At 33.0% G+C, this 72,089-nt stretch overlaps 4 protein-coding genes and 1 long non-coding RNA gene across 22 annotated transcripts in view; 4 read left to right on the forward strand and 1 right to left on the reverse strand.

The window, feature by feature from the left end:
• The window catches only part of LOC107963896 (BEL1-like homeodomain protein 8), a 4,585-nt gene extending 648 nt beyond the window's left edge, over window positions 1-3,937 (forward strand). For 5 of the 6 annotated variants that reach the window (XM_016900421.2, XM_041106840.1, XM_016900420.2 and 2 more), the window contains exons 2-5: window positions 55-1,189; window positions 2,484-2,875; window positions 2,952-3,012; window positions 3,116-3,937. In XM_016900421.2, coding sequence (XP_016755910.1) covers window positions 86-1,189; window positions 2,484-2,875; window positions 2,952-3,012; window positions 3,116-3,643 — 2,085 coding nt within the window. In that variant the 5' untranslated portion in view covers window positions 55-85 and the 3' untranslated portion in view covers window positions 3,644-3,937. Of the gene's footprint in view, window positions 1-54; window positions 1,190-2,483; window positions 2,876-2,951; window positions 3,013-3,079 lie in introns of all 6 variants that reach the window. The other variant, XM_016900423.2, reaches the window with a different exon arrangement.
• Window positions 3,938-13,394: 9,457 nt separating this feature from the next.
• LOC107889056 (protein argonaute 5-like) lies at window positions 13,395-14,428 on the reverse strand. Its single transcript, XM_041093979.1, has 5 exons — window positions 14,418-14,428; window positions 14,213-14,270; window positions 13,806-13,906; window positions 13,670-13,701; window positions 13,395-13,586 (listed from the first exon to the last, which is right to left on the reverse strand). Exons 1-5 carry the CDS (start codon window positions 14,426-14,428, stop codon window positions 13,411-13,413), a joined length of 378 nt encoding a protein of 125 aa, XP_040949913.1. The 3' UTR covers window positions 13,395-13,410.
• Window positions 14,429-20,269: 5,841 nt separating this feature from the next.
• Window positions 20,270-20,730, forward strand: LOC107887981 (uncharacterized). Its single transcript, XR_001681229.2, has 3 exons — window positions 20,270-20,345; window positions 20,426-20,626; window positions 20,695-20,730. It is a non-coding gene; the product is annotated as an uncharacterized lncRNA (long non-coding RNA).
• Window positions 20,731-41,540: 20,810 nt separating this feature from the next.
• On the forward strand, window positions 41,541-46,977 carry LOC107887522 (receptor-like serine/threonine-protein kinase NCRK). Of its 13 annotated transcripts, none has more exons than XM_041106880.1 (12): window positions 41,710-42,210; window positions 42,480-42,534; window positions 42,953-43,014; window positions 43,253-43,344; window positions 43,624-43,743; window positions 44,161-44,271; window positions 44,445-44,720; window positions 44,877-45,118; window positions 45,243-45,539; window positions 45,704-45,937; window positions 46,039-46,266; window positions 46,432-46,977. In XM_041106880.1, exons 4-12 carry the CDS (start codon window positions 43,275-43,277, stop codon window positions 46,738-46,740), a joined length of 1,887 nt encoding a protein of 628 aa, XP_040962814.1. In that variant the 5' UTR covers window positions 41,710-42,210; window positions 42,480-42,534; window positions 42,953-43,014; window positions 43,253-43,274; the 3' UTR covers window positions 46,741-46,977. The 13 variants fall into 13 exon arrangements, with proteins under 13 accessions (XP_040962791.1, XP_040962814.1, XP_040962782.1 ...); XM_041106848.1 differs by having other exon boundaries at window positions 41,822-42,376; XM_041106869.1 differs by having other exon boundaries at window positions 41,822-42,210; window positions 43,258-43,344.
• A 5,106-nt stretch (window positions 46,978-52,083) lies between these two features.
• On the forward strand, window positions 52,084-55,753 carry LOC107963895 (protein CNGC15b). The gene is made up of 7 exons (XM_016900417.2): window positions 52,084-52,864; window positions 52,983-53,544; window positions 53,628-53,840; window positions 53,951-54,243; window positions 54,395-54,506; window positions 54,585-54,821; window positions 54,910-55,753. Exons 1-7 carry the CDS (start codon window positions 52,836-52,838, stop codon window positions 55,588-55,590), a joined length of 2,127 nt encoding a protein of 708 aa, XP_016755906.1. The 5' UTR covers window positions 52,084-52,835; the 3' UTR covers window positions 55,591-55,753.
• Window positions 55,754-72,089: the final 16,336 nt, after the last annotated feature.

Raw genomic sequence — 72,089 nt, forward strand, 5'->3', positions numbered from 1 at the left:
TTCTGCTTAGATAAATTATTTAATATGTTTATATTTTTGTTATTTTATCCCCAGATCGTTGAATCCTCTTGAAAGCTAGCTTTGCATGAGTTTTTTGGGTATGGATATGAGCAAGTTTAAACTTGAATCGCATGTAGCACAGCAAAGCCGGCGAGATAAGTTGAGGGTTCATCATTTGGGACTAAACCCAGATCTTGTTCAAGTTCGTAGTGTTAGAAATGCCAATTTGCTTTACGACCCAACATTTGTTTCACCCCATCAAGAGTTAACAGAAGATGAAGAAAGCTGCAGCAGGGAAATGCCTGCAAATGGTTCGTGTAAAGTACCAGGTGACCCACAAAGTTGTGGTGATTGGGTGATGGGTTATGGGATCAACCAAAACCCTATGTTTGATGCTGCTATGGGGTATCCGAAGCCTAATTACAGTGAAATTTGTAGCCAGGATAGCAAAAGGCATTGTGGGGAATTGCATTTTGTTTCATCTTCTCTTTATGATGTTGTTACTACAGCTTCTCTGGGTACTCAGGGACTAGAAATGGCTTCTATGACACATCAAGCAAGTGCTTTGCAGTGTGGCAACGGTGGTGGTGCTTGGACGAACATTAGGCCTGTATTAGAGGATGGCCAACAGTGGGCTGATGCTGCTACTAATACGACCCAAGGGCTATCTCTAACTCTTTCGTCGAATACCACATGCGGTGCAGCCCAGTTCACAGACGACCAGTTTTGTTCCCATCGCTTTAAGGAATCTCAAGATTCAAAAGCTTTAAACACTGCCCATTTATATTCGATGCAGAAGCCATCTATAATCAGTAAAGGTAGTGGGAATTCAACATGTGTTCCCCTTGGTCCATTTACAGGATATGCAACTATTCTTAAGAATTCAAAGTTTCTGAAACCAGCAGAACAATTATTGGATCAATACTGCCATATAGCCAACTCGAAGCTTGCTAAAGTTTGCGAGACATCCGATGCGGTCATAGGCGACATCGGTGACTTAGCCTCGGCTGATGATGCCAATGCAGTTGATATGGAGGATAGAGCTATTAAGGGAAACAACTCAGGGGCTTCCATCTCGAGTTTTTGCAGTTCTAATGAAATTAGTGTTGCTGTTGGCATTGGGAGCAGCAGCTCTTGTAGGCCTGAATACCAGCAAAAGAAGGCAAAGCTTTTATATCTGCAAGAAGAGGTTGGTTGCCATTTTTTTTCTCCTTTTTTATTGTCTTCCATTGAGTCTTTATCTTCATTAATTCAATGAAAATTAATGAAGATTAACTATCAGATATGTTTATTTTAAAATCATATAGCATTAATTGAAGCCTTGCATCTTTGTATTTATACATATTGATTGTAATGCCTGTACATTATGCCATTGAAAAATTTCATCCTGTGTGCTTGGATGACTAACAGAATCGAATTTTAAACTAAATGGTCACTGATTGTAATGATAAGGATTGGTATAGTTAAGGCTTAAGAACAGAGAATTTCAATGGATGGAATTTTTATAACCGTAATTTGGGTGAAGTGTTAATTTGATTTCCATTGATGGATCTTGAAAATTATTAATACTGCATATACCATCTTTCACTATGTCATAATAATTTCTTTGATGGGTGATCAAGATCTGCCCTACTAGCATTAAGGTTCCTTTACTTATGATATATACAACCAGACCGAAAAAGAAACCGAACCATCAAATATTATTCCGTTTGTATTATATAAGCATCTGCATACGATATATAGTTAATTTTTGTTAATTCAAACTTGAACAAATACAGTTGTTTCCTCTTAATTGTATTGCATTCACATTTTGCTTAGATTTGATCATGGAAATTTTGTTTTTTTCCTTCTTTCTTACCAGTTCGAGCAAGTTCCATGTTTGGACCGGGTATAAACCTTGTTTAGCTCGGCATGGTCTATTTTGCTGTCATGGTGTAGCCTATCCATCTAATGCTATTTTCTTTTTCTACTTTTTTTACATTGATAGAGGATGTTTTCTTACAATTAAGTGCTGATAATGGATGAAATTTATCTACTTCCCAACAGTTTAATGAACTTTATTTCATCATAAGACAGTAATTAGTTTCTGGTATCAATCGCTTTTCGTCTCTGTATACCTTCAAATCAAATTACATTTCAATTAACAGTGCGGACAACACTTTCAAAATTACTTTATTTGTAAGTTTCGACCTTGATAAGTTATCGTCGTGTCTTGGCTCAAGGCCCCATTGTGGGTTGAAATCATGGGTTATTCATATCTGTATACTATTGATTTTTCCTAATATGGACAAGAAGTTTGATCTCCTACAGTGAAATTGCTGTTCTTCCATCATGTTTTCCCTGTTGTGAACCATAAGTGTTTTTAGGCCATCGATTTTTTCAAGATAGATTGATTGGTATTCTTTGTTTTATCGTTTTACCGTTAAGAAATGCTAGCTCAAGTTTGCTCTAATAAAAAGCTGTCTTTGCCGTGCCATTGAAAGGTTTGCAGACGATACAAGCTATATTATCAGCAGATGCAAATGGTGGTTTCGTCTTTTGAATCCGTAGCTGGTCTTAGTTCTGCCACTCCCTACGTTTCCTTGGCTCTCAAGACGGTAGAAAAGAACTTTCGGTGCATAAAGAACGCAATCTCGGACCGCGTCAGGCATATATGTAGAGCCCTGGGGGAGGATTTATTGTCCTCAACTACCGGTGCTAGCAGTAGCAAAGGTGATATAAATATGTCTAGGCTAAAATATGAGGTCCAGAAATCCGGGGGAGTTAACGTGGGCTTCCTTGAACCCCAACAACAAGGCTGGAGGCCCCAGAGAGGCCTACCAGAACGTGCTGTGGCAATTCTTAGAGCTTGGCTCTTTGAGCATTTTCTTCATCCGTAAGTCTTTTCATTTTCGTATGTCAACTCGAGCATATAATCTGATGTGAATTGTTTTGTCTGTTTTTTCTTATAGGTACCCTACAGACACGGATAAGCATATGTTGGCCACTCAAACCGGACTTTCTCGGAACCAGGTGGGCTCATGGCTTCTTGTTTGTGGTATTAAGTGTTTAATCTAACAGTTCTGTGTGATTGAATTAGAATGTAGCGAGTTAAGCGTTTGATTTCCGAAGGCAGGTGTCTAACTGGTTCATAAACGCACGAGTTCGAGTTTGGAAACCGATGGTTGAAGAAATACACATGCTCGAAAGCAAAGGCTTGGCAGAAAACAATCCAAACTCGAGCAAAACAACTGAAGCAAAATCTCCTAGTACCAATCGGCCTAATGAAGACCAACGTATCGACAGGCCATGTATAAACGCAACTTCCATGGAGCAATTGACTTGCTCAGGAACGGCTGTTGCGGGGACTACGGGAGATGCCCATGATACCGAACGCTGGTTTCATGATAAACCTTTGAGGATGGATTTTCGTATCCCAACAAGCATGGAAGGTTCGTTGTTGAGTTTCGCACCGTATGAGCAAAGCAGGCTTGAGATGGGAGGGCTCGGAGCTGTGTCACTTACCTTGGGACTCAGGCATGGTGTAGAAACCGCACAAGCACACCAGCACCAGCACCGGCACCGGCAGCAACAATATCAGTCACAGGAGGACCAACTGCAGCGGCCATTCGGAGGTCAAATGGTCCACGACTTTGTTGGCTGAAATTGTATGATCAATCAACTAGCCTAGCCATTCCTTATGATAGTTTTTCCAAAATGTGGCAAAGACTGCTAATACAAATGTTGCAGGCCAACTTGACCGTATTTGTTTGTCACACTAATACAGGGTTGAATGAAAGAGATGGCACCATGCAGTGCAATCATGTTGATGTGGTAATGGTGCTTTAATAAATTTGTTTAGATTTGTCAGTTGTGTTGGTAGGGATTTTGGTTCTGTCGGTAATTGGTGTATACAAACATGTAATGTCTTTTACGGTAAGAATGATTGACACCCTTATATCCACTGTAAAAATTTCTGAGTATGAATTTGGATCAATTTAGGTTAGGTTTGTTTCAGGTTATTTTGAGTTTATCTGGGTTTTTAAGTTGGGTGTTCCGAGTTTCGGATATTTTGCGTTTTACGAAGTTATTTTGAGTTTGGATTATTATAGGTTTGCATTAAAATTTTTAATTTGAAAAATAATTATTAAAAATATCAAAATAGAAAATGTAAAATATAATTATTAAAATTTGAAAAATAATTATTAAAAATATCAAAATAGAAAATGTAAAATATAATTATTAAAATGAATTTAGTTACTGTTTAGTGGGGAATGAAGATTTAAAACTCGAAAATTATAAAAAATTTAAAATTAATCATAATGACCTTGCTTTTTATGATAAGATGTACCTTGACTGTCGGATATGATTAAACGTGTTGTCATCCCAAAGCATTCAAGTGGCTGTGAAGCCAGCCATAATTTCTTGGGTAGATGACTAAACTTTCTTAAATTTTCATTTTGGATATTGAAAATAAAATTTTTTATTTTAGGTACAAACTATTGGAAGTCATTCCATTATATACACAATTGTTAAAAGTTATTTTTATTTGTCACTCGTCGATTAATTTAATATTATTGTATATTCGTTTTAGTTACTTAACTTTAATTAAATTTTATTTTGGTCACTCAATTTTTTCATAAAAATAAAAAAAATTTGAATTTATACAGGAAATGGAATTATTTGAATGCGTAGATAAAACTATGTTTTTTTCCAATAACTCAATTCTTTATAAAAAGTCATGTTTTAGCTTATGAAAACTTCATTTTACTCGTTTGTGAAAAAAAAAACTAAAATTAATTTTAAAAGATGGGGAAAGGAAATTAAAAATGATAAAATAGTTTTTCTATAAAAGCCCAGATAATTTTTTTTATAAAACTCTAAGATTATCTCTTTTACAGGAAATAATTAAAATTAATTTTAGAGAAAAGAAAAAAATAAAGGAAATTAAAGAGATAAAATGATTTTTCCCTGTAAAGATACAAATATTTCCTTTAAAAACTCAGTTAATTCCTATAGAATTCAAAAATTTTCCTTTTACTGAAAAAACTAAAATTAATTCTAAAAAAGAAAAAAAATTAAAAAGTTAAAACAATTTTTTATGGAAAAACCAGGTAAACCCTTTTATTGAAAAAATTAGTAAAAAATAAAATAAATTAAAAGATAAAATAAGTGACCAAAATAAAAATTTATTAAAGTTGAGTGACTAAAATGAGTATAAACTGACATTGAATTAACGACAGATGACTAAAATGAAAATGGTTTTTAGTGACAGTGCCTAAAATAATAACTTGTAAAAGTTGTGTGACCAACCACGTAATTTACCCTAATTTCATTGATGGTTTTTATTTCCTGTAAACTTGTCAATTTGTCAAGTCAACTTAATTTTGATTTTGGTTGATTTAAATTAGATTAATTCTGGTTTTTAAAGTTTGAAATAATTTTGAATATATTCGTATTATTCGATTTTGGTTCAATTTCTGATTCAGGAAATTTTAAAGCTCAATTTTTTAAGTTAAATTCATTTCAAAAGTCAATCATGAACTATTTATTTATATCATTTCTCATTTAAATCATTCAAATTTTGAAACTCAATTTTTCCCAACCCTAATCATTCAAATTTGAGTTGGATAAATTTGGGTTATTCACTGATAAATTTGGATTGGATGATGTTGGAATTAGGGTCGAAAGGTGTAATCCCGTGCAAAGCATCCAGCCATGCATGCATGCAGTTACGTTAAATCCTATACATAATTATAACAACAGGTATACGATACAACTAAAACCAGAATACAAGTTATATACGTACTGCCGTACAGAAACTAATTAGATCATAATCACATATATATATATATATATGTCTTAAAAACTCATTAAACACGCAGCAACATCATGCAATTATTATCTAGTTGCCGGTTTAGTCCCCATATTATTGCTAATCTCATTAATTTACCAACTTCCATCTTCATTGCCACCAGGGTAGTTGTTAAAGTCGTTCCTAGGAATGTAATGGTGGTTGTTCACACTGCTCTCTTTTGCGTATCCACTTTTGGCTTTGCTGTCGTCATCGAGCAGCAGCCGGCCGCCGTTGACCGCGGTGTTTTCGTGCTTCAGCATATCCACTTTTATAACCTTTGCAGCCAAGCAGTAACTCGCCATCATCAATATCGCTAAAGCTCAAGAGCCACAAACCTTATTCTTGCACCCATTAATTGGTTTTTTAGGTTAAAAGAGAAAGAAGAAAACAACACAACAAAACAATTAAGTATTGAGACCCTTTTATAGGGAGAAAGGGTAGGGTTCATGACATCAATATAACATATAAAATTTTGTGATATGGATAATGTCTGTTGGATTAAGTTACAAGAAGTTTGATTTTCTTAAATTAATATCTCGAGTTTGAGCTTCGTAGACAAAAAAAAAAAAAAAACATTACAAAAACTTTTCCCTCTACTTAGGGGTCTGATTAGCTTAATTTTAGATTTAAATCGATGTTTAATATCAACGCTGGATATCGACAAATTTCGAAAAGAAAAAGGTGATGGGATTTCCACCAAATGAGGCAAAATCAAGTGGGATGACCGTATTGTTCCATACAAGTTGGGATTAAAATTATCAAATTGAAAGAAACTTTTTTGTCCATATTGGAACTAGCCATAAATAGGAAAATTCCACATTATGAGTGGATTTTGTTGATGCAAAAGTCAATGAAGCACAACTGTAGGTGTTGAACGGCGTATCTGGTCCAGTTTGTATTTATTTTATGTATAAGTTTTAAATTTTGTTAAAATTAATTCATATTTTTAAAGAGTTAAAAATTAATTAAGCTCATTTTATTATTTTTAATTTTTTATAAAACATATGATATTTTATTTATTATTTGGTAATTTTATTTTATTTAAATAAAGTTTAAAACTACTTATAATTTTTCTCAACTCTTAAATAAAAGGATAAAAGCGCTTCAGCACGTTCAAACTCACGTTCTTTTGTGCTGACAATAATATAAATGCCAATCGAGTTAAGACTCCATCGACATATTATTATTTTTATTAAATTTGTAAACATAAACAATTTACCATATTTTTAATATTGTAGATTTAATTTTTCATATTATATATATTATGAATTTGAAAAGCAAATCATCTTGGGTGGAGTTCAGACCTAATATATTGAAACATAAATCATGGTAATATTTTACACATATTTATTTATTTCTAATATTTTTCTTCAACCTCTTTCAATGAATAATTTTGAGACTTGGACACTTCTTAAGTGGTTTTCAATTGGCTAGTTTTGTCAAAACATTGTGACCCAAAAAGAAACAATATTCCTCTGAAGTTTCTTTTTGGAAAATTGTAACATGATTCCCACTAGCAAAAACTTGGAGCTCAAAAATGTTTGAGTTGATTGGATTAAATGCAGGTGGCTTGATCAGTTGTTTTCAAATTGTAGATACTTAATTCAAGTTGGATTTAATTATTCTTAAAACAATAATGGTTTAAGAATAACTATGCATAGAGTAATTGTAATTCAATAATTTTTGTTTAGAATAACTTTAATTTTAGTACAATTCTTCAAGAATAGTGGTTGTAAAGAACAAGCTTTTTTTAAAAATAAAAATCATCATACAACTACTCTGGTAAAAAACAACATTTATCAATAACAACTTTCCGAAGGCACGCATTTGAATGCTAGGTGCAGGAGTTTATGCAGTTTTCGAGCATTGTTGATGCTTTACCAAAAGGGTATTGACAACTGTTTCTTTTTGTTGTATGATGGTTTGCCATATTTGCTTTTATGCTTCTTGTGTTGAAAAATTAGTTAAGAAAGCAATTATTTTAGGTACAATGAAACTTTTAAAAATAAATTGAAATATACATGTGCTTTGTACTAAATAAACAAAAGTCGATTTTAACTTTCAACTGAACGACCATCTCTACTATCATCAAACCATGAATTGTTTCAAGTGTGGGCTCAAGTAAATTCTCTCTATAACTGGTAATTGTTCGTTTTTCCCAAAAAATAGAATTTATTTTTAGAAATAAGTTTTCATTGCTTTCTGACAAAATAACGACGTATGAAAGATATTTAAATTGCTTAACCAACCGTTCCTATTTATAGAGTAAAGTACAAGAGTTCTGTTTGAATAAGGTCTGATTAAATAATAATATTTTAATAAAAATACAACTCCTACTTGAATTGTAGAAGTAAGGGGCATCGACACACCCTTAAATACATTAGGGTTTGCTGCCCCTTTTATTACACAAGGCCATATTAAGGATTTTTTGTATTGAGTCCAATTATATGTGCTTCCTAGACTTTTATCCAATACTTATAGTTTATCCAATCCAATATTTATTTTCTATTATCAAAATTATTATTTATTTAATCAATTAATTAAATTAAATTCTCAATTAAATAATTTTATCAACCCAATTGTAATTCCGTTAAGGACATAGCAACTTTACCATAATAAAATAAAATCTATGAAGAAATATATTTAATTTTCTTATTCAACAAATTCAAAATGACTAATTAATTTAATTTCATTTTTGAACTTCAATTATATAATTATAATTAATTAAATAATAATTCGAAAAACCTTAAATTAATTTTAAAGTTATTTCTTGTACTTAGCGAGAAAATGCATTTATTGCTGATAGTGATACATGCTATTTATTTTTCTTAATTCGTCGTTTTCATTCATTCCATATTTTTTGGTTCTATATGCAACTCATTTCTGGTTATCTCAAGCTAGCAAAGGAACCAATTGGACATATATAATTAGGGCTTAAATAATTTGTTATTAAGGTCTACTTTTACACCTATTAATTACAATATTATTTACTTACAAAGTCATTCCACTAAAGTATCGTGACTGAACTCTCCCTTATTATAGATCATTACAAAAACTACTTAATAAATGTTCATTCAATGACCTTGTCATAAGTGTGTTACTCTTATAGCATATCCTTAATTTCTTTGAGATAAATCTATTCACCCAATATAATCCTATTTTATCTTATGGTAACCATTATATCTTTTTTTATGAAAAGATAATTGCTATCAAATAATAATTAAATCATTTATCACGATGACAAATGACTCATGACCATGTTTTAGTTTTCATCTATCATGTAATGCCAATGAGAGGATATCATTTACCTTTTATTGGGCTATGAATTCTAATATTGTGGAATGATGCTACATATTGCAGAAGTATACCCAACGTACCAACTTTTGATTCCTTATCTATTTGAACTTAGGTTTTCATTTACATCAAAGTATATTAGTCATGCATATATAGTCCATCATCCACTTAAGATTAAGGTATGTCACACTATGAACATCATAAGTGAATAAATTTATAAACGGATCTAGGATCTATTTTACTTGGGTCATTTTCGATGTACTGTCAATCTAGTCAGTCACATCTGTATCTATATCTTCTGGGAATCATCTACTCCAATACTCAAGACAAGGCATCTCTCTGATTGGACTTGATACGACATGTTAGCCTTTCAATCGGTTTGCTTGTTTCTGATTATGCTAATGACATGTGTAGATTATCTACCAATATAAGCTATCTTTCCGTATTACGATTCGACCACGTAATACTGCTTAGTATTAGTTAAACATTAGATAATCAATGACTCAATATTTTTTTGCATTTTGTTTAATGCCCTCACTACAGGAAAACAAACTTTTGGCAGCGTTTTTAGCGGCGTTTTATTAAAAAAGGCCGCAAAAATTTTAAAATTCAGAGCAATAGTGGCGTTCTAGAAAAAACGCCGCTAAAACCAGAGCATTAGCGGCGCTTTTCCTAAAACGCCGCAAAAAAACTAGAGCATTAGCGGCACTTTTCGTAAAACGCAGCTAAAAACCAGAGCATTAGCGGCACTTTTCGTAAAACGCCGCTAAAAACCAGAGCATTAGCGGCGCTTCTCGTAAAACGTCGCAAAAAACCAGAGCATTAGCGGCGCTTCTCGTAAAACGCCGCTAAAAACCAGAACATTAGCGGCGCTTTCCTAAAACGTCGCTAAAAACCAGAGAAAAAAACCAGAGCATTAGCGGCGCTTTTCGTAAAACGCCGCTAAACACCAGAGCATCAGCGGCGCTTTTCGTAAAACGCCGCTAAAAATCTCATAACCCCTAAACCTCAAAAAAATCATAAACACTAATCTACAACCCCTAAAACAATAATTATTAAAATTTATGATTATACAATATATTAAATATTTTCTTATATAATCATAAAAGAGATAGTATTGAATTTAAAATATTAAATTAATTATCATTATAGTTTATGGTTTATGGTTTAAGATATATGGTTTAAGCATGTTTAATTAATTATGAGTTAACTATGGTTTAAGGTTTAGGAGTTAACTAATATTTGAAGGTTTATGATTAATTCAGGGTTTAGGGATTATGATTTAGGGTTTAAAGGTTAGGGTTTAATTAAGTTTACAATTAATGGGACAATTATTAACTTCTTAAGAGATAATTTCCTTTCCAGATTCTTACCTAGCCTGGGATGCTATTAAGAAAGGGTGATTTTGAATGTGGCATGGATTTAGCATTTGTTGAACCATGTATAATTTCCAAGCTTATATAACATGGAAATATCTTACAGACCGGACATTATAACTAGAGTGTTCCAATAGAGAATTAATTGTTTTATTAAAGTTATGTAACTTTGTATAAATAATAATGCTATTGTGTATTTTTAATTATCTATTTTTTGTTTAAATATATTTAGAATATTAATAGAATGTCTGAAATAAAATATGTTATAAAAATTAAGTTTAGGTTAAGGGTTTAAGGAAATGATACTATTAGGTAGAAATTAACTGAAGAACGTCGACATTTGGTTTTTACTAAGATTCATGTATTTTATATATATACGTACTCATTTTATTTAATATAATTAAGAATATAAACATATATATATGTGTTTTAATTTGTACTACACTAACATTGGCCACACGAATTAATTCCCAAAAATATATATGTTTATTATGGTTTAGGGTTAACAGTTTTTAAAGTACTTTATAGTTTGGGCTTTATGGTCTAGGAGTTATATGGTTGGTTTAGGGGTTACCGAATGGTTTTGGGGTTTAAAGTTTGGGGTTAGGGATTTTGTGTTTGTGGTCTAAGTTGGTTTAGGGTTTAGAGTATCAGGTCTAGGGTTATAAATTTAGAGTATAATTTTGGATTTTAATTTAAAAGATAAATGTATATGAGATAAATATATATAAAATATTATTTTAAAATATATATAAATATACATATGAAAAGTGGTTAGTGTGCAATTTGATATAATAAATGTAATTTGATCTAGATCTTGTAAAATATTTACACGTTATTGATATAATAAATAGCATCATGTTTTAATTTAATTAATTTATATGCATACATAATATGTATTTTAAAATGTGTATTAAATCAAAATTAAAGTTTCAACTATAGTTAGGGTTTTCGGGTTTATATATAATTTAAAATAAATTCTAAATATATATATATAGTTTTAAATTTTGATTAATTTCTATAAAATATTCAGGTGTTAGCGGCGTTTATACATAAAACACCGCAAAAGATAGAAAATAGCGGCGTTTTTTTAGAAAACGCCACAAAATTTCATTTTACATTAGAGTAAAACGGCGTCGTTTCTTCTGAATAGTAGTGGCTTTAGCGGCGTTTCTATAATAAATGCCACAACGCGTATTAGAACGGCGTCGTTTTATAGTGTAGATAAAATAGGTGTTAGTGGCGTTTTGCTATAAACGCCGCAAAAGATCTTATTAGCGGCGCGTTACTGAAAACGCCACAAAATTTCCTTATTTGAAACGGCGTCGTTTTTTCTCTCCTGATGTTTATGCCCTCTACCCGAAATCGGTTTCATTTTTTTGCTAAGTCATTTCCCCCATTTCGTCTTCCTACCCCAAATCCCTAAAACAAACACCTCCTTTTTTTCCCCAAATCATCCCCTAATTCCCCAAACCCGAAATCCCTAAATTTTCCCCAAGTCCCATTTTTTTCCCTTAATCTGTTCCCCATACCCGAAATCCTAATTATTCTCCCTTTCCTCTCGTCGATGGTCAGATGCTTCATGGGTTTGAAATGGTTAGTTTTTGAGTCCCCTTCAGATTAATGTGTAGTTACTGTATTACTTGACTTTAGATCCCAACAAAAATCGATCCTTGCTGATGATGGGAACCGGGTAAATCATCCCAAGGTTATTGATGATTTTGATGATCTTAATGATGATGATGTTGATACTGATGTTGATGTTGATCTCGATGATTATACCCTTGTTTTAAGTAATATAAAAATATTGAATATGGAAATTGTCGGTTTTTTTCTATTTATTGTTCTGAGTTTGGAAAACTAGTTAGTGTCTTTTATAGGTTTCGGCTCAAAAATTTCTTTTGATCTGAGTTCTTTACTAGTGAGTACTACTGAATTACTAATCGATGATGGTATCTTGATTTGATTTTGCATACTGTTTTCCTTTTAATTACTTGAGCAAAATTTCGTTTCTTTTTTCTTTTTGTCAGTTTTATATCTGTTGTTTGAATATTTTTGTTTGGAATTGGGAAAACTGGTTAGTTCTTTTTTACTGTTTTCAGTTTAAAGATTTCTTCTGGTCTGAGTTCTGTACCAGTCAGTGCTATTGAATCACTGATTACTCTGATTTTGTATAGTTTCCCTTTTAACGCAGGTTTCTTTAATTACTTGATCCAAAATTTGATTTCTTTTTTGTCAGTTTTATGTCTGTTGTTTGGATATTTTTGTTCTGAAATGGAAAATTCATTTCTTTTTTGTCAGTTTTATGTTTGTTGTTTGGATTTTTGTTCTGAAATGGAAAATTCATTTCTTTTTTGTCAGTTTTATGTCTGTTGTTTGGATTTTTTGTTTTGAAATGGAAAAACTAGTTTGTGCTTTTTTACTGTTTTTGGTTCAATGATTTCTTCTGATCTGAATTCTCTACCAGTGAGTGCTACTGAATCACTAATTTCTTTGATTTTGTATAATCTCCTTTTAATGCAGGTTTATATGTTGACAGTTTTTACTAACATTTTTAAAGATTTTCCTCAATCGCTCCTTTTTATTTAATTATTTATAAATCGCTCATTTCATCAATTTTTAACATCAATGAATTATTGTTATATCATCAAAGGTGGCATTGGAGTAAGAAGCATATAACAGCGTTGGCACCCATTAAGGTACGAAACTCCTCAAGTTTCAATTAGCAAAAGGTAAATTTATTTTATATATGATTGGGATAATTGTTTTTCAGTATCTGGTAAAAACATCTGCTGTACCCTCCAACAAAAAGCTATTTGCTAACAAAACAACTGTACCAACCAATATCCACAAACTGCAACTATACCTGAGCAACTTTCCACCATCAACCAAACATATAATTTATCAGATGTAGAACATCACTTCCTTCACATTATCCTTTATGCTGGGGAGCTGCCTAACCTCTACAACCTTGTCTTTCGGCTTTCGGCCTCCCCCAGTAGACCCACTATCCGACATCTCATCCTCAATATAATAGCGTGCCCTAAAAGCAGCGAGGTGAGCATAGTATGCCGGAGGCACTGCAAACATATAATCCAAATTTTCACTGTCAAAACCAACCTTAGTCAACAATTTTAACAAGACAAAAAACATCATCACAAACCTATGGAAACAGACTTGGTACACCTCGCATACCTGTCCAAAAAGTAAAATTATTATTATATAATTACTAGGTGCTAATCTAAAGCATTATTTATTCACCCCATTTCAAGATTATAGAGAAAGAAGTAGACACATACGTGTAACATAAACTGTTTGTGAGCACTTGCAAGATGTCAGCAGTGAAGCCATTTTCATCAAACAAAACGTGGTATTGTGTGGGCTTGCCATTTTCAATGGTCTATCACCGCAAAAGGAGTTTAGGACTCGGGTGTACCAGGTTTAACCTCTCAGCTAGAGTTTAATTTGAATTTAGTTGGACGATAATTATGTTAGTTTTCATCAAGGCCTCTGTACACATAAAGTTGGTATTCTGGTTAGGAGAAGTTAATGTTTATGAGTTTTGTGGAGTATGATTCTGCACATGCAAAGTTGGTTTGTTTAAAGCTGTGCATTTTCATGTTTACATAATAATGGTGATTCCATTTTGGTTTTTTAGATGTTCTTTTGGTCTGTTTTCATGTTTCTATCCAACTTATGTATTTACTGTGCAGTTTTGCCAGATTTTGCTGAGGTGTACAGCTTCATTGGCAGTGTCTTTGATCCTGGTACAAGTGGGCACTTGCAAAACTGATATAGATAAAGTTTTTATATTTGCTTAAACTGAAATATATTTGGTGCTACTCTTATAATCTTACATCTGTTCTAGGTACTATCGAGCACTTGAATTAATATTTGGTGCAACTAAATACACCACAGCCATTGGCATTTGTTCTAGGTACGTACAGGTTTCGTTGCTAAATTTTGATCCTTATTTCTATGCATTTTCACTTTAAATTACTTAACAAATATTACTTTTTTGACTCCATCCTCTGCTTGCTGGTGAGAGTGGAGTAGACCAGGTACGTTTTATTAAGGTAGGCTTTATTTCAAAATTCTAATCAATAATAGTTTTATCATGATGATTTTGGAAAAATTAATATTTTGGGGTTGCGATATTGTAAAGATTTAATTGCTGGTTCTGTTTGGAGTAGAACTATTTTGTTTCCAAATTAATTTTAAATATTTGGTTCAACTTAATTATTATTTGATTCAACTTAAGTATGAATAGGTATGAATTAATTTTATTACCGTGTAGCTTGCTTGTCCATTAGAATTACAACAATAGCTGACCTTCTCTCCAACCTTATTTTAAATATTTTAAAGATTCAAAGTATATAGGCTGGAAACCTGACGGGTTGCCTTATATCGAGCTGCAAGATATAATGGATCCTCCCTAGGTGTAACAACGCCACGTATGATGAATCTTAAAAAATTCAAAAAGACTTGAAAAAAGTTCTATCGAGCTCATTTACTATTGTATATTTATATAACATTAATTTATTTCTGATTTACTTATAAAATTAAACTACGATTCTTTTTTGATATTATTATATTCAAATTACTATTTTTTATATTAATAATGTTTGATTTTAATATTTAAATATTTTAAAGATTCAAAGTATATAGGCTGGAAACCTGACGGGTTGCCTTATATCGAGCTGCAAGATATAATGGATCCTCCCTAGGTGTAACAACGCCACGTATGATGAATCTTAAAAAATTCAAAAAGACTTGAAAAAAGTTCTATCGAGCTCATTTACTATTGAATATTTATATAACATTAATTTATTTCCAATTTACTTATAAAAATTAAACTACAATTCTTTTTTGATATTATTATATTCAAATTACTATTTTTTATATTAATAATGTTTGATTTTAATATTTAAATATTTTAAAGATTCAAATTATATAGGCTGGAAACCTGACGGGTTGCCTTATATCGAGCTGCAAGATATAATGGATCCTCCCTAGGTGTAACAACGCCACGTATGATGAATCTTAAAAATTCAAAAAGACTTTTTATCACAAATATTATCGTTCGTTTTACCATTTAAGTTAAACTTTTTATTCCAACTAAATCATAGCTTTTAAGCTAAATACGGATGTCCACACAGTGCTTTAATATGTAGTTAAGAAAAGATGACTTGTAAAACATAAATTAAATTAAGTGTGGACTATTTTAACTGCACATGTGATTTGTCAAATAAAAACGAACGACATGTATATTACTTAATTAAAATAATTTTTATAAATATTATTTAATTAAATATTATTTAATCCCGCTACTTACCTGTAGATACTTGATACTTGATATGTATTATCCATGTGATTTTCCACATCGTGAAATAAAAAACTTACATAATACATAAATATATTTGATATCATAATTTATATAACTTACAAAACGTACATAACTTATATAAATAAATATATAACTTACATAACTTACATAACTTACATAACTTACATAACTTATATGTTGTCAACTTTAGATTTCAAGAACTACAAAATGGATAGGAGTTGGATGAAATTGTCAAGGGTAAGCAATGCCCATTAAAATGGAGTACAAACTTTTCTAAATTTTGCATTTCAAAATGCAAGCCAAGAGAATATGATTCTTTGCCCGTGTAAGAAGTGTGGCAACATCTACTGGCATTTTCGTGAAGTTGTCTACGAACATCTAATTGTTGATGGCTTTATTCGGGGGTATAAAAATGGATTTTCCATGGAGAGTGTACATCTAGTGGAACTTCTTCAACGATTAATCCGACTTATCCTGATACTGATTACCATCAGTATGTTAGACAAGATGACATGGAAGATATGTTGCGGGATGCATTTAATATGCGTAGTCATGGTGAGCAATCGTTTCCACCTGACTTTATTATATCTGAGGATTGTAATATTACTGGAAATGTTTTTTGCGAAACGGGAACAAGTGCACCTAATGAGGAGCCAAATGAAGAAGCGGCTAAGTTCTACAATTTACTTAATGAAATGAATGAAGAACTTTACGAGGGATCAAAATATTCGAAATTGTCCTTCTGCATTCGTCTATTTCACTTAAAATGTTTGGGAGGGTGGACCGAAAACTCTTTTACAATGCTGCTAGAGTTTCTAAGAGAGATGTTTCCGTTTGCAAAAATTCCCCAGTCTTGTCAAGACATGAAGAGACTAATAAAAGATTTGGGCCTTGGGTACGATAAAATTCATAGTTGCCCAAATGACTGCATGTTGTACTGGGGTGATCAGAAAAACCAACAATCTTGTCATGTTTGCGGTAAGTCTCATTGGATGAATAGTAATACAGAAGATGTGAATACGGATGAAGGTGGGGCACAGTTAAGAAAGAAGCCAGTCAAGGTCTTGCGATATTTTCCCCTGATACCAAGACTTCAAAGGCTTTTCATGTCCTCAAAGACAGCCGAATCTATGAGGTGGCATAATGATCAACGGACCGATGATGGATTATTAAGACATCCTGCGGATTCTTTAGCTTGGAAATCATTTGACAGTAAATTTCCAAGCTTTGCAAGCGATCCTTGGAATGTGAGGCTTGGGCTAGCAGCTGATGGCTTTAATCCATTTAAAATCATGATACTTCGTACAGTACTTGGCCTGTAATGCTTGTTCCTTACAATTTGCCTCCATGGATTTGCATGAAGCAATCTTCATTTATTTTATCAATGATTATCCCTGGAGAGAAAGGTTCCGGAAATGATATTGACATCTATTTGCAGCCACTTATTGAAGAGTTAAAACAATTATGGGCGGGTGTTGAGACATATGATGTATTGAGAAAAGAGAACTTTAATTTACGTGCCGCTTGATTGTGGACAATTAATGATTTCCCGGCTTATGCTAATTTATCGGGTTGGAGTACTAAAGGACGTTATGCTTGTCCTTGTTGTGCTGCGCAAACTTGTTCGAAGTGGTTGTACAATGGGAAGAAGTTCTCTTACATGGGCCATCGTCGGTGGTTAGATGGAAATCATAAATTAAGATTTCAGAGAACTCTATTTGACGGTACTGAAGAGTACAGAGGAGCTCCTCAGCAGACCGTTGGATCTGAAATCTTGTTTATGTTAAAAGATATCAACTTTAGTTATGGGAAGATGAATCAACCACCTAACACGAGATCAAAGAGAATATCGAGGGATGAATCTGACGAAGAGGATGATCCTAATGAGGCACACTTGTGGAAAAAAAGAAGTATTTTTTTGAGTTACCTTATTGGGAGCATAATATTTTATGTCACAATCTTGATGTCATGCATATTGAGAAGAATGTCTGTGAGAACATAATTGGGACAATTTTGAATGTCGATGGAAAATCAAAAGACAATCTTCAGAGTCGACTTGATTTAGTTGACATGAGAATTCGGCGTGATCTTCATCCTCAAGTACTTCCGAATGGGAAATATCGGTTGCCGCCTTCTATTTTTTCAATGTCAAAGGAAGAGAAAGAGGTGTTTTGTATGGTGTTGAAGGATATAAAGGTCCCAGATGCGTATGCGTTAAATATATCTCGATGTGTGAGTCTTAAAGATCGAAGGTTATATTCATTAAAATCACATGATTACCACATCTTGATGCAAGATTTACTTCCAGTTGCTTTACGGTGTTGCATGTCAAAAAATGTGACGTCCTGTATAATTGAACTATCCAATATAATGAAAGCTATTTGTGGCAAAGTTTTGGATGTTGAAGAACTTAAGAAAGTACAGGATCGAGTTGCTTTGACTTTATGCAATTTGGAGAAGATCTTTCCACCTTCCTTTTTCACTATTATGGTGCACTTGGTAATCCATCTCCCTCACGAAACAATACTTGGTGGACCGGTTTTTTATCGATGGATGTATCCAATAGAAAGGTGCTAATTTATTTGTCAAGTATTTATTTATTCGCGTCTATACATTTAGTTACAACTTTTGATAAATATTGTATATCGTGTTTAGGTTCCTAAGCAAATTGAAATCTTATTGTCGCAATAAGCGTTATCCAGAAGGATCAATTGCTGAAGGCTACTTGGCAGAGGAGTGCATGACATTCTGTTCTAGATATTTAGAAGATGTTGAAACACGATTGAATAGACCAAATAGAAATACTGGGCTCAATGATCATAACTTGGCCGAAACTTATTTATTCCAAAGTTGTGGAGAACCAATTGGCAAAGTTGAAATTGCAGAATTAGATGATATATCGTGGATACAAGCACATCGATATGTACTTTTTCACCACGATTTAGTTGAACCGTTACGCAAGTAAGTTCTAAAATTTCCTCACATATTTGTCGTTTTGATTTGTTTATCTTCTAACCAAATACACTTGTTTTTAACATAGTGAGTACAAACAAATTTTGAGATCTCGTGCACGCTCTCGAAGATTGCAACATCGAGAGATTAATAAGTTATTCACAGAATCTTTTCATGAATGGTTAAGTCAAACGGTATGTAACTAAAGTTAATAAGTTACATATAATCCCGATATTTAGTTAATTATTCAATTTACTTTCGATTCAATAGGTTTGGAGTGGAAAGGACGTCAATGACGAAGTTAAATGGCTTTCCCAAGGTCCGAACAGAATAATAAAAAGATATAGTGCCTTCCTCATCAATGGATACAGATTTCATACAAAGTATCGTGAGAGAATGAGGAGAACTCAAAATTGTGGAGTTGTTGTTAATTCTTCAATTACAAGTTATGCTAATGCTAGGGACAGTAATCCGGTTGAGGGTAATGTGGAGTATTACGGACTTATTACCGACATTATTGAGTTGGATTACTATGGCAGATGGAAAGTTGTCTTATTTCGGTATGATTGGGCTGATGTTAATACTGCTCGAGGAATTAAAGAAGATCAATTTGGTTTTACAATGTTGAATTTCTCTCGCTTGATTCACACTGGACAACAATTGATGGATGAGCCATATGTATTTTCCTCTCAAGTGAAACAAGTTTTTTATTCGAAAGATCCAACTGATGAGGGTTGGTATGTTGTACTCTGTAACACCCCTAGAGACTTGTTTGAAATGGGTAATGGAAGTAGAGATGACATCATCGAAAGATCAGAAACATTACCTTTTCCAGAACAAAACTTAGATGAAAATATCCCTAGTACTAATACACAACAGCAATGGGTTCAACATGATGTGGATGAAGATATTTACGAATAATGATGTAGTAAAATTTTACAATTTTTTAATTATATGTAATATTATAATTTTAATCTTTGTCATGTTATATAATTTAACTATTTTATATGTACTACTATTGTGCTAAATTTGTTACTAAAACTTTAATTATTTTATGTGTATTGCAGGAAAAATGCGTAGAAGAAGAGTACGAGATTTAAGTATTGTCCAGAATACTCCAAAATCGGAAGAAAGAAATAGTGAACAGCAGACAGTTGTTGGATCTTCGAATGTGCCGGAGACACTTAATGAGCCTGAAGAATTTCAAAGTAATATTTTGTTCATTTTACATGTGTTGACTTTTATTATTGAATTATTTGTCAATTTTAATATAATAATAGTATATCATTTTTCAGCTGAAAGTGGTGGGACGTGCAGAGTTCGAGGACGTACGCTACTTAGAGATTTATACGATTTAGATCCTGTCAAGCGTGTTAAAGTAAGTAGAAATACTCATGGTCAGCCTGTTGGATCTGAAGCTCGACTTTTAGCAGGCTATTTGGGCATTTTAGCACGAAATGCAAATATGTTGCCCATCAACTACGAATCATGGCATCACATGCCTGATAGCAACAAAAATCAGGCTCTCGCTAATATTAAGGTAACAAAATGTGAATGCAATTTATAATACTTTGGTTTAAGTTTCATTTATATTTACATTCTAAACTTATGTTTTTTTAGGAGAGATTTGCTTTAGAAGTCTCCGATGATTATATCAAGAAGGCATTAGGTAAAAGATGGAGAGACAATAAAAGCACTTTAAAGAAACAATATTTTAAGAAAGACATAAGCCTCGAGGAAAAACTGAGAAATGTTCCGCCAGGAATGCTGAGGTATCAATGGGAAGATGCGGTTAGATTTTGGAATTCAAAGAAATGAGAGGTATTGCGTATTTCCAAACTCTTATATATAGTGTTTACTATATACGTAATAATAATTTTATTATGTAGGACCGTGAGCGAGTTGGAACAAGCAGCAGGCAAAAACAAAAATTCACGCACACGGCAGGGTCGAGAAGTTTTGCTTCTGTAGCTGAGGCCGAGGTATTATGAATTTATTAATTCTTTCAAATATTAATAACTTTCTATTATTAAATAATATTCTTACTACTATATTGTAGGAAGTCAAATCCGGACAAAAAGTTGGACGCCTTCAGCTTTTTGAGATTACGCATGGAAGAAAGATGGATCTCCTATGACATCCGAAGCTGGAGAAATTATGGTATATTCACTTAATAATATTTGATTTATTCTAAATATTTATAATCTTTAATTATAATTGTTTAATTCAATTCATCATTAGTAGTTTTAAAAAATGTTAAGTTATGTTGCATTTCTTTTTATTATATATTTCGTTTCTAACTCTTTAATTGATTTTTTAGGAGAAACTAAAGGAGAAGAAGGCGGAATATGAAGCGATTGCTTCGAGTGATAGTTCTGTTAATCTTGAGAACATTGATAACAGAATTATCACTGAAGTTTTGGGTCCTGAAAGGTACGGTCGGGTTCGATTTCAAGGATCTGATGTTACCCCGACCCAATATTTTGGATCCAGCTCCCAGCAATACATGCCTTCCGGAAGTCAAGCTCAAGCTGAAGTTCAGAGGTTAAGAGACCAGATAGCTCAGATGCAAGCGAACACGGTTGAGCAAATTGCCGAGGTTCAACGAAAATATGAAGAACTCCAGCAACAACTTAGAGCGGAGGCAGCAGATAGGGAGGCAGCGGCTGCAGCGAGAGAGACAGAGGCACGAGCGATGGTAGCAGAACAGAGCAAAAAGTACGATGACCTCCAGCTACAGCTTCAGCAGATGATGCATATGTTTCAACAATCGCAAAAGCCGCCGTCTTAGACATTAATTTTCTTATTGTAAGAATGTTTTTAAGTTTTTTCACGTTTAACATTATTGTAAAAATATTTTAAATTATACTTTATTTATTAATTATATCATATATCTTTAGTTAAATTTGAAGTATCATTTAGAATTAATGTTTTTGGTTGTATTTTTTATGTTAAATTTGCTGTTTTTGGCTGCATTTTATATTATATTTGTTGTATTTGGTTGGATTTTAATGCAGGAAGGGCTGGATATTGGTGAAAAAAAATATTACAAATCTGCCAAATTTAGCGGCGCTTTTTTTGCAAGCGCTGCTAAAAGCCTTGACCTTTAGCGGCGCTTTTCCCACAAACGCCGCTAAAAGCCTTGACCTTTAGCAGTGCTTTTCCCACAAACGCCGCTAAAAGCCTTGACATTTACCGGCGCTTTTCCCACAAACGCCGCTAAAAGCCTTGACCTTTAGCGGCATTTTTTTCCAATAAACGCCACAAATTTTTGTGGCGTTACCTATAGCAGCGTATTTTGCGGCATTTTAGAAAGCGCCGCAAAAAGTCTGTTTTCCTGTAGTGCCTCAATGGTTTTTGCATGCAAAGTAAAATGCAAACAAATATTGAGTCATTGATTATCTAATGTTTAACTAATACTAAGCGGTAGTACATGGTCGAACCATAATACGGAGAGATAACTTATATTGGTAGATAATCTAATGTATATATATAGATAAAAATATTATACTAAGAGTACTAGATCCCAACATGTTGCTGTTGTTGTAGTGTTGTTCTGTAATCCTTCTTTTTTCAATAAATTTTCATTTAATGAGAAAAAAAAACAACAACTCATGTTCAAAATAGATCAAAACAACCCTTCTTTAGGAATACTCTTGTTCAAAGAGATGTTTCGCAAATGATGAGAAATATAATATTAGTTCACCAAAGTAGAAAAAAGTGGGAGAAAAAACCCCAAAATGTGATAGAATTTTTGAGTTATTTTAGCTATTACTAGAGAGCTTTGCTTGATAGATGAAATATTGATATAGTTAAGATATTTCCTTTCACCCTTTGTTGTACTATTGAGTACTCCTTCTTTCACAAACATAGTGAATAAAACATTCACTATTCACTTTATCAATAACTTAAACCCTTTGTAATAAATCATTAATGTCTTTACAACAAAAAGTATTCTCTTGTAATTTATATTTACTAAGTTATGTAATCTTTATTTTCTATACTTATAAATAGTTTCTCATAAGACTCTTGAAATTATCTATAATCTTTCTTCTTATTTCTCTTTTTAGCCTTATTCTTCTTGCACTGCTACTTTAATCATCACCAACCACTGCACTTAATAGTATTTAATTTACTCGAATATTTTTCTACTGTTTCTCAATAAATTAGGTTTCATATGTTTGCAACACTTTCTCTTTTACCAAAAAAATCCTCTACACAAATCAATATATATAAAAGTACGTAACCATTTCCATTCCTCCATGATTCATCCGGGACTTACTGTTCACATAATTTAGATAGTGCAAAGTACTTTATATCATCAACAACTAAAATATCTAAAATATATTTAAAAAATTATCACTTTCAAGAGCATTAAAAGATCCTTTTTGCATATTATAAAGTGTAATGGGCTGAATGATTGCATCCAATTGCAATGATACAGCTTCTTCATCCTTGGTGTAGTAGAACTTTTGTTGGATTTGATTCACACCAATATTGCACCTTATTAGATACAACATATTGTTTTCATTATTAATTTAAAGAAAACAGCAAAAAGCAACAAAAAAAATCTGCCTAGTTTTATCCGAGATCTTAACTGGAATGAAAATAAAACTTGTAATTGAAATTTAAGTTTTAAAGTCATTTAATTGAAACCATTATTTTCTTTTAATTGAAAATAAAACTAGTTTTAAACCTGAAGCTGTTAGTAGTGAAGTCCTTGAGACTGGTACTATTCATAGACCGAGTGATGGAACGAGTGCTATTGAATTTGACTGGTGGGATCGCATACTATCCACCATGAACATGGAATCTGAATTGCAAGAAATCAGATATTTCTTCAGTGTAGCCTGCGTCTACCTTGCACCGAGGTGGTCCACAACCTCCAGATTTTATTAATATTTTTTTAGTTTAAATGCTCTGAGACAAAATATTTTAAAGTTGTTCACGTAAAGTTTAAACCTTTCAAAATAGTTAAATAAAAATTAAGACTTTTCGAAAGTGCTCAAATAATTGCTATTAATGCATTCACTCAATTGTTAGTATAAATTTAAGTGAACAATAACATATTTAGAATATAACACATGTCAACTGAATTAGATATTAATTGTAATTTGATTTATGACATTTGGGGTTCTGCCGGAAATTTTTTATTATTAAAAGAAGCTTATCGACTTACCATTTCACAACCAAAAGATAAAGCAAAATAATAACATTATAGAAGGTAATATATTGCTACACAGTAATAGCGGATTGACTGTGTGTTTATTTATTTGTCCTCATAGTGAGGAGATTGTTTCAATATTCGAATACCCCAATAAGGCTAGCTCCTAATTAGTTAGGAATATCTTATTTGGCATGCATCCCCAGATGTGGGTTCTCTTCCCTGTACTTCTTCTGGAATACAATTTAGAGACGTTGCAAATACTGAAATGTGAAATGCTTCTTAGGTTATTGAAACTTCACCATCTAATGGCACCATTAATGTAAATTGCAATGTGTCCCATTCGGATGCACAGCAGTTGAGATCCACAGGATCAACTTCTAACCTCTCTCCTCCTAGTCTGCCTTCAGTTACTGCGATTGAACATCAACCAAGCAATGCAAACCAAATTGCTAGCCAGTTTTCTCAAGACCCGAGGCAACCGGTGGCAGACCGGATTGAGCTGTCCAATTGAGATATTTTGTAGCCTGTGCATTCACATATCATTGGTGGGCTTGTGAGACAGGCTTCGGTCCCTTCTGTTTCTAGTGGCCTTCCCATACAGACTGCACCTATTGCATCATATCAGATACAGGTTCCTATGTATTATGACCCATTTCAATACGAAATGTAAAGAATAATTAAAGAAGATCAAACCATTAAGGTTTATAAAGACAAGATTAGTGCCCTTTTTACTTGTTTGCTTATTTACTAATAGTGGTATATGGTTTACTTTCAATCAAGAATTTCCTCTCTTTGAACAGAAGCTGAAGCTGAAATCAGAGTGTGAGAAGGAGATTAAGGAGGTTGTAGCTCAAATTAATAGGAAGTATAAAGTTAAACTCCAGGAGAAAAAGACAATTTATGTGCTAGAAATAGAACTTGTTATAAATTTCAACAAAGTTCTCTTAATCAAAGGTCTTGATCGTGGCTTTTAGGTCTAAATGTATGGATAATGGACCATCTGGTTCAAAGGGTACACAGCAAGGTGAATTTAATATATTACTTAGTAGTGCTACTGTAGTAAATGGAAGAATAGAGAATCAAATGGATGCTTATAATAATCTACTTGACGAAAATTCCAGCACTAGTGCCTGGTAGGTTTAGGGTAGCCACTCAATCCTAGATTTGTTGAGTGATCATATTTGGGATATTCTATGCTTAGTTTACCGGTACTTACATTGCAATCACATAGACCGATATTCTTGTTTAAGAAAACATGACGATTGCTAAAAAAACTGTTAACAAAATATGCAACCTTCGACGAGGATTTGCTTCCAAGTTCAGCCAAGTCAACCGAAACATGGCCCTGTGGTACATGCACATAGCTTAATTGTAATTTTGGTAGAGGCAAGCTCTATTTTCATGTAGCAGTTGGTTCAACTTTCATCACAACAGATGGTATAGCCACCTTCTACTGCTTCTGCTCCCCTCTCAACTGGCCCAGCTGCTAGAATGCAAACTTTTTCACTGGCTGTAGTTAATATACAAACTGTGACTCCATCCCTACAGCCTTTCATTGTTTCTTGTCTCCCTTCAACTAGCCCAACCACTCATGCAAACAGGGGCGAAGCCAGAAAAAAATTTTTGGGGGGCCGAAGGAAATTTTAATTTTTTATAGTCTACGTATTTATAATTTTTAAAGGATTAAATTGAATTTTTATAATTTTAGGGGGGGCCAAAGTGCAATTTTACCTTTACTAATTTAAAATTTTAAAAAAATCTAAAGGGCCTAAATGAAAATTTCCCATTTTAGGGGGGGCCGGGGCCCATGCCTGCCCCCCCCCCCTGGTTTCGCCCCTGCATGCAAACCGTGCCGCCTTCTACTACTTCTGCTCTCCTCTCAACTGGCCAAACTGCTAAATGCAAACTTTTTCACCGGATGTAGTTAATACACAAACCGTGACTCCACCTCTTCAACCTTCCGTTGCTTTTGGTCTCCCTTCAACTGGCTTAGCTACTAGCATGCAAACTGTGCCACCTACTGTAGTCACTTTACAAACCATGGGCTCGCATTTGTAGGTTATTAACCCCTCGACATTTTCATCAGGTGCTCCAACTAGACCTCCCCATATCAATTTCATCTCCCCTTCCCCAAAAAACTTCCAAATGGGCAGTGAAATTCGAGCGCCTTCCTTGCATCTATAACCATTTAGACCTTCAACATCCAGTCTCCCTGGCGGTCTCCCGTCTCCCGTGGCAGTCTAGTGGAATGTCAAACCATCAGGCACATAATAGGCACCCTGCTTACAGGCAGGGATCAACTACAACCCAATCTAGCAGGTCGGACATAATAATAAACGACAGGCTACCTAACTCTTTACCATCATTGGATGTCCTAATGGGGATGAACAATCTATCTATCACCAGTGCAAATCCCCAAGCACCTTGCAGCCAGATATTAGTTTAAGCTTGGCTGCAATAATACCAAGTGTTCGGGCCAACCAAGCACAACAAAGCGGAGCAAGCGACATTGTTTGTTTATCAGATGATGACGAACCATAATAGCTAGACGTAATGTTGTTCAACTTAGGCGATCTATATGCAGTGGCAGATTGTATCGGTTCGATTTTTGCAGGGCTTCTTAGATTAGCAGTGTAAAGCTAGGTCAGAAATTGAGGCTACAAACGAATTTGCTGTTATCTTGGTTGTATATGGAAGAATGTATGTAGCCAATTGTTCATGTAATTTGCAATTTATGTATATTTGCACTGTCTCTTATGCAAATTATTTAACTTTAAACCCGCTTCATATTGAATGCCTGGCCGATCACCGTATATTCCATGCATAACTTATGAATATCTTATCTTTGAAGCTATTTTTTTGTATGGTTTTCGAGATGCAGCATCTCTACTTAAAATGCCATTAATAAATGTAAATAATTAACATTCATAACTATTCTAATATTGACATGAATTTAAAAAAATAACTTGTAATTTATCATGTTGATATGGATTAACAACTATTTCGATTGACTTATCAGTATTTTTTTTTAATTAGAATAATTTAAGAGTTAACTATTTGGATTGATTAATGAAATAAAATGAGAAAAAATCAAATTTAACTAAATTAAAAGATAAGGATTAGAATTTAATTTGAGTATAGGATATAGACTAAAATCATAATTTGACATTTCACTTGTGTGTTCTCCTTTTTCTTTTTTTAGTTTTTCAGTTAAACCCACTTTGGTGGTACATAAATTGAGAGAATACTGGATGTAGAAAGTAAAAAAAATAAAAATAAATGGTAACTCAATTATGGTTAAAAGTTTTTTTTTCTTAATTCAACTATAAAAAAAAGTTTTAAATTGGTGATTTAAATTATTAATTTTGTTTTTTTTAATTTTCCGGTTAAGCTTTTCAAATTGGTATAATAATATATTTAGCTCTCAACAATTACGCATTTTATCAATTTTATCATGATTATAAAAAAATTAACCCTCAACATTTATAAATTATCTCAATTTGGTCCTCAACATCTAATATGATGAAGGAGAAAATATATACCACGAAGATTGGGAATGGCATTTGAAATAGCCAAAGGTGTGTAAATCCCTTTTCTAGAACCTAACATATCTTCACCAAGCAACAATTTTGCAAATCTCTCCTTCATCTTATCAATCTCTAAACAATTCACAGAAAAGAACAAAGAATTAAACAAAAAAGTTCAAACTTTGGTCTAAATCTCCTCTCTTCCTTCCTTAACATACCTCAAAGCTCTCTTTTATATCATCTCTTTCTATTGTCCCCACTGCGGATGAGAGCTTCAATGGTTATGTCCTCATCGTTATCCCATCTTTGCAATACCTTCCTTTTTTACCATTTTTTTAAAACTATTCTATCTCTGTTCTTCAACCTTCAACTCTCGAAAAATCTTCTGTTCTTTGCTACTGCTGTTGGGTAACTATTGAAATCTTGACTAATTCCAAAGTTCATATGAGTTGGGAAAATTTTCCTGCATAAAAAGCTAGTTTCTATTGGTTTCTGCCATTTATGTGTTATCTTGGAATTGAAATAAGAATTGGGTTCTACTCAAAAACATGCCTTTTACAAATGTATGTTTTATCGTTTGATTATGGTAAGGGTTATTTTAGTAAGGTGAGAAGACATTATATGTTGAGCATTGGCCTGCAATGCAACATGTGACTAGCAGCTCGACAAGCAGACCAGCAATGGAGCAGAACGGAGTGCAGCAGCTTGATTGGTCCATTTTGTTTCATTTTGTTCAAATGTAACTTGCGTAGTTAGCTTGTAACCTGTAATTAAAGTTAGTAGGATTAGTTTTTGATTTGTCCTTGATGTAATGGCTGATGAATCAGCTAGCTTTAGTTTGAAATTTAACTTGTATTAATTGTGTATTGGTGGGAGCAGTTACATTGTTAGGTAACTGTCTAATTTCATGTGACCTTCACATATATTTTGATTTCATTCAATGAAAATGGTTATCCGGTTACACTTTTTCAAGTTTTAAACTTTTTCTTTTGTTTTTGGTTCCTTCTTGGCTTTTGTTTTATTTTGATTTTTTTTGCTTAAGTTGCTGCCATTGTTCCAACAAATGGTAATCAGAGTCTAAGCTTTCGAGGGCCTCTGTTATTGGTAGTTTTATTTTCAGAAAAAAAAGCACGAGAAGTAAGAGTTTGTAGCTGTTGAAGTTGTTTCAGCAGGATGAGTTTCACTCCACCTCCACCTCCAGTGTTTGCTGGTGAGAACTACCACATTTGGGTAGTCAAGATGAAGACATACCTTCAAGCACAAGATTTGTGGAGTGTAGTTGAAAATGACATTGAACCACCTCTATTGAGGGTTAATCCCACGATTGCTCAAATAAAGCAGCATGCTGAGGAGAGTACAAAGAAGCACAAAGCCTTAGCTTGCTTGAAAATGGAGTGACAAATATAATCTTCACTCGAATCATGGCTTGTAGCATACCTAAAGAAGCATAGGAAAGGCTAAATGATGAGTTCATGAGGTCGGATAAGACAATGCAGCAACAGTTGATCAACTTGAGGAGAGATTTTGAGAACCTGAAAATGAAAGAATCAGAGAGTATCAAGCAATACTCAGATAGGATCATGGCCACTGTCAACAGCATAAGGTTGCTTGGTGAAGATTTTAGTGATAGCAGGGTTGTTGAAAAAGTAATCACCACTATCCCTGAGAGATTTGAGTCCAAAATCTCATCATTCGAGGACTCAAGGGACTTGACAACCATTTCTTTGTCTGAATTGGTGAACTCCCTTTATGCATTGGAGCAGAGAATGGCCAATAGGCAGGAAGAACATCTTGAAGGAGCTTTCCAAGCAAAGGCCAAAGAGAGCTCCAGTTCAAGCCAGAAAGGAAAGAAGTATTGGCTTGATAAGAGGGATAAATCAAGGAGAGATTCAGGTAAGAGGAAGTTTCCACCATGTTTCCACTACAAGAAGACCACACACTTGGAAAAATATTACTGGTATAGGTCAGACATCTAATGCAGGAGCTGCAAACAGCTTGGCCATGTTGAGAAGGTGTACAAGAACAAAGGGAAGGCACCAGCTCAGCAGCAAATTCAAGCTTAGGCTGCTGAGGACCTTCAAGATCAGGGCGAGCATGTCTTCACAGCCTCCTATTTTGTATCCTCAAGCAAAGTCAAATCCAATTGGCTAGTGGATAGTGGCTGTACACATCATATGGCTGCTGATGAAGGTTTGTTCAAAGATCTGGACAAAAGCTATGCTTCAAAAATCAGAATTGGCAATGGAGATTTGATTGAAGCCAAAGGCAAGGGTAATGTGGTGATCAACATTGGTTCAGGTAACGAGGTTATTTCAGATGTGCTTTATGTGCCTAATATAGATCAGAATCTACTTAGTGTTGGACAACTAGTAGAGAAAGGGTATTCACTGATCTTTGAGAATAGTGCCTGTATTGTTAAGGACACACAAGGCCAGGAATTGGTCCCAATAGCTATGGCTGATAAGTGTTTCATGCTTAACATGAATCAGCTTGAAAAGAAGGCTTACACTAGCCTTGTTGATAGTACTGGCCTTTTGCATAAGAGACTAGGCCATGTCAACTACAGATCACTTGATCTGCTACATAAAATGAATATGGTGGATGATATGTCAAGAGTTGAAGTAAAAGACACTGTGTGTGAAATTTGTCAACTTGGCAAGCAGGCCAGATTGCCTTTTCCAACTAACATGGCATTGAGAGCTCGAGGCAAGCTTGAGTTGGTATATTCTGATGTTTGTAGACCAATGAAGAATTCTTTTCTGAATAATAGCAGATATTTTGTGCTGTTTATAGATGACTTGACCAGATTTTGCTGGGTCTACTTCTTGAAGCAAAAGTCTGAAGTGTTTGAGGCCTTCAGCAAATTTAAGGCACTAGTAGAAAACCAGTCAGGTTGCAAAATCAAAGCCTTGAGAACTGATAATGGCAGTGAGTATTTGTCTAAAAGATTTCAGAAACTATGTGAGGGATCTGGTATTCATCATCAGTTCACAAATGTTTATACTCCTCAACAAAACGGAGTATGTGAAAGGAAGAATAGAATAGTACTGAACATGGCCAGATGTTTGTTGTTCCAGAGCAAGCTACCAAGCAATTTTTGGGCTGAAGTAGTCAATACTTCAGTTTATCTCCTCAATAAGCTACCAACTCATACTGTTAAGGATAAGACCCCCTTTGAAGCCTGGCATGGACTCAAGCCAACAGTTTCTCACCTCAAGGTGTTTGGATGTATCTGTTATGCACACATTCCTATTGAAAAGAGGAGGAAACTTGAAGAAATGGCTGTCCCTAGAATATTTGTTGGCTATAGCAGTACAAAAAAGGAGTACAGGGTGTATGACCATTCAACAAAAGGAATTTTGGTAAGCAGAGATGTAAAGTTTAATGAAGATAAAATTTGGAGCTGAAATGGTGCTGATGCTAAGCTAATTGAGGAAGATCAGTCCAACAACAACTTAGAACCAGCTGAAAATGAGCTAAGCAATGAAGACTTTGATAATACTCCTGTGAGAGGCACTAGGACCATTGCAGATATTTATCACAGATGCAATACTGTATTAGTTGAACCATTAGACTATGAAGAAGCTGCCAAGGACAAACATTGGAAGAAGGCTATGGAAGCTGAGCTAGAGATAATTCATAAGAATAAGACTTGGGAACTAGTGAACAGACAAGATCACCAGAAGGTAATTGGTATCAAATGGGTTTTTAGAACCAAATATAATGCTGATGGCTCTCTGAACAAACACAAAGCAAGGCTCATGGTGAAGGGCTACAGTCAGCAATATGGTATCGATTTTATGGAAACTTTTGCACCAGTAGCAAGACTTGATACAATCAAGCTGCTGTTTACTTTAACTGCACAGAAACATTGGAAAGTTCACTAGTTGGATGTTAAGTCAGCATTTCTTAATGGCTTTCTGAGGGAGGAGATTTTCATTGAGCAACTAGAAGGCTTTAAAGTCCAAGGACAAGAGGACAAGGTTTATAGGCTGAAGAAGGCCTTATATGGCCTGAAGCAGTCGTTAAGAGCCTGATATGACAGAATAGACACTTATCTGTCTAAGCTCGAATTTAAAAAGAGTGTTAGTAAAGCTACACTCTATGTGAAGAGATCAGAAGGTGAAACTTTATTAATTGTGTCACTCTATATAGATGATCTACTTGTGACTAGAAGCAAAGGAGAACAGATCAGTGAATTCAATGAGCAAATGCTGAAAGTATTTGAGATGATAGACTTGGGAGTCATGACATACTTCCTTGGCATGGAAATAAACCAATTTGATCAAGGCATTTTTATCAGTCAACATGCTTTTGCATTAAAATTCTCAATAGTGGGAATCAGGACAAGGTCGATGAGAAGGAATATCGAAGCCTAGTAGGCTGCTTGCTTTATTTAACAGTAACTAGGCCTGATATTATGTTTGGTGTTAGTCTCTTGTCAAGATTTATGCACTGCTGTAATGTGACTCACTTTAAAGTAGCTAAAAGAATCCTCAGATATGTCAAAGGAACATTGAACCATGGAGTTATGTTTAAGGAAGAGAATGAGCTTAAACTAACTGGATACTCAGATAGTGACTGGGCAGGCTCTGTTGATGACATGAAGAGCACATCTGGCTACTTCTTCACCCTTGGCTCAGGAGTATTTTGCTAGAGTTCAAAGAAGCAACAAACAGTTGCTCAATCCACAGCTGAAGCAGAGTACATTGCAGCTGCTGTAGTAATGAACCAAGCTATTTGGCTTAGGAAGTTGTTATTTGATTTGAATAAAGAACAGATGGAAGCAAATGAAATCAAAATTGATAACCAATAAAAAATTACTATAGCTAAAAATCCAGTCTTTCATGGCAAGACCAAACATTTTAAGATTAAGTTTCATTTTATTTGAGAGGCTGAGCAATCAGGAGAAGTCAGCCTTATTCATTGCAGCTCACAAGTCCACTTGGCTGATATTTTGACTAAGCCACTTGGTACAACAAGGTTCAAGGACTTAAGAAGCAAGATTGATGTATGTTGCATACAGTCCAATGAGGAGTGTTGAACATTGGCCTGCAATGCAACATGTGACCAGCAGTTCGATAAGCAAACCAGCAATGGAGCAGAACCTAGTGCAGCAGCTTGATTGGTCCATTTTGTTTCATTTTGTTCAAATGTAACTTGCTTAGTTAGCTTGTAACTTGTAATCAAAGTTAGTAGGATTAGTTTTTGATTTGTACTTGATGTAATGGCTGATGTATCAGCTAGCTTTAGTTTGAAATTTAACTTGTATTAGTTGTGTATTGGTGGGAGCAGTTACATTGTTAGGTAACTGTCTAATTTCATGTAACCTTCACATATATTTTGACTTCATTCAATGACAATGGTTATCCGGTTACACTTTTCAAGTTTCAAACTTTTTCTTTTGTTTTTGGTTCCTTCTTGGCTTTTTTTGGTTTTGATTTTTTTGCTTAAGTTGCTGCCATTGTTCCAACATTATAATCTAGCAAAACGAGAAGTTGTGGAGAGATGGCGGAGAAAAAGATCAAAGCAAATTCATGCAGTGATAGGCAACTGTGATGGACAGATAAGGGATTAAGAAGTATGAGAGTTATAGTAGTTGTTTTGATTATAGAAAACAAGTTGCATAAAAGATTTTGAAATCTTAAGTTTGATAAACGATCTAGAAAATTCCCCAAATGAGATGTTTAAACTTCTATTATAGGCTCTAGAAAGGAAATTATCTCAAAAAACGATTATGTAACAAGTAAAATATTTTATGGAACATGAGAGAGATGTGGATTAATTCATAATAATGTGTTATGAATGATTAGGTAATGTGAATGAATTCAGGTTCATGTTACTTATAGTGGATAATGGGAGAGAAGTTATGAAAATAGTGGATATAATGGTAGTTTAGTGAAAGTTATACTAATGTGACTCATTTTAACAAGAAGAGTACTTGCAAAGTGCAAGTGCAAAATTTGATCAATGAGGAGAAAGAAAGACAAAAAAAACACCTATTGTAACACCCCTACCCGCATCCATTGCCGAAATAGGTAGAGGCATTACCGGAGTTTACTGAACATTTTTAGATAATTCTGAGTCATTTATTATTCATATTTTGAAAATAATCATAACGTCTCTTTATTGGGCCCTCGAAGCCCTAAACATACATTAAAAACCAACTGGAATTAAATCGGGATCATAAAAAATTTCGCAAAATCTTAAATTTTATTTTCATCTAAGTACTTACCATTTCAATGCTTCTTATAATTAAACATGTTACCATTCAATCAATAGCTTGACCTTTGTCTAAGCGTCAAGCCACATCATTGTTAGTATACTTGCACATATTTCATATAAATTCAACATTGATATACTTATTTTCTCGACATGTCACACTTGAGTTTAATAATTGTCTTTACTTACATAATTTCCTTGTATCAACATATCAAAGATAATCATATATGTACATGTCATGAAACATATCATTCTCTTACCGTTTCTTCATAAGCATATATCATTCATTTCATTATATCAATATTTCATGCTCCATCATTTCCATATATTTTATGTATATTTATTCCGGTAATAGCTTATATCAAACTTAACATAAATTATATTCCATGTACTTATACTTATTTCGTTTATCTATCTTCATAATTACTTCATATAACCATTCGTCATCTGATACATATTACCTGAATATCAATTGTTCAACAGATGTCATAGCGTCTCCCATCCACGGTCTTATTTATCTTTGACATGATGCCATAGTGTCTTTCAACTATGGTCTTACTCATTTTCTGTCATGTTGCCATGATATCTTTCAACCATGGTCTTACACATTTCATATCAGGCTGCCATAGTATCTTTCAACCATGGTCTTACACATTTCATATCAGGTTGCCATGGTGTCTTTCAACCATGGTCTTACACATTTCATATCAGGTTGTCATGGTATCTTTCAACCATGGTCTTACACATTTCATATCAGGCTGCCATGGTATCTTTCAACCATGGTCTTACACATTTCATTTCAGAGAGCACACTCTCGCGAACCTCATCCTTATAGTGGGATTACCAGTCCAGGCTAAATCCCCTGTAATATAAACTCATAGAGTATTGTCGGGATTACCAGTCCAGGCTAAATCCCCTGCAACGACAATTACTCTAATGAGCTTGGATCTGAATTACCAGTCCAGGCTAAATTCAGACCCTAATTTGGATTACCCATCCGGGCTAAATCCATTTTACACGTATTCTTCGGGAGGGCTATATCAGAATAGGATCACCCGTCCGGGCTAGATCCTTTTTATCGTCAATTCCTTTTTAGAGATCCATCGAATTTTCCTTTCATCAACCGGGATTTATTTTCAATTTATATCGAGTATTATCAATATTTCATCAAATATCATGAATTGAACATTCAAATCATATTTTCATCACATAACCACATATTTCAAGTATTTAAAATACAATTCAAGTTACACCAACTTACTTCATTGCTTGTTTGTGTTTATAATTTCATTAATCTGATATCTTTTCTTTTCTACGATCGAGTCTCATATTTGAGTCGTTCGGGTCTTTATAAATAAATTTGATCATCATTTTCATTCATTTCATATTCTAATGCATTTAATTAATGCTCTAGGAAAAATTACCATTTTGCCCATAAACTTTTAATTAATGACGATTTCATCCTTAGCGTCAGGAAAATAAAATTCTTGTAATTTAATCCTTATTTTCAGCTATTATTCTCATACATATTGATAACAGTCCATGAATTCTATAAAATATCATAATTTTCCATAATTTCAACACTTTTCAATTTAATCCCTAAAACATGTTTTCCCCCTATCTTGAAATAAATTAATAATTTTATTCAATTTTGTAATTTAAATAATAAAATAATCCATTTCATGCAATTTGGTCATTTTTGACATTTTTACAAAATTGCCCATAAAATTTTACTTTTATTCAATTTAGTCCCTGAGCCTAAAATATGCAAATTAGCCATGCTAAATGAATATTCATATATGTTTTCCTCCTCCTCCTCTCCATTCCACATCCTTAATGTATATAACACACTTGTAAGTAACATTATCTATATATATATTTTTTATTTACTTTTATGAATATTCAAGCTGTCCATCTGTGTCATAGTCACTAAATTATTTATATCTGGAGATATAGAGCTCCAAATTAAGATAAAAAAAAATTTTCCCTGAAACTAGACTCATATATATTCTTTCCATAAAATTTTTAGAATTTTTGGTTTAGCCAATAAGTACAGTTTATTCTTTAAAGTTACCCATGTTCTGTTGTGTGACAGTTCTGACCCTTCTTTACTAAAAATTAATTATCTCCTCGTACATAATTTGAATGGTATTCACGTTTATTTATATTGAAAATAGACTCATTCAAGATTCTAAACATATAAATTTAAGCCCCTAATTATTTCTATCCAATTTTTGATGATTTTCCAAAGTCAGAATAGGGGAACCCGAATTCATTCTGACCTTGTCTCACAAAATTCATTATATTTCATGATTTAAAAATCCATTACTTGCACTGTTTCTTCTATAAGAAACTAGACTCAATAAGATTTAATCTCATACTTTATTCATCCTATAATTAGATTTCTATAATTTTTGGTGATTTTTCAAAATTAGACTACTGCTACTGTCTATAACTGTTTTAATGCAAGATATTAATTACCATGTTATAACACTCTTATTTTCTTTTTCTACACCATTTCTCATCACTTTCTCTTATTTTCTCTTCACTAACATATCAAGAACATAGGACCTTATGTAAGAAAACTCTACTATAACATTATTTCCATGCTTTGTTAATAATAACAAACTTAAAAACATATTGAAATCTTGATGTACTTACCTTTTTTTATTGACTTCAATCTTTAACTTGATTTTTCTCTCTCCTCCAGCTTCTATTTCTTGAATCCAACTTGATATTCTTGCTCCCCATCATCTCCTTGCTATCTTTCTCTCTTGATGGCTATGGAAATTCTTTCAATTTTTAGGTGAAAATAATGAATTTTTGGAGGAAGGACTAAATTGTAAGAAAAGGAAAACTTTCTTTCTTCTTCTTCTTCTCACGTTAGTTGCATGATAATGGTGATCATCCTCCCCTTTCTTTTCTTACATATATATATTAAATAAAATAATAATAAAATAATAAAATATCATTTAAAAATTAATTTAAAGTATTAATAAACTAATATTTATTTATTTAATTTATCTAAAATATCTCCAACATCATCATTGTCTCTAGATTTCTCTCTCTTCCAATTGACCATTTTGCCCTTCGTGATCTTTTAAAATTCCAATCTTGAGTCATCACTTAATTTGGTAAAATTATAATTTAGTCCCTCATAATTCTTCACCTATTCAATTTGGTCCTAATTCATCAATTTTCCTTGGTTTCTAGATCATTCCACCCTTAAAATATTTACACTATTAGTCCATCAACTTTTCATATTTACACTTTAATCCTTCAAATTTTGAGTATTTACTCTTGGGCCACAAAACTTTTCTCATTTTTACAATTTAATCCTTTCTTGAATCAATATGTCATAATATACTTCCAATATTAACATAACTCAAAATTTCTCTTTTTGTCACTTTATTTCCTTATTTTACTATATCACGGATAATATTTTACTATAAAAATTTTCGGGGTATTACACTTATGCTCTTAATAATATTTGTATCTAAGCCTCGAAGTCATGCTTTCTAAGACATTTCAATAGTGGAGCAAACCTAAGAATCCTACCAACCTTTTTAAGCTTAGCTCCACAACCTTCTCAATATGGAGTGGTTCTGTAAGGGATAATATTTCTTGATACTACTATTGACAGAAGCATTAATATCTAAATGCGAGTACCTACAAATTAATCTTTTTTTTACAATAATGACAAAAGAGCTTAAATTTCAAATTCCCAATTCCCATCCCCTTCTACCTAAAGGTTGAAAATAGCTCTAAGGAACAGCCAAAGGAAAGAAGAAAAAGAAGAAAATGTTGACCAAAATGAGATAATTTATAAATGTTGAAGATCAATTTCTTTATAATCATGGCCAAATTAATAAATTGTGTAATTATTGAGGGCTAAATATGTTACCAATTTTAAATCTAACGTAATTAATCTATCAAAAACTTAACAACACATAATGGAAAAGGACCAAAAAGAACAAGGTCCATAAGTTGGGTAGCTAATTTAAATTTTTTTATAGTTGAGTGACAAAAAACATTTTGCCCATAATTGGGTGACCATCAGTGCAATTTACCCAAAAACACCTCAATTGGCGACTAAAATAAGGGGTTTTTTACCTTAACAAATGTATTAGAAATAGGTAATATTGAAATAAAAAAATCTAAAAATGGTAAACAGAAATATTTGCCCATATCATGAGAATCATATGGATTGCTCTGTCTAATTTTGTCCTTCCATCCATTTTAGCTTCAATTTTTCTTTTTTTCCTTTCATCATTTCATTTTGGGTTTAGTGATAATAAACCAATGGTATTTAAAGGCAGATATAATTAATATTTTTGAATTAAATAAAAAACTTAAAAGAATAATTAAATAATCCTCTTTCCGCAGTATTTGAACCCTACTTTTTATTTTTTATTTAAAAAAAAGTGAAGACAAATCACCATCACCTTTAATCCAGAATCTAATTCTAGCCCTTTACCTAGTTGACCCGATCATATAAAACTCCTCTAATTTACATCCTAAGGTCAAGTGTAGGGCGAAGACAAAAAAAAAATATTTTAGGGGTGGAAATTAAATTTTAATTTTTATAATAATAAAAATATAATTTTATTATTTGAATACTCTATTATTTATAATTTTAAAGGATTAAATTAAATTTTTATCATTTTAAGAGGGTCAAAGTACAATTTTACTTTTACTAATTTAAAATTTAAAATATTTAAAGGGCTTAAATAAAAAAATTTCAATTTTAAGGAGACCGGGGCCACTGCCAACCTCCCTTGGCTATGCCCCTGGTCAAATGTATAAAGTTAGAAGTTATCCAATCAAGCCATATTTAAATGAGTTTGAATAAAAATGTTTTGCTAAACTATTTTAAATTATTTTTCGATGGCTAAAATGAAATGTGCTACACGACGCTAAGATGATGGTTTACACGGTGGTGCGCAAAGAGTTGTAGGATCAAGAGATTTTTCAAAGATTTCAAAAGAAGAAAAACTATTTTCTCAAGTCAGAATGAGGTATTCATAAATGTGGATGACCTACTCTTAGTTATGGAAATGCTACCACACGTGTAACACATGTCCTATCATGGTTGACCACTAGGGAGACAAGATAGAACTTAGGTAAGCAATAATGAGATGGAAATAACTCAAACAAGATCCATGTGTAAGCCATGCAAAAGGAGTCTTGACATCTGTCATTTACTAGGTAGTTTACGAAGGTCTAAATAGCTTGTGCGAATGCTTCTTGATATTTGAGCTTTGATGAGGTTAAGATAGTTGCACGATGAGGTCATGCCGATGAGATTAAATCTTGATGAAATACTAATAATTACTACTATCATTCATAGGCCTTATATGACTTGAATTATTAAAACCTCTATTTGCATGTAATTTCTATGTGATCAAATACAATATTGGTTTTTATTAATAAAGGTGAGCAAAACTCGATTCAACTCAAAAAAATTCAAAAAAATTGAATTTCGAGTTAAATGAATCAAGTTCGAATTGAGTTTAATTTTTGAATTTGAATAACTCAAATAAACTGAATACCAAACTATAATATTTTACATTTTTACCCCAAACCCCCAAACTTTATTACTTTCCCCCAATACTTTATTCCTTCCCACTTTTCCCCCAAAACTTTTACTCCCCTCTCATCTCACCCCACATCTACTTCAAACCTAGTTCCCTCCCCCCCCAAAAAAAATTTTTTTTTGAATATTTTCCTCCCATTTACTTTCCCCTCAAAAACTTTTTATTTTCCCCCTAAACTTTTACTTTTCACCCTTTCCCCCAAATAAAAAATCATCCAAAAAAATTCCTAAACCTAAATAGTAATAATTTTATTTATATCTACTATTTATATTATTAAATTAAATTTCACATTTTGTACTATTTAATTTATTGAATTATTTATTCATATTAAATCTTCATAAATTTATGTTAAAATTGAATTATTGATGATGTTATAAAATATTTGTGTTAAAATTTTATATTTGTATCAATTTCATATTTTATTTTTAATATAATTTTTATTAAAAATCACATTTTTTATATTTAATATATTTTTTAATTTTAAAATATATAGTGACAAAAATTTGAAACAACTAAGCAAGCAAAGACGCCAACCCATATATAAAATATTAACAAATAAATTAAGAGTATATGAAAGTTAATAACAAATTTGATTACGGTGGATAAATTTGATTATGGTGAGTGACAATGGTTATAAAAACTTAAATTCATTTTTAAAAAAAAATTAACTCAAACAAATATATTCAATTTGAAAAAATTTCAAATCGAGTTAAAATGATAAAATAAGATTTATCAACTCGATTAACTCAAAAAAATTTCATTCAATTTGATCAAACGCTCACCTCTACTCCATTTTATCTCCCTAGTTAAGTAAAACATTAAAAAAATAATTTATTAAAATTAATTTAATATATTTTTAATCAACGAGCTTAAATCATGAATCCAGAAAAATTTTCTTCTTCTTAAAATCCATAAAAACCTACATTTTAAGACTTTCGATGTTTAATTATCACATTAAAATTAGTTTTAATTTGAAATTGAGTTAAATTAGATGTTTAAAAAAAACACAAAATTTATCAATTTTATTTTCGAATTAAATCTCAAATCTTTATTTAAAAAATTAAATTTTATTACCATTGTTTTTTTTGTAAAAGCCATAGTTTTGTGAAAGCAGATTGCTTTAGGTGCGCCAAATTCTGGTGATTTGTTGTGACTTTTTAGCTTTTGCTTCTTTTTATTAATTACATACTTTGATGGTTATTTATTAATTTAATGACGTTTTAGACTTTAGATTACGTATATAAATGATATCTCTCCAATCTTCTTAGAAAGGATCATAATGATTGGCACTCTTTGATCCAACGGTCTATATCAACTTAGGGCCCCCCATCCGGACAACGACACTCTATAAAGACGGACCCAACTAACTTTGGTCTAATTTTACCGTCAATCCTTATGCTTTTAAACTTTTAAATTTAATCCTTTTAATTTTCATTTCTAGAATTTAATTTCTTTACTTCTTTGATTTAAAAATTGAAATACAATTGACAATATTGTTAATTGAGTTATGTTATATTTAAATATTTATACCTTGTCAATTGGGTTTTAAATTTCAAACCGAGCATTAAATATTAGAATGTTGCATATTCAAAATTACTGAAAGTCCATTAAGAATGAAACTAAATTTTTTTCTAAAAATCTTATTAATTTTAAGAGGATTCATAATACAATTTTATTATTATATTAGTTTATAACAGTTTTTAAATGGACTACATCATAATTTGACCATTTTAAAGGTACTCAGACCATTAAAATTATCAACAATCGGGCTGGTGGTCGAACTAGTCAAACCACCGATTACTAGTCCAACAATGATTAAATAATTAATTCAAAAAATTTAATATTTTAAAAATATTTTTAAAAAATTATAAAATTGATTCAATAGTTCAAAGATCGATTCAATCCTTATGTCCATACTAGTATACCCTCTGATTCCTGATTCAATTGGTCCATGCAGTTTAAATAACTTCGAAAATTATTGATTAATAATGTTATTAATTAGAGCTTACTTTTTAAACTAGAGCAGATAAGCTAAATTCTTGAAATTAAAAAAAATATAGGGACAAAACTTTAGAATTCTAAAGAGTAGAGGGACAAAAAGGAAAATTTAACAACAACAACACTGGACAAGAAAATAGGACCTTACAATAGACAAACAACGTTGAAATTTCAACTTTTACATTTTTACAAAACGTCGCTTTAACACTCCCCAACGTATGCAGTAGCAGTAACCTTTGAAGCTAAGCCAAGTTTCGATTTTTTTTTTCCTTTTTTTTCCCTTTAGTTTTAGCTGTTGCCAAATTGGCAAAGTTCTAAACTTTATTAGTTTCATTTGAATTTTTACAAAGAACCCATTAATCCATAAATGGTTGGCAAGTCATTTTCCTGTTTGCAAACAGGTAGCTTTCAGTGAGGTGGTTGATGGGTTTTGTTTTCTGTATTCATTCTAATCTATTCTTTCAATTCTTTTTTATATATATATTCAAAACATCACTAGTCTTTGTCCATTTTCTTAAAACGGTGCTGTTATATGTCTCTTCTTTCATTGAAAATTGCAACTCTTTTTCCCTTTTCAATTCAATTGCTACTATCTTTGATTGGTTATGATAACATTTAAGAATAATGAATTATTATCCATTCTTCTTATAGCTTCTCTCTGGTGTTTATCCTTGCTGGCTTCTCTAGTTTAATACCCGGGTTTGAACTTAAACACCCACCAATTTTTTTCTAATTTTTTGGGTGCTTTTTCTAGGTTTAATTTGAACTTCTTGTGTTGTTTAAAAACAATGTGGAGTCAAATAGCCTGTTGGATTCAGTTTCTTTTTTTATGAAGGGTATGGGATAAGGGTTTTCGAGTGATAAACCCGAGATTTGGGAAGGAAATTATAATCAGTAAGTGTCCCCTGCTACCCCCATTAATGTAGTTTTTTGTGGAGTGGGGAGGGGGAGTAAAGGTCTTTTGATGCCATAATTTTGAAAAAAATCAATTGGTGTCAATTGTAGACCATGTGTATTTAATATTTGAAGTAACTATACTTTAATAACAGCTGGTAATTAGGTAAACCTTATTGTGTTTTGCCCTTTGAATTACTTTTCTTCAGTTTTGCTCTCCTTTGGACTGTAGATAGATACTAATGAATTCTTTGAACTTTGTCATATAGGTTTTTATGTACAAGAGTGCTGGTACTGAGTGTATTTTGAACGTACTATTACCTGGTACCTTGCTTGATTTGCTTGATTTGCCTTGGGGGAGGGTTAAAGAATTAGAATTAACAGCCTTTGATTTGTTGGCCAAACCATGAATTTGACACTACCTAACGTGATATATTTATTTTCTGCTTTTCTGATATACTTGCCATCATATCTAGAGTTTAAGCATGAATGTAAGGGCATTCGTTTTACTTAGTTCATTCCAGTGCTATATCGTATGCCATCTTCAAATCTCTGAACCATCTTATATCTTGGTTACAACATCCAGCCAATCTTGTCATATGCAAAGCTATAGTATCGGTTTGGTTTATATGCAAAGTTCCAACATCTTAATATCGGTTTGGTTTGTATAAATTATTGCCCTTCTTCTTTGTCGCATCAATGAACCACCATTCAGTTCAAATTTGTTTTTATCTTTTTGCAGATTAGAGGCTTTTAAGACAAGGGAAGTTTGAATGAGCAGTCGCCCTCTGGCTCCGAATGAAGGTTTATACATATAATGCATTATGCATATGATTTTGGAGTTGTTTTTTTTTTTTCATTTTTTTATCTAAATTGCGGAGTTCATTATTTCATGTTACTTACACTGCTGAGATAACTCTGGCGAATCCGATTTGATACTTAGACTATCAGTTCCGAGGAAAAAAGGGTTGATTTCTATTTTGTTTAAGCAGTGCCTGTTCTGGTATTATAACATAGAGATAACTAGATATTATTTCTCCAGCTTAGTGTTCGGATTGGAATAAATGAAGTTTGAAGTGGAAGTTGTCCTTGCTTGTTTCGTTACTTTGATTTTGATTCAGCAAGTTCTTTGTGGTGAGTCTTCTCTTTTCGAATCTCACTCTCTCTCTCTTTTTTTTTCAGTTAAATTTTAGTATCAATATCATATTACCATCAGAATCCTGAGTGCTTGATGCACCATAGTCTGATATATCTTTCGCTGTGGCTTACAAAATTTCAATGGAAGGCTACTGTAACTTTGTTGTTTTTGCTTGGAGATTTGTTCGCAATAAAGTTTACCTTTGGCATCCCCAAGTTGTTTGCTATTTGCGTAACTGCTACTTAGCTGAATTTTATTGTGATTATTTATGACAGATGAGTTTTCTAAGTCATCTGGCACAAACAAATGGACATGCACATGCTCTTCCTTGTATCCTGGAAAACAAAGCGACGTTCTTAAATCTAACTGTTCTAGATCCTGCAATTGCAGTCCAGGTATGCCGATATTATTTTTGTAGAATATTTTGGAATCTTCAAACAACTTTTATATAACTTTGGTGCTGCTAGGAATAGATAAAAGATGCTACTATTTCTAGTCTATTTAATCACTATGAAGCCTCAAATTTCACTGGTGTGCATATACTTCGATATATTTGCTTTGTTGAAGTGACAATCTCGTGAAAATTCCCAAGTAACCACAATTTGGCTAGAAAAAAATGACTTTGTTGAGTATAATGTGCAACCCTTTACCCCGGTTTCCTCCTTTTGTGCCAATTTTACTCGAATTATTGCATAACATTTGGAGTATAGTGTTGAGCATGCTTTGTGCTTACATGATGTCATTGTTTTTGCTGAGTCATTACTATCTTTTTGCATCTAAAACATCGAATTCTGTGGCATCCCATGTGGCAGTTCAACCAAATGGAGATAGATGGAAATGCTTATGTGATAGTGATGGATTCCCCAAAGTAGCAGTCGACAATCGTGATACTACCTGTTTTACTGCCTGCAACTGCACTGCCGGTATTGTCTTCCAACTCTACATGTTAATTTATAAAGAACTCAATAGTTCAACTGCTGCATGTAGCATGAACTATCCAGATCTGTAGTACAATGGCTTATTAATCAAAATCAGACAGTGTTTGGATAAAGTATTAGGAGCTTATTTAGTGGCACCTAATTGTATGTTTTGACAGGATCCTTTTCTGAGGCGCCAGTGAGAAAGAACTATGCTAACAGAGTTGTTGTGATTGTTCTATTACTCTGCGTAATTCTCACAACGTTGGCATTTCTTGCTTCGTTAACATGCTATTTCTACCAAAAGGACAAGTGCCCAAAGTGCCCCATCCAACCGTCAACATTCTCGTCAGATAAAGAAACTAGTTGCAACAGTGCTACCAACTTAATAAGTAACAATACTTCATCCGCAGAAACTAAGGCTAACATCAGTTTCGCTACTAAACCCATTGCAGGTATGTAAGCTGTAACATGTTAAACTTGGCTTTTATATGATGAACTTGATTTGCTTTCAAACTCTTGACCATGTTTTGTGCCATTAGCGCTCTGGATTTATATTGGTTTTGAACCTTGCATTCAGAATTCTTCATTCTGGATTTGTCTATCTTCAGGATGCTTCCAAAAGGCTTCAATCCTTTGTTGGAGCAAAACGGGGAACATACTTGGAACAATTTGCCAGTTTGCCTACTCTGAACTGGAAATTGCAACCAATAAGTTCTCAAATTCCAATCTAATAGGTCTTGGAGGAAGTAGCTATGTGTATCGGGGCCAGCTCAAGGATGGAAGAATTGTTGCAGTCAAGCGACTTAAAATTCAAGGAGGCCCCGATGCAGATTCCATCTTTTCAACCGAGGTACAATCTCAACTTTTCATTTTTGTCAAAAGTTTTCAGTTAATGAAAGCTCTCATTTTTCCCTATCTTTTTAACAGATGTTCTCAAAACACAATAAGGTATTTTATGGTGTTCTTTTGCGTAGGTTGAGCTGTTGTCAAGGCTGCATCATTGTCATGTCGTGCCCTTGCTTGGTTACTGTTCAGAATTCAGTGGGAAACATGCCGAGAGACTGCTGGTATTCGAATACATGCCTAATGGTAATCTGAGGGACTGTTTGGATGGAATTTCAGAGGAGACCATGTCCTGGGAAACTCGTATTGCGATCGCTATTGGTGCTGCAAGGGGCTTGGAATATCTCCACGAAGCTGCTGCTCCTAGAATTTTGCATAGAGATGTAAAATCGACGAATATTCTTCTTGATAAGAACTGTAGAGCAAAAGTAAGGATGATTTGCTCTTTGAATCTGTTTCTATACAATTTCTGGAGAAAATTACTGAACAAATAAACACATGAATATACTTGAGAATGTGATGCTAACATATATTAATTTCTCACATATTGGTGCACATGTTGATTTCTAACCAAAATGCCAAATATGTTCAGATTACTGATCTTGGTATGGCCAAACGTTTAAGAGCTGATGGACTTCCCAGCTGTTCGAGTTCTCCAGCGAGAATGCAGGGAACCTTTGGCTATTTTGCCCCAGAATATGCAATTGTTGGAAAAGCCTCACCTATGTCTGATGTTTTTAGTTTTGGTGTAGTTCTTCTGGAACTGATCACTGGTCGGCAACCCATCCACAAATCAAACAATAAAGAAGAAAGTCTTGTCATTTGGGTAATGAAGCCGTTTCATGTTACTATTTTTATGCAACTGAAGTGTCTCGATGTTGGTCAGTTTGATGCTTAAAACATCTGTCTATACTTTGTCCCATTCAGGCTACCCCTCGTTTACAGGATAGTAAGCGAGTGACCTCGGAGTTACCTGACACACGTTTGAAAGGGAATTTTCCGGAAGAAGAGATGCAGATAATGGCTTACCTAGCAAAAGAGTGCTTGCTGTTGGACCCCGATGCTCGACCAACAATGAGCGAGGTTGTGCAAATCCTCTCAACTATTGCTCCAGATAAATTGAAACGAAGAAGTATTCCTGTAAACTTTTACCAGGTAATATTCTTAAACCCATTGATGCTTAAGAATTCTTCACTTTTGCTCTTGATTATCGCATAACAATCTCAAGACTGAAATAGTCAAGTTTCTTTTTCTCTGAGGGTTGCCATGTCTGCTGGTTGTATAAATGAACCCAGAATTTTGACTGTTTTAACTGTGTAGATGCCATCCGCCTACAAAACGAATAATGAAGCTTTTCTCGAAAGACATCAAACCGTAATCGAGGATTTATATGACGCAGAGGAACACATGCCAAGTACATCGAAGTCAGCAGAGAGCTCGCGGCCATCAAGCATGAATGATATTAGAATCGCCGGCAAACAAATAGTTACCCTGCCTGCCGAGTGCATGGAGAGGCTGGTTTCTTTGAGTTCCAGTACTAGGAGTTCGCATGTCCACGATGATGAAGGGGTAGACTTACTAGAGCCGCGGTTTGAATCGTTCCGTATGGCAAACCTTAAGTCCCAATGAAAAGAACAATCCAAGCTGACAAAGGTTAATATATTTTACACCCAAGTTTGCATTTTTGGTTTCTTCATGGTGTGGTACATTTGTAGAGGAAATGATCCATTTGAAAAATAGGCCAAATGAAGATTGTGATAGAATGAGGTGGATATAGTTTTACATTGATTGCATTTCATGCCTTTTTTGTACAGAACAGCTATATACAAAATTGAAAATTTCAAATCAACAAAGTTTGTAGAGCAACCAATGGATCCACCCTCTACTCTATCCAAATAAAAATATTAAATTCGAAAAATGTAGACTAAAAGAAAAAAAATTGTTTAGCCTTAGGTTGGGCTTGATCTTTAATATTAATAGCGCTAGCTTAAGTCGGACTTATTTTTTAATTTCATAATATGTTACTTATATAAATTGAAAAATAAATATATATTGTTATAATATAAATATAAAAATATATATGGTGCTTATATTTACAAATTTAATAAAAGAAAAATCTATGAATTTATTAAATATTAAATAAAGGCTAACATACTTTGATAATAAGTTAATAGGTTATGCGATGTGCTCTGCAGCGATCTTTGACTAGTCAAGTTTTCTGATGGGCCTTTTCAGGTTGTTTCAAGTGGGTTTTGTAAGTCTAGGTGGGGTTTGAACCATTTTAAGTTTGGATAAATTACATGTTTAAGTTAATTTTGAGTTTATATTTTGATTTTTTATAATGAAAGTTGGTTGTGTTGTGTTTGAGTTTAAATTAATCAGATCAAAATTTCAGTAAAGTTAATAGGCTTGAGTTCCCGTTAAAATTAATAAGTCAAGTTTTATGATCAAATTGAACTAGATTGGGCTGAGTTTGAGCTCTAAACATTATTAGAGCTCCAACCCGACCCAATATTTATTTTTTAAATATAATATTTTTGGCTAAATTGTATTAGGATTAATAGATGGACGTAAAAATAATAGAATTATTTTGGCATTTTGCTCTCTTAGTTTAAAAAAGATCGTTTTAGTTCTTCATTTAATTTTTTGTTTTTTAATTTTTTTTGTCAAATCACTCTAAAATGAATGAAAAAATTAACGTTTTTTAACTTTGTTGACGTTGCATATACATGAATGACACATCAACATTTTATTATTTTTTTAAAAATTTAAAAATTTTAAAAAATTATAAAAATGATTATGAAATAAAAATAAAAGAACGAAAAATAGGATAGCAAAAGATAAAGTGTTTTTATTAATCAATAGGGATTTTATAATGCTTCTCTAAAGTCTATATTTATAGACATAAAAAGTATAAATACTATAAAACTTTACTTTTTAATGAACATTAGAGTCCTAATGCACGTTAAAATTATCTTGATGTTAATGGACATGCACTTAATAATAAAATATTTATGACAACAACTATTTGTAAAAATTAAAAATCATTAAAAATTTAAAAAGATAATTTAAAAAATCATCATTAACTTTTTCCATTTATTTGGGGTGACTTAATAAAAAATAAAAATTTAAAAGCTAAAAATAATAAAAAAAAATTAAACAAAGGACTATTCTTTTTTCTTTCTGGGTAAAAAAATTCATTATGCCAACTAAAAGGAAGTATGGGTCATGCATTTTAAGAATTTTGTGGCTCCCATAATGTGGCATGTTATAATTAAATCACTGTCACCGCCTTTCAAGCCTTGTATGGCCACGTGTGGTGTGGTTATTTATTTATATTTTTCAGTAATATTTTCTCGATAAATTTCCTAAACTTTTGAGAGAAATTTGTGAATATTATTTATTCAAAGTTGAGGGACTTTTTAACAAATTTGGTATTATCCATATGAGTTTTATCTTCTATCTTAATAGTGTTGGTAGGAGACAACCCTTAATGAATGATGTTAATATAATTGGAGCCTTTATTCCAATTTATTAAAAATTTAGAACTCTATATAAAAACAATATATAATATGGTGTTGAGAATAATGTTAATGAAATTAATATTAGATTCAATTATAAGAAGTTTGATAATTTTTTTAATATTTTGAATTTAAATCTTGTCAATAAATTTAATTAAGATATTCATCACTAGAATAGGATATCATTAGAGGTGCTTATAGGTCAAGTCAGGATGGGTTCAAGTCGAGTTTAAGCATTATATTAATATATTTTATACTTGTCCAAGTCAGACCCTACTCGAAACATGGATTTAAAATTTTGTCCAAACTCATTCATATTTACAAAAGATTAATCCAAATCTATTTTAGGCCCATCCGTATTATTTTATTATTTTAAATATTTATATTATATTATTTTAATATTTAATAATTTTATATATTTTTATATAATCATCTTAACATTATTTTAATGTTTACATTAAAATAGTATTATATATTTAGTATAGATTTATTTTTTAATGTATTTTAAATTACATAATATAAAATATTATAAACTTAAAAATAAGTCGAATTGAGCTGGACTTTAGCTTTAAATATTCAAACTTAAGCTCGACTAATATTTTAAACAGGTCTATTATTTTTATTTAAACACATTTTTTAAATTTAACATTTTCATTTAAAACTTTTTAAATTTCGAACAAATTCTAGAACCTAAACAAATAATCCAACTTATCAAACAAATCTACATGTGAAATGAAAAATGCAGCAGGTGGGGGGGGGGGAGATCTGGCTGGCTTTGTCGGATTTTATTTAATAAAGTTAACATTGACCACTAATAATTATGTATATTATATGTGGGTGTGATTTTGGTGAATGTGAATGCTTGGAAATTTGACATACAATAACGGATAAAGTAGAAGAAAATAACAGTTGTAACAATTACACATAGAGGATCAATGGTGATTATTAAAATGGGATGATTCTCATGTAATTATAGATTTTTTTATTTTTATTTTTATATATTATATATAAATACTTATATTTATTCAATTAAAAATTAATTAATGTATTTATTTTTTAAATATGTTAATTGTGTCAAATTAAATTTTAGATATTTATTTTTATTTGTTTTTGCCTATTCAGATTTAAAAAAATTAAATTTTAATTACTATTTGCAACAAATTTAGATATTAATTATTAAAATTCATTATCTAAATTCCATTTTTATTTTTGCAAATAGAGATTATAATTAAAATTCAAATTCACTTTACCATTTTGTCGATAATGAATTCGTCGGTTATCTAAATTTATTGTCGGCTTTATTTTTAAATTTTTTTGTTTTAAGATATTTTTCTAACTTTTTAAATTTAAATATTTAATTTGTTAAGATATTCGAAGATAATTTAATTAATTTAAATTCAAATGATAATACTTAAATTTAATGTTAACAATAAACGAATTTAAGGTTCAATTTTAATTAGAGTAAATTAAATTAATAATTTTTAAATTTTGTTTAAAATTATGTTTCAGATATTTATTTTTTAAAAGTTATGTAATAATTATTGGTGGATACTTTAACTTGCGTTAAGAGGATGATACGACATATTAATTTAAAAGAGTTAATAATAAATTTTTGATTTATAATTAAAATATTATTTTAATATTCTTAAATTTTTTTAAAAAAATAATTCTAATTTTTAAAAAATTAATTAAAAATATATAAATATTGGATCTGCTATCAGGAAAAAGAAGACATGGTCAAACACTTTACCAAAACTGTTCAACCTGCGACTTACAAAGCTGACCTGTAGCTTCTTCACCTTCACTCAATGTGATGTGGGGTAAGCTTTATCCAAACAAATATTCAATAAACCAAAATAATGAATGAATAAATAGTTCAGGTGACAAAATTAAATAATACTAATAATGAAATTTTGGTGTGATATTACTAAATCATTCCATTTTTTACTTCCACATAAAATATCAATTGATTTTAATTTTAATTTTGAATTAAATCTATAGATGGTCGGGAGTATAGTCTAGGCTCGAAGGTTTGTATTGAATTTAAAAAAATTAGACAAAAAATTAGACCTATTTAAAATATGAGTTGGGTTCAAGCTTCGAACTCGAGCCTGGCCCGACCCGTTTTAAGTTTATAAATACTTTATATTATATAATTTAGAATACATTAAAAAAATAAATCTATACTAAATATATAATACTATTTTAATGTAAACATTAAAATAATATTAAGATGACTATATAAAAAATTTCAAAAAATAAAAAATATATAAAAATATTAAATATTAAAATAATATAATATAATTTTTTAAAAAATAAAAAAATAATATAAACAGGCCTAAAATGAGTTTGGATTAGTTTTTTACAAATATGGACAAATTTAAGTAAAGTTTTAGGCTTAGATTTTGGGTCGGGCTAGCCTTGAACAAGTATAAAGTATGTTGAATATCATGTTTAGATCCGACCTAACTTAGCCATGAACACCTCTAAAATTTGAATTCAACTAAATTAAAATTAATCAAAAATAATAATTTAAATCTAAAATAATCCAAAACGTAAAGATTGGAATAAAAAAAAATATTTTAGTTTGAAGTAAAAGAAACTCAAATCCAAAAAAGGCTGCCAAGAAAGTAGGCAAAAGTCAATTAAGTTATTAGTCTTCGAAACTTTTTTTTTTCCTTCACTTCTAAGATTCATTTTTTTTTCTTTGATGAAATTAGTATCTTTCAATCCCCTTGAGAAATTCACATGAAATGGGCTAAATTGATTGAATATTTCGAAAAATAAATTAATTAATAAAATAATTTTTTTTTAAATTTAGGAAAATAAATCGTTTTTGAAGAAAATATATAAAAACGTGATCAAGAGGGTATATTTTCTTTATAGTAATATGAAAGTGCGTCCAGTTAGACGAATTTTTCTGTTGACATGTTAACGAATGAAACATACATAGATTGTCACATAGGCTATCATGTTAGTGTCGTTAAAATTTTAGTAGTTTATTAAATTTTTACCCTCAAACAAAATGAATAGACTAAGTTTTAAAAGCGGAATGTCAAAGTGATAAAGAAAAAAAATTAGGACTAAAGAGAGAAAATAAGTAAATGCTAGATACTAAATTTGTTATTAGGAAGAAAAGAAAAACTACTTGAAGAATTAGTATTACCAGCAGCTTGCAGTTGTAAACTTACAGGACAAAGTATATGTCAACATTCCATGAAAAGCATGCCTCGGATCTTACAGATTTTGTAAATAAATATAAAAGACAAAATGAGGATCATAAATAATCATAGTGCATGAATACAACCGTCATGTCCTTTCTCTTTGGACGTTTTCATATGACTTTGTCTCTCTGTATTTCTCTTCTCATCAATAATTTAATCATTTAAAAGATTCAGCCAACTAAAACCCATAGTGGTGAGAAAAGTCCATGGAAAATCGAAAACCGAGTGACATTTAAGGAACCATGAAAGAGAAAAAGGGTTTCTCTTCATTGTTCTTACTATGGAAATTGTTGTAATGTTTTAATTCCATGTATGTTGGAATCAGTATAAAAAAGATCTAATGATATATTCTTCTTTTTTTTGTTTAGAATCATATTCCCATTTAGGGTTTCTTTTATTGACTTATTCCCTTCCAAGTGGCTAAAGATTTTAAAAATCAGTAAAATAAGGGGAAATAAAAATAGTTATAGCTTTTGTTTTTTTCTTTCATGGTCAATGCTTCATCTTCCATACTGACTTTCTAAGCCATTTATTGTCTTCTAATGAAAGGGTATCAAATTTTTAAACTTTGGGTGTTTGCTTTTGACTTCATATATATACAATAAAATACAGATAGCTTATGGTTCATCACTTGTTTGATGAATTTCCTGTTTCAACTCATACCTGGCATCTAAGGTTGTCTGAAAAGGAAATTGTTCACATGTTTTGACCAGCTTTTTTTTAGCTTAAAAACTGCTTCATGTCAAGTTGAGTTAATCTTTTTATGCTATTGGTCACATGATTCCTGGTTCAAAAAGCCATTTGAAGGGCCTTTTTCCAGCTCTTGTGGCTTTGAGCTCTTGAGACTTTGCCTAGTCAATTTCAATTGATTTATGACCTTATGCCTATAAACACTTTGTTCTTGGCCATCCCTTTGTAGAACTCTTTTGTCTTTTTCTCTCTTATCCTCTGGTAGATCAAATCTAATTGAAGAAAATCCATGGGGTTTATTAATTCAAGATCTGTAAGGTTTGTTCCATTTTTGTTCCTTAATGTCTTATGTATGTAGGTATGTATGTATGTGTGTATGCACTCTCATTAGCGATGGAACAATCATTTATTTGTGGTTGCATATGTGTTTTTCCAGATTTGAAGATGACCTTGAATTAACAAAGCTCCCCCCAATGAATGGAGATGGTATGGTAAAGCTGAAATACAATATCAACGGAACGAAAATATCGGAGCCTGGCACTGAGAGGGTCGAGAGCAAGTTGCCTGCTACTACTAGGAGAGGTAAATTGTTGAAAGCTAAAGTACTGTCCAGAGTTTTCTCTGAGGATTTTGAGAGAGTGAAGAAGAAGATTTTGGATCCTCGAGGACCGGTTATTCGTCGATGGAACAAGATTTTCCTAGTAGCATGCTTGGTTTCTTTGTTTGTGGATCCTCTGTTCTTTTATTTGCCAATAGTTAAGAAGGATGTCTGCATTGATATTGGAATACCCCTTGAAGTTATCCTTACTATGGTTAGATCATTAGCTGATGCCTTCTACATAGTTCAAATATTCATTCGGTTTCGAACCGCTTATGTTGCACCGCCTTCTCGTGTATTTGGGAGAGGCGAGCTCGTTATAGATTCCGGGAAGATTGCTTCCAGGTACCTCAAGAAGAGTTTCTGGATTGATTTACTTGCTGCACTCCCCCTTCCTCAGGTATACACATGATGAAACTGATGAACACTCGGGTCGTTTTCATGGAATGTTTCATTTTTCATATGTTTCAGTTTTGTTTCCAGGTTTTGATTTGGATCATCATTCCGAACCTTAACGGTTCAACAATGATGAACACCAAAAACATGCTCCGGTTCATAATCATTTTTCAGTACCTTCCAAGACTTTTTCTTATTTTTCCTTTGTCATCACAAATTGTTAACGCCACTGGTGTTGTGACCGAAACAGCATGGGCTGGTGCCGCTTATAACCTCATGCTCTACATGCTGGCAAGCCATGTAAGTCATTATGATGCTTCTTAAGTTTAACTCTGAACCTAAGTACGTATGTGCATACGCACAAACATACATATATTCCTGAATCTGATTGTGCTTTGTTTCTTGAAAAGGTTTTAGGAGCTTGTTGGTATCTTCTTTCGATCGAGCGGCAAGAAGCGTGCTGGAAGACCGCCTGTGATCTCGAGGAGCCTTATTGTCAGTATAAATATTTTGATTGCAACAAGGTTAAAGACCCTGGCAGGTTGACCTGGTTCAACTCCAGCAATATTACTAGCCTATGCAGTCCAAGTTCCAGCTCCTATCCATTTGGTATCTATGGTGATGGATTGGAATTTAATGTTACAACAGCACCATTCTTCAACAAGTACTTTTATTGCCTTTGGTGGGGTTTAAGGAACTTAAGGTACATTGTTGCTTTCATATGTGCATCTTTATGCTTATTCCATAATCTCGAATACACTGTAAATTTCTGCAAATAAGACCCAAGAATTCGGTCATATAAGAAAGACGATATTACTTAAACTCTAATACTATATCCCATTCCCATGGTGTAGTTCTTTGGGACAAAATCTTAGCACAAGCACTTACGCTGGAGAAATAATTTTCGCCATCATTATTGCAACTCTCGGTCTGGTTCTTTTTGCACTGCTAATTGGGAATATGCAAGTAAGTTAGGACCAAATTGTTTTGCAACTCGGCTTCTTATGTTGTCGATCATACTGATATCGTTCTTTTACCTGGCAGACGTACCTTCAATCAACGACGGTCAGGTTGGAAGAATGGAGAATCAAGAGAACCGATACGGAACAATGGATGCGTCACAGGCAACTTCCTCCAGAATTAAGGCAATCCATCAGAAAATATGATCAGTATAAGTGGTTAGCCACGAGGGGAGTTGATGAAGAGGCCTTACTAGAAGGCCTTCCTTTGGATCTCCGGCGAGACATCAAACGGCACCTTTGTCTTGACCTTGTTCGACGAGTAAGTCATTGTATACCAGCATTTCAGATTACATTTAGACTATGCCATGTATAGACCAGCTTGACATGCAACTTTATTTTTTTTACAGGTACCACTGTTTGATCAAATGGATGAAAGGATGCTAGATGCAATCTGTGAGAGGCTCAAACCGGCATTGTGCACCGAAGGCACATACCTAGTCCGAGAAGGAGATCCCGTCAATGAGATGCTCTTCATAATTAGAGGCCACCTTGATTCCTACACTACAAACGGTGGCCGAACCGGATTCTTCAACTCATGCCGGATTGGCCCTGGAGACTTCTGCGGTGAGGAACTGTTAACATGGGCATTAGATCCTCGTCCTAGCGTTGTTCTTCCATCTTCAACTCGAACAGTCAAAGCAATATCTGAAGTAGAAGCCTTTGCACTTCGAGCAGAAGATCTCAAATTTGTTGCAGCACAATTTAGAAGACTACATAGCAAACAACTAAGACACAAGTTCCGGTTCTACTCACACCAGTGGAGAACTTGGGCTGCCTGTTTTGTCCAAGCAGCATGGCGTCGGTTTAAGAAACGAAAGGAAGCTGCCAAACTTAGAGCCATGGAGGACCTCATGGTGGCTGAACCTGAACCCGAACCAACCAAACCTGTTTCAGGCTTGGCTATATATGCAGCCAAGCTTGCTGCAAGCACTAGGAGGGGGATTAATATGCATTCTGAATCTGATACTGGGGTTGTTAGCCCCTTGCAGAAACCAGCTGAGCCAGATTTTTCTGTAGATGAGGAATGAAATTGTAACACTAGCAAATCAAGAACTAGAGTGTAGGTATTATTAATCAGTGAACAATGCTTGTAAATTTGTTTATTTCTTGGCTAGCATGTAAACAAAAAATGATGAACACTGAAATTATTTGTTTCAATATTCATCTACATATATATAAGTTTCTCCTTTATCCAAAGGGACTCCAGAGACTCTTTCGTCACTGAAACTTTGTCCAAATATCATCAGAACATAAGGTTCGTTGTCCCACTTGGAGGTTCATAGCTTTGATGTGATTGAAGTTTAGATTAGGTTGGTGCAGCCAAATGAAGTTGGATTTTGTCATAGCACCAAAGGCAGCTGGGAACAGCATTGGATTCGATCACTTTATGGAAAAAAGGGTCCTGCTTTTCTGCATTTAGATGCTCCAAAGAACACAGGCTATATTCTGTATGAGAGCCACATAGGCTAGGATAGTCTTCATGCTTGCTTTGCATAATCTATGTTTTCATCATTTCCTTAATCCCACTAGTTTGGAATAAGGAATCTTCTGTTGAGAGGCCGACATAAATTTATAAGGAAAAAAAAATGGAGGGATTGGTGTTAAAATGGTTTATTTTGAATAGTCAATTTTTTTGAGAGAAGTCAAAAATGTAAAAAAAAAATTTATTTGATCAAAACTAAAAAGGATTAAATTTAATTGTTAATATTTTTAAGGATTTAATTGTTAATTTTTAAGAGAAATTAAAATCAAAATTGAATCATTTAATCAATGGAGTCAAGTAAGACTAAGCAAAAACTTCAAGAAATCAAGAATTGATATGAATCATGTTTATGAACAGCTTTTGAAACACGAATTAAAAATCGTGATGAACCGAACTGGTTTATTTTTTATTTAATTTATAATAATTTTTTATAATTTAAAAATAAATATTTTATATTTAAAATAGTGAAAAGTAAATTTAAAATACTATATTAAAACTATTATTTAAAAAAACTATATATGAGTTATTGCTTATTTTTATTTACTTAGAGAAGTTACATTCTTTCAAAAATATTTATAAATAAAAAATTTTAAAATTTTACTAAATAATTTTTATCAAAATAAAGCAAAAACTCAAATATATCAAAGCAAAAATGTAGGAATAGATCATCATAAGATATATTATATTTTCAAAAAAAAATAAAAATTCGAATCTAAGATAACATTATTGACAGAAATAATCATGAATAATAACCGAATTATGTGAAATATTTTAGAGTCAATTGACCACAAAAAAGAATTTAAACAAAAAATTACTTTATAAAAAATTAATATAAGTGGTGCTTTAAATTAGTTTCTAAACTCTAAAATATTCTAAATATATTTTTAAACTATCAAGGTTTTATCAATAAGATCATTACATTACTAAAATCGTTAATTTAATCGTTAAATGAGACATCATATCTTATGTGGTATAGTTTAAAATGCAAAATTTAAATAAAAAAAGGAATATTGTAAAAATGAATGTTTTACAAATATTGTTTTGAAGTTTTTAAAATTTTTACAAAAGTTTCAAAAGTTTTATCCTTCACTCTTTTTTTTTGTTTTACTTTATTTTTAGTTTTAACTTTTAAAAGTTATGCAGTAACGTTCTACTTCTCTTTAAAATCTTAATTTTAAATTATGGTATATAAAATTTGATATGTCATTTAACGATTACATTAACTAAATTAATAATAGAAGAACATAATTGATATAACATCAATAGTTTAGAAATGTAATTAAAATGTTTTGAAATTTAAGGACTAATTTAAAATATGAATCATAGTTTGAGAATGTCAAGTGCAATAAACTCTAATTTTACATTTAACCATATTATACATTAGTTTATTGAGTGTTAAGGTTATGCATTGATTTATATGAATTTTATTATGTTTTAGTTTTGCAAAATTTGACTCCATAATCAAATTTTTTGACTTCATCTCTAATCACAAAACTATAACATCGATAATAAAATGGACATAAAAAAATATCAATATTTGTCATAGGTCCTCTGAAAGTTCAGGAGCAAAAATTCTACAAGCTGATCCATTATCTCTTTAAATAAAAATTTGTACATTTTATGATAAATTAATTATACAATTTAAGTCTTCTTCGTAGTAAACTATAAAAATAGTCACCCAACAATGCCTTTAGTTTTATTTTGGTCACTCAACAATTAGTTTTTTTCGATTTAATGACTCAACTTTTTGAAATTAAATATTTTAGTCACTCTCCCATTAGTTGTCATTAGATGAATGTCGAAAATTTGACGTGGTCCCTTTTTTATTGGTCTAATAACAAATTTAGCACTTCAATTTTTACACATTCTATTATTTTGGTTCTAAATCTAAAAGAAAACAAAAAAAATTATTCTCAACGTTTATAAAATTGATCATTTTAGTTCGAATTCTAAAAATTTAATAAATTTAACCCTTAATATTTATAAAATTTATCAATTTAGTTTGAACTCTAAAGATTTAATAAATTAAACTCTCAATATTTATAAAATTTATCAATTTAGTTCTAATTCTAAGTTGACATTCTCAGTTATGCTTGATGTCTAAAACCTAGAATCAACTTAAGTGCACCGTTGAGTGCATTTTTCTTTTCTTCACCGTATGGATTGTGTTAAGCCTCTGCGAAAATTTTGTGTTATAAATTTCTATTGAAATTGTTACCTCATATTGTGTTAATGAATATGTTAGTCTTAGAATCTAAAGAAATCATAACTAAAGGTTTTCTCCAAGATTCTGGTGCTTTTCTTTCTTGATTTGTTTTGTGGGTTTGCCTTTATTCGTTTGAATATTGCGGCAGTAGAATGGTTTTCGTGTGTGTTGGTGTAGAGTGAATGTTTCTCTATCGTGTTTTAATCGGTGGCGTACGGTGCAATTGATTTGACGTGGAAGGTCTTTGTCAAAGGCATTAGCTGGAAAAAGTGTTACTGTTAGGCTGTTTTCATCGGGTTTAACGTCAGCTTTGTTTGGCTTTCGTTACTGTTAGCAATAAGGAAACAATGGCTGATGATATAAATGCTTGTTGGAAAGGCTGAAATTCTCGGAAGAAGAGGCTATCCAGGTTATTAGCACAAACTTCGAAAATAACTATCAAGGATTTGAGTCATGGGCAGTGGGCAGAATAATGGCGGAAGAAAAACCAAATAAGGAGGCAATGTATAGGGTTTTTAGGTCACTATGGTTCACGAAAGAAGAGGTAAATTTTGTTGCTTTGAAGGATGAGGCAATAATCGTTAAGTTTGGTTGCTTGGAAGACAGAAGTAGAATCCTCAACCTTATGCCCTGGTTGTTCGACAACTGCTTATTTTCAATGATGCCTTTCATAAAGGACAAAGAAATTGATTCCTATGAGTTCAACATATCCCCTTTTTAGCTAAAGATTTACAACATACCCCAAGAATATATGGATAGTCAAACTAAGTTGGATGTGGGAAAAGCCATAGGTGAGCTGGTGGCAATTGATTGGAGGGATAGAAATAGAGGATGGACAAAATTCATAAGAATAAAAGTTAAAATCAATACCTCAAAACCTTTAAGGAGAATTGTGAAGCTTGTGGGAAGAGAAGGGACTGAAATTATATGTGCGCTGAAGTATGAAAGGCTACCAGATTTCTACTATTTTGTGGCTTGACCAGACACACTACTAAAAGATGCCGTAACAAAGTGGGAGGTTCTGAGTTGAGTGCGTTAAATCTCTAATATGGGAGTTGAATGAGGGCAACTATAGTAAACCCGAACCAAGAAAGGGGAATATAGCGAAATCGAGTAGAAATAGTGACGACAAAGACTTTATCAACTGAGGATAGAGAGGAAAGTAATACAAATACAAGGGAAGATAGTGGACAATTAGTCAAAAAGTGAAAGAGAAAGAGTGTGAAGAGAATTCAATGTCTACCTTGCCTTTGGAAAAAAGAAGCCATAAAACAACAATGAATGGATTAGTTCGATTCAAAAACAGAAGAAAGAGACAGAGGAGTCCAAATAGAGATAATTTAGATGAGAGTCCATCCAAATTAGTGAGGAGAAAGTTACTGGACAAGGCTTCACCCTTGGCGATCAGCCTTGCCAAGAGCAATGAATGTCTTATGCTAGAACTGTCGTGGGGTTGGAAACCCTGCAACAGTTCATGAATTGAAGTAACTCCTGGTTACAAATGTTCCGGATATAGTCTTTTTATGTGAAAATAAAATAAATTCTAATTGCTTCTCTCGGATTAAAAATGTCTGCAAAATGCAGAATTGCTTGGCGGTTGACTCGAATAGGAAGAGTGGTGGGATTGCTATGCTCTGGAGAGATGAGGTTGAGGTGGTCATCCAAAACTATTTAAGCAATCATATTGACTCCTTAGTGAAGGTGGATAACATGATCAATATTCGGTTCACGGGTTTTTATGGCCATACAGATCCTACTGCGAGAGATCAATCTTGGGAAATCCTCAAAAAAATTGGTAGAATAGTCAGAGAAGAATGGATCATTGGGGGAGATTTCAATGCCATCTTGGATGATGCAGAAAAAGAGTGAGGGAGAAAGAAGCTGAGAACGCATATGGATGAGTTTAGAGAGATCCTAGAGGAGCTAACGTTAGTCAATATTAAACCTACAAGGGGCTGGTTCACCTGGGTCAACAATAGGGTTGGTAATGCTTTAGTTAAAGAGCGGTTAGACCGCTTTGTAATGTCTTCTAATGCATTCTCTTCTTTCCCATTTATAGATGTTAATACTATTAGATAGACTAAATCATACCACAACACTGTGCTTTTGGATACGATCGGTAAAAAGCCAAAAGACAATCAAAGAGATCCCAGGCTTTTATTTCATTACAACATGTGCTGGGCAAAAGACAATAGGGCTAAGGAGATTATCAAGGAAAGTTGGCATAGAAGGGGTGATAATATTCTAGAGAAATTGGATGGGATGCGTGGGGTCTTGGGCTATGGCAGTTTAACAAGTATAAAAAAATAAGAGCCTAGATTTGTAACTTGACTGATCAAATCAATAGATCCATCGACGGACCCATCACTAATTCAAATATTAACAGGCTTAGGGAAGCTCACAATAAGTTGAGCAATCTCTATTCTAAAGAGGAAGGTTATTGGGCGCAAAGATCTAGAATCAGTTGGCTTAGGGAAGGGGATAGGAATACTGTTGCGCGGAAGCGTGTGAAAGAGTAAAATTATTGTACTGAAAAATCACACTAAGTTCAATTCCCAGGAAAGAGAGGTGGATCACGAGGATCGCTTACATACCAGATCTTTCCTAGCCAGAATATCCCTCTATCGTAATTTAATAGCACAATAAATCACTACAATGACACTTGCAAAATATGCAGAACAAAAATAAAGAACACTAGAATTTTAACGAGGTTCAGCAAATTTTGCCTACGTCCTCGGGCACTACCAAATATATTTCACTCCAAAAATACAAGTGAAAGTTTACAAATAGGGAGAGAGAACAATTGCCTTAAGTAGAGAATGGCAAGTGTGGGATGAAGAAAGTAAGAAATGGTTAGGCCTATTTATAGTTGAGGTTTAAGGATCAACTTGCAATGTCCCTATACAATTAGGGACCAAAATTGCAATTATCCCATGCCAACTAATCTTACTTTCTACTTTCGGTGCCTTTCGGTGCCAACTTTCTGCCACTATTCATCTTTGAAAAGTCAAAGATTGTAGGTATCCAATAATCTCCACCTTGAAGATTTGATTAGGATAATCTTATCTTCACACAATTCTTTCTACCTTTGACAACAATACTTGATAGTGCCTTCTTCAACTGTTAAACTTGCAGGATATTGATCAAGTTCAAATAATGTTCGAACTTGGTTGTTGTTACCACCTTGGTCATCATATCTGCGGGATTATCTGCAGTCTTGATCTTCTGAAGACAAATTTTCCCCTCTTCAATAATTTCCCGCACAAAATGGAATCGTACGTCGATATGTTTTGTACGTGCATGATAAACTTGATTCTTTGCTAAATGAATAGCACTTTGACTATCACAATACACGTTAATATGCTCCTGAACCAACCCCAAGGTTTTAGCCATACCTTGTAACCAAATAGCCTCCTTTACAGCCTCTGTTACAGCCATGTATTCGGCTTCTGTGGTTGACAATGCAACTGTAGACTGTAGTGTAGACTTCCAACTTATTGGTCCTCCAGCAAGTGTAAACACATAACCGGTGGTTGATCTTCGCTTGTCCAAATCACCGGCATAGTCAGAATCAACGTACCCAATAACACATTTACCAAGTGTATTATCCTGCTTGAACAGTAATCCAACATCCACGGTCTTCTGAATATACCGTAGAATCCATTTCACAGCTTGCCAATGTCCTTTTCCAGGATTATGCATATACCTGCTCACTATACTAACTGCCTGTGAAATGTCGGGTCTTGTACACACCATTGCATACATCAAGCTACCCACTGCATTAGAATACGGAACTTGCAACATGTATTCTCGTTCCGTATTCGTCGAAGGAGATAGTTGTGCAGAAAGCTTGAAATGAGAAGCCAACGGGGTACTTACAGGTTTGGTCTGCTCGTTCATGCCAAACTGCTGTAGTACTTTCTTCAAATACTGCTTCTGAGACAAGCTAACTCTGCCATGAGCTCTATCTCTACATATTTCCATGCCGAGAATCTTTTTAGCTTCTCCTAGATCTTTCATCTCAAACTCGAGATTGAGTTGAGTCTTCAATCTTTCAATCTCAACTTTGCTCTTAGATGCTATTAGCATATCATCAACATATAAGAGCAAGTATATGAAAGTTCCTTCTTGTAGCTTCTGAAAATACACGCAATGATCAAATTTACTTCTTGTGTACCTTTGCCCTTTCATGAACTGATCAAATCGCTTGTACCACTGCCTCGGAGATTGCTTCAATCCATAAAGCGACTTTGTCAGTTTGCAAACCCAATTTTCTTTTCCAGCAACCTTGAATCCATCTGGCTGAGTCATATAGATTTCCTCTTCCAAATCACCGTGTAAAAACGCGGTCTTCACATCAAGCTGAACTAGTTCAAGATCATATTGCGCAACCAAGGCTAGCAAAATCTGAATAGACGAATGCTTCACAACTGGAGAAAACACTTCATTGTAGTCTATTCCTTCTTTCTGAGCGTAACCCTTTGCTACCAATCTAGCATTGTATCGAATTTCATTTTTACCAGGAAATCCTTTCTTCTTTGCATATACCCATTTGCATCCAATTACCTTCTTTCCCTTGGGCAGTCTCACCAACTCCCAAGTCCTATTTTTATGAAGAGACTGCATTTCTTCATTCATAGCTTGCTTCCACTTTACACCATCAGAGTTACTTATTGCTTCTGTGTAAGTGGAAGGAACATCATCATCTGCAATTGGAAGTGCATAGGCCACCATATCGTCAAAGCGAGCAGGCTTACGAATCTCTCTTCTTGGCCTCCTATATGCAATTGAATCTTGTTGCTGTAGAAGTTCTTGGGTCGAAACTTCTTCATCATTTGTTCTTTCAATATTAGCTGGATCATCATTAACCTTTTCAAACTCCACCTGCTGCAAAGTACTACTGGTTTTGTCATCCTTTTGTGAATCCTCGTTCTTCATCATGGTTGATTCATCAAAAGTTACATCTCTACTGAAAACAATCTTCCTTGTATCAGGACACCAGAGACGGTATCCTTTTACACCACCAGTTATACCCATGAATAATGCTTTCTTTGCTCTTGGGTCTAACTTAGATTCTTTTACATGATAATATGCAGTGGAACCAAAAACATGTAAAGAATCATAATCAGTAGCAGGTTTACCAGTCCCCATCTCCATAGGAGTTTTTCCATTTATTGCAGCTGATGGCAATCGGTTAATTAGATGGCACGCATATGTAACTGCCTCAGCCCAAAATTCCTTGCCCAATCCAGCATTGGACAACATACATCGAACTTTCTCCAGTATAGTCCGATTCATGCGTTCTGCCACCCCATTCTGCTGTGGTGTATCTAGAACAGTGAAGTGTCGCACAATGCCCTCATCTTGACATACTTGTAGAAATGGATCATTTTTGTACTCAGTACCATTATCTGATCGAAGTCGTTTGACCTTTCGACCTGTCTGAGTCTCCACCATCTTCTTCCACTTCAGAAATGCATCCAAAACTTCATTTTTTCTTTTCATTAGATACACCCATACTTTTCTTGAATAATCATCAAGAAAAGTGACAAAATAATGCATACCTCCCAAAGAAGCCACTTTGGTAGGTCCCCACACATCACTGTGAACATAGTCCAGAATTCCTTTCGTATTGTGAATTGCTGAACCAAATTTTACCCTCGTCTGCTTGCCCAGAACACAATGTTCACAGAATTCCAATTTGCAAGAATTTGCACCTTTCAACAAGCCTTGCTTCGCCAAAGTCTGCAAAGCTTTTTCACCAGCATGTCCCAATCGCCTATGCCATAACCTGGTAGCCTCTGAATCTGCATCTTTCGCAGAAGCTGTTGATGTTGATCCAATAACTGTACTTCCATTTAAATAGTACAAGTTATTTCTTCTAGTGCCTTTCATCACCGTCAATACCCCAGCTACTACCTTTAGTAATCCATCTCTCAAAGTGATTGTGAGCCCTTTAGATTCTAGGGCCCCTAATGAGATGAGATTTTTCTTCAAGCTGGGTACATAGCGAACATCTGTCAGAACTTGGATTGAGCCGTCATGGTTCTTCAATTTGATTGTACCTACACCCATTGTCTTACAGGCACTATCATTGCCCATAAAAACAACTCCACCTTCTAGTTCTTCAAGACTAGAAAACCAGTCCTTATTAGGACACATATGGTAAGTACATCCCGAATCCAATATCCACTCATCCGTTTGACATGCCATTGCCATGCCAACCAAGCTAAAGTCTGACTCCTCATCATGCTCCGCTACACATGCATTAGAAATAGACTTACCCTTTTGTAACTTAGGACAATTCTTTTTCCAATGCCCTTTCTCACGACAAAAGGCACATTCATCTTTGGCGGGTCTCCCTTTGGACTTACCCCTTCTACCAGGTTTGCTGCTGTGTGAACGACCTCTTACTGTTAAGACTTCTGCAGTTGTATCTCTGTGATCTCTTTTATCTTTCTTTCGAGTCTCAGATCTATACAACGCACTACAGACTGCATCAAATGTGATTGAATCTTTCCCATGAAGCAATGTGGTGGTAAGATGATCATATTCATCAGGAAGGGAATTCAACAACAATAATGCCTTGTCTTCATCTTCAAATTTCTCATCCAAATTTAGCAAGTCTGCTAAAATTTTATTGAATGAGTTCACATGGTCATTCATCGACATACCGGGTGCATACGTGAACCGAAAAAGTTTCTTTTTCATATAAAGCCTATTTTCAAGACTTTTCGTTAGAAACTTTTCTTCCAATGTATCCCACAGCTTCTTCGCTGATGTCTCTCTCATGACGGAGTACTTCTGCTCTTTGGCCAAACATAGGCGGATTGTACCACACGCTTGTCTATTGATTTTGGCCCACTCCTTGTCATCCATCTTGTCAGGTTTTTCTTCAAGGGCTATATCCAGCTCTTGCTGACATAAGACATCCAGGATCTCACACTGCCACATACCAAAATTATTGGTACCGTCAAATTTCTCTACTTCAAATTTTGCATTTGTCACAGTAGTCCTTGCTGATGACGATGCTGCTGCCATTTTTCTCCTCAATCCCAACTACTGTATACGTGAACAGTACTATATACGTGAATAGTGCCGTATATGTGAATAGTACTGTATACGTAAATAGTGCCGTATACGTGAATAGTGCCGTAAACGGTCGTATTCCCCAAGTACGAACCTGGCTCTGGTACCAATTGTTGCGCGGAAGCGTGTGAAAGAGTAAAATTATTGTACTGAAAAATCACACTAAGTTCAATTCCCAGGAAAGAGAGGTGGATCACGAGGATCGCTTACATACTAGATCTTTCCTAGCCAGAATATCCCTCTATCGTAATTTAATAGCACAATAAATCACTACAATGACACTTGCAAAATATGCAGAACAAAAATAAAGAACACTAGAATTTTAACGAGGTTCAGCAAATTTTGCCTACGTCCTCGGGCACTACCAAATATATTTCACTCCAAAAATACAAGTGAAAGTTTACAAATAGGGAGAGAGAACAATTGCCTTAAGTAGAGAATGGCAAGTGTGGGATGAAGAAAGTAAGAAATGGTTAGGCCTATTTATAGTTGAGGTTTAAGGATCAACTTGCAATGTCCCTATACAATTAGGGACCAAAATTGCAATTATCCCATGCCAACTAATCTTACTTTCTACTTTCGGTGCCTTTCGGTGCCAACTTTCTGCCACTATTCATCTTTGAAAAGTCAAAGATTGTAGGTATCCAATAAATACAAAGTTCTTCCACGTGAGGGCCACAAACAGACAAAAGCAGAATAATATTGAGAGGCTTAAAGACCATAGTGGACGATGGGTGTACGACACAAAGGGCATTTGTAAGATTGTTGGGAATTACTTCCAAAACTTGTTCAAGTCAAGCATTGACTATAATGATGAGATGGAGATGGGCTATATTCCCAAGTGTGTTGACCATGAAATAAATAATATACTTGTGAAGGATTTTACGGATGAAGAAATTTTAGCTGCTTTTAACCAGATGGACCCTCGCAAGGCTCCGGGCATTGACGGCCTCTCGGGTGTTTTCTTTCGAGAAAACTGGGAGGTCGTGGGTAAAGATATTCTAAACCTTTGCCATGATTTTTTAAATGGTCAAAAAGATTTTTCATGTATTAACGAAACGATAATTGTCCTCATTCCAAAAATTAAAGAACCCACAAATATGTTTAAGTTTCGACCTATTAGTTTATGCAGAGTTATTTACAAAATTGTTCCAAAGACTTTGACGAATCAGTTAAAGAATGTTTTCTCGTCTTGTATAAGTCAGAATCAAAACGCCTTTGTCTCGAGAAGAATGATCCACGACAACATTCTAATTGCGCATGAATTATTGAACTACCTTCAGAGGTAAAAAAAAGGTCAAAATAAAAGGCTCATGGTTAAACTTGACATAAGCAAGGCGTACAATAGAATTGAGTGGAAGTTCCTTGAAGCCGTTATGAAGAATATAGGTTTTGTTGATAATTGGATCAATTTAATTATGATATGTGTTTGTTCGGTTAAGTATGTGGTTAAGTGTAATGAGATTTTAACGAATACAATAATTCCGGAGAAGGGTCTCCGTCACCTATCCCCTTATCTTTTCCTATTTTACATGGAAGCATTTTCGAGAATGCTCAATCATGCTCAACAGGAGGGGGATTATGTGGGGAGTTTGAGCTAGTATTGATGGGCCAAGAATTAACCATTTATTTTTTGCTGATGATGCTCTCCTCTTTATTAGAAATAAAAAAGAGGAAGTTGAATCTTTCACAAAAATCCTAAATGATTTTGAAAAGGTTTCTGGTCAACAAATAAATTTAAAAAAATCTATGGTTTATTTTAGCCCGAAAACCCTTGTGGCTCAAAGGAAACACGTTGGTAATATGCTTAGCATGCGGGTAGTTGATAAGTTGAATAATTACCTTGGGTTACCTCTTCATATCGGAAAGAAAAAATCGTTACCTTTTAACGACATCCTTAACCGTTGCTCCTGTAGAATTAATAGTTGGTCCAAAAGACTGTTATCTTATGGTGGCAGAGAGGTCTTTATAAAATCTATTCTTCAGGCTTTACCCACTTATGCTTTTTCTGTTTTTCTTGCCCCTACAGGTGTTATTGAAGATATAAACTCAAAGATCCGTAGAATATGGTGCGCATGTAAAAATAAGGATCGTGGATGGGCTATGCTAGTGTGGGACAATGTTTGTACTCTAAAAAGTATGAGAGGCCTCGGGTTTAGAGACTTTCACTTATTCAACTTGGCGTTTTTCGGCAGATAAGTGTGGAGGCTCCTCACAAAAACGGACATGCTCTGCTATCGTGTTCTCAGTTCTAAATACTTTCCTGATGGTAACCTTTTTAGTCCTAAAAATATATGGATAAACCATCTTTTAACTGAAGAAGTATCTTCACAGCGACTAGGAGCTTAAAACAAGGTTTTAGGTAGTTGGTGGACGATGGAAAAAGGGTGGACATTCACAATGGCAACTGGGGTTTTGAAGGCCTAAATGGGGACTCTTTTATCTGTCAAAGGGGACTTGTGGGTGAGAGGAAAGTTTATGAGCTCTGGGATCCGAATAGCATGCGATGGGTCAGGAATAGGGTGTATGACATTTATAGGGAAAACCTGGGGACCGAATTTGCAATATCCCCATTCTTTGTCACTCTCTAAAAGACGTTTTAGCGTGGTTTCATAGTAAATGTGGTCTTTTTACTACTAAATCGGCATATTCTTGGCTCATTCTAAAGAAAATGGGCATGGGTCCTCATAGGTTGCTTTGGAAGAAGATTTGGAAACTTAATATATTGCCCAAAATTTGGGTTTTTGCTTGGAGAGTGAGTCATGAGATCTTGCCTACCAATTCAAAAATTGTTTCCATTAGGCCTACGGTGAATTCAGAGTGCCAGCGATGTGAAGCCGAAAGGGAAACCCTTATTCATGCCAAAAAGGATTGTCCCGCAGCTAGGGAGACTCTAGTATGTAGTGGGCTTGGTGATAGGCTGCTGAGAAATGAATTCGACCGTTGTATTAACTGGTTGGAAGCTGCTATGAGAATTCTTGATAAAAAAGCCATGGAGGATTTTATTACTTTTGTTTGGAACTCGTGGAACAACAAAAACAATTTTACTTTCCAAGGAAGAGGAGAGTGCAATCACGATTTGGAACAAAGCTTGGACTCTTAGCAATGATTTCAAGATTTATAATCTTAGAGAAAAATCGATGATTCCCTTACAACCTTCTGTCCGTATATGGAAGAAACCTACACAGGGGGTTGTTAAAATAAATGTGGATGTGACCATTGATGATGAGCGAATGGGGCTAGGGGTTATAGTGAGGGACGAAGATGGTTTTGTGCTGGGTGGCTATGGAAGCATTAAAGCTAGGGCTTTTAACAGTGACTGGGTTGAAATTATGGCAATTGAGGAAGGGGTTACGTCGGCAAAAAATATAAACTTAAAAGAAGTTCACTTTGGGTCTAATAATGCAAATATTGTAAACAAAATAAACTGAAAGGGTCAGGATATTGTGTTTATTGGGCTGCGTGCGAAGGATGTTTTCAGGCAATTGTAGAATGTTAAGATAGCGACAGTCACGTGGGCACCCAGAACTAGCAACAGGATTGCTAATTTTATATACAAGTTTGTTTTAAAAAATAATTGCATTTGATGTGAACTATCCTAGAGAGCTCCATGATCTTGTTATTCAGGATGCTATAAATGAAAGTTAGGCCTTATCGGCTGTTTTTTTATAATAATAAAAAAAAGAATATAACGATCTTTTAAATAGAGTAAAAGAAGCCTTCCCTTGTTATAAATACTGAGCTTTATGGCTCAACACATGGTTGTTTATTTCTATGCATAGTTATAATTAGATCTCAAAGTCTCGAGGAGTGAAATAAATATTCAAATTGTAGTTCTCGACTCAACAAGTTTATATAGTCTCATTTTATTATCAATAAGTGGCATATATTTAAGATTGAGTTGGTCTTATATTCAAAATTATCATTTTGGTAATTTAAATGGAAAATGTTAACTTGAACATGAATATACAAATTGAAAGTAATTAAGTGTGAGGCCATAAATAGAAGTTGAAATATTATTTATTTGTCAAGATAATGATTAGATGTTTAATCTTGAATGAATGCTTATAAGTACTTGATTTTATATATATTAAGTTGACTATAAGTGTTAATGATAATAGCTTAGTATGTGAATTAATGCTAAAAAATGTATTGCAATGAACTTTTGGCCATTTAGGCTGCTTGGTTTTGAATTGGGAGGTTTGAATTGATTGAATTTTTTATTCTTGAGGAAATTGTCTATGAAGTCACGATACTAACTCTTTGATGTCGCAACACCAAGTTTCTATTTTCACGGTTGCGATTTTGCTTTATTGAGGGTGTGATATTGAATCCCATGCTCTCAACGTTGTGACATCCCCTACTGAAGTCGTAACGTCTAGCTTTTGCCTTCAGCGTTGCGACATAAATACCTCGTGGTTGCGACATCAACTCAGTACTTTTTAATATTTTACATTTTAGTCTCTTAATTTACATCAGCTTTTGGCAAGAGCTTTTATCAGCTCGTATATAGCATGGATTCGATTAAACAACTTATTTATCATAATGGTTTGCATAAATTGTTTAATTGATTTAGAAATGAAGTTGTAGTTGCTTCGACAACGAATGTGACATCTTCCATCTTGAATTCAGTGATCAAATCGAACGTGTGGTGTTACAAAAATTATTAAAAAAAATGTAAGTAAATATAAAAACAGTACCAAAAAAAAGTTCTCGAGATGGTAAAAAATTGTTTATGTTTGTTTACCTTTCAAATTGTATATGTTTTAAATAATTTTAAAAATTATCAATATTTTATTTTTAATGATTTTTAAAATTTTAATTATTTCATACATTTTATATTGTCACTTTATATATATATTGTAATTTTTACTAGAACAGTAAAATTGAACATTTGGGTATTATAGGAAAGTGAAGAGAGAGAAAAAAGTAAAATTATATTTGGGTCATGAGCCCATGGGTAATTAGAAAACCATCGATTTAATGAGCCTAAGAGAAAGCTTTTCATTGGGTCTGGAGCCCAGTTTCCATGAGTCTATCACATGTTCAGTTTCATGGTATTTACTAAAGAAATGGGAGGACTAACCACAAATTCATATTTTGCCTCTAAAGCTCAAATTCATACAAAATCTTTGTTCTATTTTTCTTATTTATGAATTTAGTTTTTCTACTATAATTTGATATTTTAAGATTATTTTATCATTAATTCTTTCAAAAGTATGGTGAAAAAAATGTTTTTTTAAAAAGTATATTTAAAAAGTGTCGAGTATTATTATTAAAAACTGTTTTTTCAAAAAATAAAATGTATTTATTAAATATTTTAGATATGATAATGTAACATAGAATATATATATATATATAAATGATGTTGAAATTAATATTATAATATTTCAGCAAAAATAATAAAGATAATTTATTGTAACTCATTATTAATATGTTGATATATGAAATATAAATTGAGTAATTAATATTAAATATCTTTAAAATTTAATTTGAATATATAAATTATGTTTTAAATATTAAAATATAATTATTACAAATTCAAATATATAATGTTATATATTTGAAATAAATTTCAATAGGAAATAATTGTATACCCAAAATAAATATTACATAAAATACATTGGATTAAAAACAATGGCTACAAATATCATTTGACTCCAAAAATATTTTTTCTCCTAAATTTAGCTTTTGTTTTTGGGGTTAAAAAAGACTTTTAATAGAAAATATTATCTGTTTAGCATTATTTATGGGTTCAAAGGTGTTTTTCTTTTTTTGTCAACAACACTTTTGATAAGAAATGATAAACAATACATTATTTATTCTCTTTACTTTTTGAAATATGTAATTTTTATTTTAAGCTAAATTTTTTCTATAATTGATTTATTTTCTTTAAACAAGAGATGACATGATATATACACTTTAACATTTTTTTTGTTAAATTGGATAAAAAAAATACATTTTAAAAATAGAGATAAAATGTATAATATATGTCCAATTGTACAAGAAATGCGTATGTGTATGTCACATCATTAGGAGTGCGAGAAAAGGAAAAGCATATTGGCTAGTGATTATGAGGCCCCAATTCTTGACTGGAGGGGACACCAGGCCTCCGCCCTTCCATCCCATGGATAGATAGAGAGGGAGGGCAGAGCTTTTGGTTTTTTTATGTTGTCAAAGAGTTGAACAATAGATTTTTCGTGTTGTCAAAGAGTTAAAACCAAGTTTAGGAATAAGAGTAGGGTTAGTATTTTATATACTGATAGTGTATTTTTTTCAATTCCACAAGCATCCTTAAAAAATTGACATGTGTCTTTTTTTAAAAATATTTTTTTAACCTTTGACTCTACTTGTGGAGTTTAAAAACTCCATTAACAATATGCCAAATATTTTCCCATAAAAGTAAACGTGTTAGAGAGACTAAAATAATAAATTTTATAGTAGAGAGACTAAATCCACCAAAAATTTATTGTACATACACCTTTCATCGAATTTTACCTTTATTAAAAAATTATTTCCCTTTATTGGAATAGGAGAGAAAATTAAGAGGCTACTACTTTAAATAATAATAATAACAACAAAAGAAGATATACTTTGTTCAAGCCATTTAAATTTATCAATAAATTTTTTTAGGTTGTATATTTTCAAGCGCAATTTAAATTTATTTTATTTTTGTTCGAGCCATTTTTTGGGTTATTTCTATTTTGTTTTAAATAAATTTAAATTATTTTAAAATTAAATTGAATTGA

This window comes from Gossypium hirsutum, chromosome A03, assembly GCF_007990345.1.
Source record: "Gossypium hirsutum isolate 1008001.06 chromosome A03, Gossypium_hirsutum_v2.1, whole genome shotgun sequence".
NCBI classification, from domain to species: Eukaryota; Viridiplantae; Streptophyta; class Magnoliopsida; order Malvales; family Malvaceae; genus Gossypium; species Gossypium hirsutum.

What these genes read in the sequence shown, in the direction of transcription:
- LOC107889056 (XM_041093979.1), bottom strand. An exon ending in AAATCTGGCAAAACTGCACA is followed by an intron (nt 13,907 to 14,212) that starts GTAAATACATAA and finishes TTGCGGTGATAG; the next exon opens with ACCATTGAAAATGGCAAGCC. An exon ending in TACCAAGTCTGTTTCCATAG is followed by an intron (nt 13,587 to 13,669) that starts GTTTGTGATGAT and finishes ATATGTTTGCAG; the next exon opens with TGCCTCCGGCATACTATGCT.
- LOC107887522 (XM_041106857.1), top strand. Translation starts at nt 43,275, where the DNA reads ATGAAGTTTGAAGTGGAAGTTGTCCTTGCTTGTTTCGTTACTTTGATT. An exon ending in GATTCAGCAAGTTCTTTGTG is followed by an intron (nt 43,345 to 43,623) that starts GTGAGTCTTCTC and finishes TATTTATGACAG; the next exon opens with ATGAGTTTTCTAAGTCATCT. An exon ending in AAGAAAGTCTTGTCATTTGG is followed by an intron (nt 45,938 to 46,038) that starts GTAATGAAGCCG and finishes TGTCCCATTCAG; the next exon opens with GCTACCCCTCGTTTACAGGA.
- LOC107963895 (XM_016900417.2), top strand. Translation starts at nt 52,836, where the DNA reads ATGGGGTTTATTAATTCAAGATCTGTAAG. An exon ending in CTGCACTCCCCCTTCCTCAG is followed by an intron (nt 53,545 to 53,627) that starts GTATACACATGA and finishes TTTTGTTTCCAG; the next exon opens with GTTTTGATTTGGATCATCAT. An exon ending in TGCTAATTGGGAATATGCAA is followed by an intron (nt 54,507 to 54,584) that starts GTAAGTTAGGAC and finishes TTTACCTGGCAG; the next exon opens with ACGTACCTTCAATCAACGAC.